Consider the following 72,089-nt stretch of genomic DNA (forward strand, 5'->3'; position numbering starts at 1 on the left):
TTCACTCAATATACATGAGCCAGTTATGTGTATTGCAATCAAATGAGCCTATCTTGCTGATGAAGCCAGCCATTTCTGCTTTCTTTTATTTATGATTATTATCATCTGGTACTCACTGTTGATGAACCTGTGAACGCATCTGTTTTCTGCCTTTTTTTTTTAAACTCAACCGTTTCTCTTATGCATTTTTAAATTTGAACATCTTGTTGCATTTTATTTAAACTCAAACTTCTTGTTAATCTTCAACAGGTAGGTAGTCACCTCGGGTTTGTTTAAAACTTCTTTGTTGCCACCGTTACATTTTTTAACTCCAAAACATAAAACTAACTAAAAGAAAAAGATGGGAGTACAGACTATGTGTACGTTAATTTTGTTTTTACTTTACGTGAGGCTCACACATATGACATGTTGGCATGATGATATATGCCATTCACATACTTTTACATATAACTGATAATAAATTAATTAAATAAACAAGAATGCTTAATCAATCGATATATTTACAATTCTACTCAAATATAACTGAAATATTACATACACAACAGTTATGTAACTAAGTTATTGACCCAGAAGCCTATACTTATAATCTGGAGACATAGGTTCAAATATTGGCATCTCAGCTTGGAAGTTTTCCAATAAACCTGAAATCAAAATGTAATGGGGCCTAACAAACTACCAGACTCCTGTTAAAAAAAACACCTGATTAACAGATGTCCTTTACAGAAGGAAAACTGCTGACCTTATCCAGTCCAGCTTCCTTATGACTCCAGCCTTACCACAATATTGTTTGCACTTAGCTGTATCCTGAAACAGCTTAGCCAACTATTCAGTCAAAAGCAATTAGGAGATGAGCCATAAACACTGTTCTTGCCAAGAAAACCAACAATGCATGAGAAAGTATTTATTGTTTTAGTCTCCAGTGAGAGTTCTACCTTGATTATTACTGTAAAGGTTGTACCTGTGTGTGCAGGAGGTGATGCACATACTAAATTAAAGGAGTACTAGCCCATGGTCCCTCCAAGAGGACCACAACCTTGTTGTATGGTTTGGAGCTTTGCGTGCCTTAAAGACTTGAAGAGCTACGTTGGTTGGAATCAGGGCCTTATGCTATAGCTCTTGGTAGGGTAACCCATGCCAAACAGGTCAAAGGGCAGAGGCCAGACTAAGAGTGGTCCACTGGTCCTCCAGGTTCAGGGGTTCAGCTCAGGGCTAAAACCCCTGAATGGTCAAAAAACTATTGTTACGAAAATAGCAATAAAAAATCCTTCTGTCCAGACAAAGATGGAGAAACTCTATTGCTGCCCTAAACATCAATGGCTTAACGGTCAGCAAGTAATTAAGTCCATAGTTAGATATAGTTAATTTATCCATATATTTTAAGAAAAAGTACAAGTTAACAGGATGGAAAAAAGACTCAACCAGTCCAAATAAAAGTATTTCTCATAGATTTCATATGGTTTCCTTTATTTGTCCTTTAACAGTTCCATTAAACATTTCAGTGTTGTATATTACTTGTGATTTGTAGTCTCTACCCAGCTTTTTTACTACACATACACTCCCAATGCCCTGTTCATGCCTCTCAACAAAAGGAATGAACAACAATGTTTGCACCTAATGTTTGAAAGTTTTTGTGAATGAAGGTGAAGCAGGCTGGAGGCAAAATGTAACCCACTTTGTCCCAAAATACAAATCAAGTTTAATTTTCGGAATAGGCAACTCACAATTTAGTACCTAATGATTTTTTTTTTTATTTATTTTGCTCTTCCAGCAAAAGCAGAGTGGCAATTGGGATTTTAATTTCCATTGCAATTAATTAGTGTGCTGAAATTAAGATCAGAAAAGGCAGGTTCCTATGGACACATTTACTGTCGAGCCATGACAAATGCCATTAGAATGTTATTTTCCATGATGATGGGAGTTTGACTTCACACAGAGCCTGCAATGCTGTAATCCATTTTCATTGCAAGAGGTACACTTAAGGCATTTAAAGGAATCAGTGAAGCAATTTCGAAACACGGACATCTTGCTCCCATGGCACACTGAACACGGAACAAATGCAAAACCTCCACAAGCTGAACACTCCAGTGGGTGCTGGACTTTCTAAAAGAAAAAGAGGCAAATACATTCTTTTAGTATCGTGCCTTTGCTTTGAAAATGTCTAAAAAGAATTTAGGCACATAGCTTCACTCAGAAAAGAAGCGACTAAAATTACCATCAGAGAACAACTTCAACACTAGAAGATCTCAAGAGTATTATTCAAATTTATCCTTGACTCAAACAAAATACCAAATAAACATTGCTATTGTCTGGAGCTGCAGGGATGATTGTAATTAGAATATGGGAAATGGTGATATGTTTCTTCAAGGTGGGTGTTATAAAGGAAATGAATTCATGGCATGAAGGTGTGCTTGGCAACAACTAGAGGCTCTTATTACAGTCTCTCTGCAGTTTTATCTCTAATTATATAATAAATATAAGGAGCAGCACATTATCCATCAAGTCCAAGTGTCCAGCTAGTTGTATCAATAAACAATTCACCTGTAGATGGATGAGCTAATATCAGTCCCAACTGATTGATCATATTCAATTTTATTCTTAACAATTCAAGAAAAAAAATCTTTTGTTTAGCATAGATGTATAATAAGGAGGACATTTGGCCCATTGATTCCATGCCTTATACTGGTCCCACTTCCCCACCCACCTTCACACTGTGACTTTTACTTTCAAATACATACCCAGTTTCCTTCTGAGTATAGCTAACATGATAAAATATCCTACAATATCAAGCAAGAAAATGGTCAAACTTCAGGCTAAAGAATGTAATAATAGCGTAATTTACCAAAGCTTGCTTCAGGATTTAGTTCATAGGAACTGTATAAGAAAGAGAAGGAGATGGTGATGTGCAGGGCGAGAACGTCAGAGGGTTTAGATTGCTGAAGGGATGGTTGCTGGTGGCAAAACAGAGGAAGCTGAGGCGCACGGCAGTGCAGAAGTGAAGGAACAAGGAAGTCTAAGAGGGTTGTAATGCTGCAGGATGTTACAGAGAAAAGGAGGAGTGAGATCATCTCATTCTCACAAAAAATTCTTGAGGCAAGAGTGATGAGCCATAGGGAAAAGTTTAAAGATGCAATTGTAAAATCTCTCTTTATTTTCCTTAAGGATGAATTCAAAAACTCTGAGATATCACTCCCCCATCTTACATTTGCATTATTTAATACTAACTGCAGTCCAATTGCATAATTCCCATTCTTCAAGGAACATAGTAAATGTCATGTTCTGTATGATAAACACACTCAAGGCATGTGTGGAGCCAGAGTAGACCAGCAGTGCTGAACAAGAATTTGCCTGAGTTGTCTCAATAATTCTCTGTTTAGTAAACTTAAATTAGACCGTTGGCGAAAAAGCCCTGTGCTCTACCATTCCTTGGCTTTTCAATTTCCTGCTGCTTTTAGATAAAGCAAAGGATTCTCAGCCCGTAAAGTCACTCTGTTTTATACTTCGAAAATATTGTCTGACAGCTCTCTAGCAACAGTTGTTTTCTTCAGAATTTCTTATCTTATCACAGTATGCCTTTTTGCCTAATTACAAACGCTTGTATATTATGGATGAAGAAATCTCCTTTTTATTCGCTGGTGGTTTCACTTAAGGTAACTGACTACCTTAGCATTTATTTAATCCCAAAGGAAATTTAAATCATCATTCAGGCTACATTTCAAAACTAAATACTTTCTAATATTCTAAAAATAGTCACTGCATTATTCCTACATGTAATGCACAATTAAATGCTTGGCTAAATTTTCAATTAACTTAATGCATAATTTACCGATCTTTTCCTAAGTAAAGGAAAATTGTTACCTATTTTGGGGTTTTTTTTTCTTTTCTTCTATTGATATATATATAAAATTTAGTATACTATTATGTTATCTTGGTTTCTTATGTTTAAATTACATTGTTTGTAGTATTTTTTTTGGTATTGACACCTTCTGTAATTTTATTATATTTTAACAGTGTATTAGTGCCTATATGGCTTACCTTTTTGTATACTTATTCAATAAAAAGATTTAAAAAGAAAAAAAAAGAAAGAAAGAGAGATTTGCAAATTTTAGGGATTCCAATTTCACTGCCTCTGAATGTATGAATGTACAGCACGAGTTGAAGGTGACAGGGAGGAGATCTCAGAGGGAATTATTTCAAAAGAGTGATTGGAATGTGGAAGGGCCTGAGGAAGTGGCAGAGGCAGGAACTTTCAAAACAGTTAAGTTTTACAGAAGTTTTAGAATTGGAAAGGCATAAAAGGCAATTGTCCTAATGTAGGTAAATGAGTGGTATAAATGGGTGCTATAGATGTTCATGATGGGACAAAGGGCCTTTTCTGTGCTCTAGCAATCAAAACTTTTGATTTAAATTGCCCAGCCACAGTAATACCTTGAATCATGGAGTCATAGTAATGTACAGCTTAGGAATGAGACATTTTGACCCAGCTTGTTCATGCCTATCAACGTTTATCCCATTTCTCCAAATTAGGCCTCAACTCTCTATGCCTCTCCTAACCAATTACCCTCCTAAACACCTTTAATGAGCTGTATCTGTATCTGTCTCCACTACCTCCTCGGGCAACTCGTTTCTTCGCCCTCTTTGTTAAAACATAACCCTCAAATCTCCTTTATATTGCTCCTCTCTCATCTTAAATCTGTGTCCAATGGTTCTAGATTCCACTGTCCTAAGAGAATGATTCCTACCACCTATCCTATCTATGCCACTGTCAGAAATGCTAGAAAAGGCAGCAAGTACCATGCACTATAGCCAATACTCAAAGGCATTTTGTTGTTAGCTTGTGTATTGCCCAGTGCAATTCTCTCTCTCTCTCTTTCCCTCTCTCCCTCTCTCCCTCTCTCATTTATACACAGCCATTCTATATACACACACTGCAGTCAAAAATAAGCAAATCAAAGCCTTGCAGATGCTGACTCTCATGCATTTTGAATTTTAAAGCTTTTTGCAGTTGGATTCGGTATTAGTCTTTGAGGAAGTTGTAAGTTTACTTGCCAGCATTTTGTACTGACAACCTTATGTTGTATGCAAGTGGTTATTATATTAAGCCCCTGTAAGCATGATTCACTGTGAAATTCCCTGACTACGGTAAAGCTGCTAAACGCGCCTTCTGGTGTTTAGCAAAGTCTAAGTATAGCTCTGCTATGTTCAGTAAACACACGACTTTAATTTCAATTCCTGATTTGTGTTCATTCTCTGAAACTACTTTCATGAGCAGCTGTTGTCACCTCATTTTGCAGATTTCTAAAATCAAGTTAAATATGGACCAGCAATGACCACCCAACAACTGCAGTATCCTTGGTTTTAGAATCCTTGGGTGCATGCCCCTGTGCATTAATTTGGCATTATCTGCCTCACATACTCTGATTAAATATGTAATGATATACCCTGTTGGTCCTTAATGTGAAAAGGTCAATTGGCACAGAGAGTCCTCATTGCATCAAACAGGAGTGTATGAAGTTGTGAAAGTTACAGCTGTGTTTATGATTTCCAGGCATGCCTAAGTGATTTATAAATTCAGTCTCATTCAGAATCTCTGAATCTAGCTGTTGCGGGAAGCTCTCACACCCATTAGGGAGGAGTGAGAACCAACTGGCAGCACTGGAGGGAGAGGAGAACTTTAAGCACATTAGGCAGAAATGGAGAGAGCATTTGCAAAGACTAATGCCCATTGTACCCAGTTTCAGTGCTCCAAGAGTGTTAATGAGCAAGCTCATCTAATTTATCTAATTTAGTGCGTGCAGTCACATATTTACCTCCATTCCAACACTCATAGTTATACTGTATGTCAAACCCTTCACTCACTTACAGGTGCTCACCCACGGTAGCAATGCCCATAAACACCGAAACTCCCTCACTAACATTCTTCCCTCTGTTTTGGAGAGGTTGCAGTGGTAGACTGTTGGGGTGGGGGTGTTGGGGCAGCTGGTGTTAAGTGGGAGATGCTAGCATGCCCAAATCTCGTGGGAGAATGTTGTTATCCTGGGCTCAGCCATGTGTATCCCTGTAAACCGCTCAAATCCCACTTCCCACTCATTCCACAGTCCCATACAGTTGTACAAGTGTGACCCTCGTCTCTGTCCTCCACCCTTTAATATGAATGGGCCTCTGCCATTTCATGTGCAAGGTATTCTGACAGAGCTGCAATGGCAGAGTAGATGTTATTTCCCTGCAACGGCACTCACATCCACCGGATTAGCTCTTGGCACTTTGCAGACAGGAGAGGGCAGGATCTCTGAGGGGCTGGCTGTTTTAATTATGTGATGCAAGATTAATTAGTGCAATATAACATCCTGTATCTGTGCTGTATTTTCTGTATTCTATGATCTATTTCCATGTGGTGAGTCCTCAGACACGAGGGCACTCTGGACAGTCCAGAAAGAAAGTGAAAGCTTGTGTTAGCAGCTTACATGCTGGATAAGAAATCAGGCTACTTGCTCCCTCAAGCCTGCCCTGCCATTTAATATGATCAGGATTTATTCCGCTTCCCCACATTAAAATCCCTCCACAGTGACTGTGATGAGGAAATGGGAAGCCACAAGTGGACAGGAAACTTTCCTTGTGAGACTGCTGTGTGATCTGAGTCCACTTTACCAGATTTAAAGCTCCTGTGCAGCAGCTGCCTTGGTCCAGGTAGAAGCTCCACTGATGTGGCAGCAAGTGTTCAGTTTGTGACCACCCACTTGAAGACAGCACACAGTGCAAACATCAGGACAATGTTGGCTGCAGTGAAAGCTCAGATTGCTTCACAAGGGTAGCAAAGCAGTAGCCTGCTTAGTGTACACCTTAATCCCATCAGTTTATAGTAATTAATTCACATTAATTTTGGTCAACAAAAATCATTGCTATATTATTGACTTCCAGAGGCCCTTTGTCCACTCCCCATTCTACCTTTTTAACGATTATCCCTGCCTTCCACTTTCATATTCTCTCTCATGCCCAAGCTCTATCTTTGATCTACAACCTATCAAAATGATTTTTTTCTTATCTACCAGTCCAGCTCTGAACTTCTATATCCTGCAATGGGTGTCCAAAATTCTGCCCTTCCCACAACTGTTATCCACCATAGATCAACTCCAAAATTGCCCTTTCAATTTGACCACCTGTTGTTCAGAAAAAAGGAAGAAGATTGACATTGGCCATAAAATCATGTCCCAGGCATTCTCACATTCCTTGGGTATTATCATATTCAGCTACACTGGGTCTGGGTAGTCATAATTATATGAAAGTTTATTCAAATTAATGGTCAATGGATCACAGTGCACATTTTAATCTCTAAATGGTTTTAAGGTCTCAAATCATGTCAGATAATGGAAAAACCAAAAAAGCATATTATGTTAATTTTATTTAGAAGCATCAAGAGAAAAGAAACAATCAGTTAGAAAGTGTGCAGTATAGAGGGAGTTAAATAATATTGTCTGCATAATAAATGGGGCCAAAAAACAAAAATAAGAATAGATGTTAAGGCCATCAGAGTCCAATAAGCAATCTACAGATTACAAACTGCAGTTCAGTACTAAACTCTGAGATTGTATTAAGCAGGAAACAATACAAGCATATTAACAAATATAAGAGTTGTCTAAACCTAAAGCACGCTATTTTCGTTTAAAAATATATTTACCTCAATCTTTGTTAAGAGATCTTGCAGCTCTCCTGATTCATTCATTGACAATATTTTCTCTGCACCCTGTTAGCAAATAAATGCACAGTAGCTCTGAGAAGCTTTACATCAAATCCCCAAAATTCATGAGTATCTATCATTTTTAATTGAACTAACTTAGTTTCATTTTGCACTGTACACATCAGCAGGCTGATAATTATAGCTCATTTGTTTTAAGAATATAGACAAAAGAGTTTAAAATTCTTAGTGTACATTTGTTTGCCAATATACTCCCCTTGTGCTTCCTCCCTCCTTTCTTCCCCGGAAGTCAATGATTCCCACTAAGGTTATGACGATATTTGGCCTCACCCTATTAGTACAAGCCAAGCCAGCGCATGTCAACACTTTGTTTAACTGCAGGAGAGCCACTGTTAAGCTCAGTGCAGTCTTCACTTCTCCGTTTTCGGCAGGGCAGCATTCACCGTTGTGTGAAATATGCTTCTTGTTGCCTCACTAACTCTGGGCTGCAGAAGTCAGGTGTCATATTTCTACTGATTCAGACAGAAAAAGGATCAAGATAAAGAAAAGCAGAATTGCAGCAGATGTTTATTTGAATAGCTTGCTAGTACTCTAGGGATCCCTTCAGTTTGTTTTTCCTTTCATTATTCTGATAACTTTTTTGCAGTACTGTGATATATACACGAATTGCTGATTTATCTGCAATAATAGTTCTATCACACATGAGTTACATCATTATTACAGCTGGTTACATGCAGATGTTAGTGTAGTAGGTGCAAATTCTTTTATGCTGGGCCATCTAGTTATATTGCATGGTTAAGTACAACATACCTACGCTGCAAGATGTTGTGTAATCAATTCTGCAAACAGACATTTTTACTTGTTTCAGAACATAAATTCAGAGATAAATTATTTTTATCTCCATTCTTTAAAAGTAACTTAAGAACAAATACAAGCATAAAATAATGGCAAACACACAAACCAAGAAATTGTCCACACCTTCATCTTTTCCTTCATCACAGTGATCAAATATTTCAGTTTATTATTTCCTGCAGTCTGATTTAATTACAGTTGGCTGACAACTGTATTGCAAATAGCTTTTACAAATCGTGCGCAGGTGGTCCTGAATGTCTTCCTCCGAATCTCCTTCCCTGTATGAGAATGCCCAGCTGCTGATTAGCACCTTCTCACTGACGAACAGTGAGGGGGAGTTCTCAGAAAATGAAGCACATTCCATCAACAGTAATATTGAATAGAGCCAATATCTGATTTAACTATTCCACATTAGTCCTGATGTAATATCTTTCTCTAATTTCCTTTTGATTTTCTACTGCTCCAGCACAGCTCCATTTGCATCAAAGTTGCACAGAATGTAATCTTTACAACGTGTACAGTACCTTTTAATTCTAGTTGAATGTAATATTTGACATACTGATTTTATAGAATCATTCAAAATCATTCTAAATGTTTACAATGTGATATAAATGGCTTCAACGCTTACAGCTGAGAAAGATTATGAAGAATCCTTCACAGGTTTGGCTTCCCTCAGAAATGTAGTTCCATTCGACTACATGTATTGCGGAAACTGTATTGCCAAAACTATTAGAGTTATATAGACAGATGGAATGGAAGCTGACTCCTTGGCTATCATCAAACCCCCATTTACACTAAACCTACACTAATTCTCTCATTCTTCATCTCTCCTCCCTAATTCCACCTCTCATCTACAGTGGGGCAATTTACAAAAGCCGGTAAACCTACCAACTCAAATATCTTTGGGATGTAGGAGGAAACTGAAGGACCTGAAGTAAAATGCCAGAAGATGGCGAGACACGGCAATGCTTTGTGGGCAACAAATAGAACTGTTAACAATTCTACTAAATCCCATTGGCTGGAGTTTAGGAGGATGATGGTGCCAAATGGCAACTCCTTTTCTTGCATCTTCAGAAACAGCTCAATTTCTATCGTTGATTTCTTTTTTTCCCTTTCAAGGTTCTTTTGAAGACCCTAACCTGGAGTTACATGTTGACTTCGGTTCTTTGCGGAAATGGGACCTGCTCTCAGGGCCTCACGACTGGCCGCTTTTCAATATGCCAGGGATGCGGCCTGGAAGACTAGCGTGCCTTCAGGGTGCCAGATTTTTGTGGTTCTGGAGGCAGGCAGATTCGAGGCCAGTGCCGCTGCCCTATATGTCATAGAAACATAGAAACATAGAAAATAGGTGCAGCAGTAGGCCATTCAGCCCTTCGAGCCTGCACCGCCATTCAGTATGATCATGGCTGATCATCCAACTCAGAACCCCGCCCCAGACTTCCCTCCATACCCCCGATCCCTTTAGCCACAAAGGCCATATCTAACTCCCTCTTAAATATAGCCAATGAACTGGCCTCAACTGTTTCCTGTGGCAGAGAATTCCACAGATTCACTACTCTCTGTGTGAAGAAGTTTTTCCTAATCTCGGTCCTAAAAAGCTTTCCCTTTATCCTCAAACCGTGACCCCTCGTTCTGGACTTCCCCAACATCGGGAACAATCTTCCTGCATCTAGCCTGTCCAATCCCTTTAGGATTTTATACGTTTCAATAAGATCCCCCCTCAATCTTCTATTTTCCAATGAGTATAAGCCTAGTCGATCCAGTCTTTCATCATATGAAAGTCCTGCCATCCCAGGAATCAATCCGGTGAACCTTCTTTGTACTCCCTCTATGGCAAGAATAGGGGACCAAAACTGCACACAATCCTCCAGGTGTGGTCTCACCAAGGCCTTGTACAACTGCAGTAGTACCTCCCTGCTCCTGTACTTGAATCCTCTTGCTATGAATGCCAGCATACCACTCGCCTTTTTCACCGCCTGCTGTACCTGCATGCCCACTTTCAATGACTGGTGTATCATGACACCCAGGTCTCATTGCACCTCCCCTTTTCCTAATTGGCCACCATTCAGATAATAATCTGTTTTCCTGTTTTTGCCACCAAAGTGGATAACCTCACATTTATCCACATTAAATTGCATCTGCCTTGAATTTGCCCACTCACCTAACCTATCCAAGTCACCCTGCATCCTCTTAGCATCCTCTTCACAGCTAATACTGCCGCCCAGCTTCGTGTCATCCGCAAACTTGGAGATGCTGCATTTAATTCCCTCATCTAAGTCATTAATATATATTGTAAACAACTGGGGTCCCAGCACTGAGCCTTGCGGTACCCCACTAGTCACTGCCTGCCATTCTGAAAAGGTCCCGTTTATTCCCACTCTTTGCTTCCTGTCTGCTAACCAATTCTCTATCCACATCAATACCTTACCCCCAATACCGTGTGCTTTAAGTTTGCACACTAATCTCCTGTGTGGGACCTTGTCAAAAGCCTTTTGAAAATCCAAATATACCACATCCACTGGTTCTCCCCTATCCACTCTACTAGTTACATCTTCAAAAAATTCTATGAGATTCGTCAGACATGATTTTCCTTTCACAAATCCATGCTGACTTTGTCCGATGATTTCACCGCTTTCCAAATATGCTGTTATCACATCTTTGATAACTGACTCTAGCATTTTCCCCACCACCTATGTTAGGCTAACCGGTCTATAATTCCCCGGTTTCTCTCTCCCTCCTTTTTTAAAAAGTGGGGTTACATTAGCCACCCTCCAATCCTCAGGAACTAGTCCAGAATCTAAAGAGTTTTGAAAAATTATCACTAATGGATCCACTATTTCTTGGGCTACTTCCTTAAGCACTCTGCGATGCAGACCATCTGGCCCTGGGGATTTATCTGCCTTTAATCCTTTCAATTTATCTAACACCACTTCCCTACTAACATGTATTTCCCTCAGTTCCTCCATCTCACTGGACCCTTTGTCCCCTACTATTTCCGGAAAATTATTTATGTCCTCCTTAGTGAAGACAGAACCAAAGTAGTTATTCAATTGGTCTGCCATGTCCTTGCTCCCAATAATCAATTCACCTGTTTCTGTCTGTAGGGGACCCACATTTGTCTTAACCAATCTTTTTCTTTTCACATATCTATAAAAGCGTTTACAGCCAGTTTTTATGTTCCCTACCAGTTTTCTCTCATAATCTTTTATCCCCCTTCCTAATTAAGCCCTTTGTCCTCCTCTGCTGGACTCTGAATTTCTCCCAGTCCTCAGGTGAGCCACTTTTTCTGGCTAACTTGTATGCTTCTTCATTGGAATTGATACTATCCCTAATTTCCCTTGTCAGCCACAGGTGCACTACCTTCCTTGATTTATTCTTTTGCCAAACTAGGATGAACAATTGTTGTAGATCATCCATGCGATCTTTAAATGCTTGCCATTGCATATCCACCGTCAACCCTTTAAGTGTCATTTCCCAGTCTATCTTAGCTAATTCACGTCTCATACCTTCAAAGTTACCCTTCTTTAAGTTCAGAACCTTTCTTTCTGAATTAACTATGTCACTCTCCATCCTAATGAAGAATTCCACCATATTATGGTCACTCTTACCCAAGGGGCCTCTCACAACAGGATTGCTAATTAACTGTTCCTCATTGCTCACTACCCAGTCTAGAATAGCCTGCTCTCTAGTTGGTTCCTCGACATGTTGGTTCAAAAAACCATTCCGCATACATTCCAAGAAATCCTCTTCCTCAGAGCCCTTACCAACTTGGTTCACCCAATCTATATGTAGATTGAAGTCACCCATTATAATTGCTGTTCCTTTATTGTACACCTTTCTAATTTCCTGTTTAATACCATCCCCAACCTCACTACTACTGTTAGGTGGCCTGTACACAATTCCCACCAGCGTTTTCTACCCCTTAGTGTTATGCAGCTCTACCCATATCGATTCCATATCCTCCCGGCTAATGTCCTTCCTTTCTATTGCATTAATCTCCTCTCTAACCAGCAATGCTACCCCACCTCCTTTTCTTTCATGTCTATCCCTCCTGAATATTGAATATTCCTGAATGTTGAGCTCCCATCCTTGGTCACCCTGGAGCCATGTCTCTGTGATCCCAACTATATCATATTCATTAATAACAATCTGCACTTTTAATTCATCCACCTTGTTATGAATGCTCCTTGCATTGACACACAAAGCCTTCAGGCTCGCTTTTACAACACTCTTAGCCCTTATACAATTATGTTGAAAAGTGGCCTTTTTTGATTTTTGCCTTGGATTTGCCAGCCTGCCACTTTTACTTTTCACCTTACTACTTTTTGCTTCTACCCTCGTTTTACACCCCTCTGTCTCTCTGCACTGGTTCCCATCCCCCTGTTGTGAACTAACCTCCTCTCTCCTAGTCTCTTTAATTTGATTCCCACCCCCCACCATTCTAATTTAAAATCACCTCAGTAGCCCTTGCAAATCTCCCTGACAGGATATTGGTCCCCCTAGGATTCAAATGTAACCCATCCTTTTTGTACAGGTCACACCTGCGCCAAAAGAGGTCCCAATGATCCAAAAACTTGAATCCCTGCCCCCTGCTCCAATTCCTCCCTGTCGTGGGAGTACACAGAAGATCGAAAGCAGTGAGCTTGCTGCTGGCTATGTGCTCAGAGACCTGAGTTCTTTGGGCATAGAGCTCAGAAGAAGCAACGCAACAGATTTTTAACACCATAAATCAGCGAGTTATTTTGTTATGTTTCCTCTCTCGCTGTGAAACAGGGACACCTCTTTTTCCCTTATTAGAGAGAGATAGAGCCTGTGGTATGTCAAATTACCGGGTGAACGAGTAGTCTTTGGGGTACTGCAAGTCTGTGTTTTTATTGATGCTTTGCTGTATGCTTGAGTGCTCGGTGGGAGACGCTGATGCTTTTTGCTGGTTGGGGAGGGGTTGTTGCTTTGCTGCTGCTTATGCATGGGAGGGGGGAGCTGGGGAGGCTTTGGGGTTCTAACATTTAACTGTCATTCATTCTTCAGGAGACTCCACACCCCGAAGGCTTTACGCACACAGGAGGCTTTCAGGACCAGACTCTGAGTGTGCCGCTTGGACTCCCTACCAAGCCTATTTCTCACCGCTTATGCATCAAAGCCATTGACTTGGGGTCTGAGATGGTCAGAACGTGCACACAGCCTGTGCACATGAACATTGGAGAGTACTATGGATCCATCCAATTCCTCCTCATCGACTCACCCAACACTTCCCCTGCCTTGGGTTACCCCTGGCTCTTCACTCATGACCCTCACTTTGCCTGGTCATCTGGTTCACTGCTGAGTTGTGGGCCTACCTGCCCATAAATCACCCCATAAATTCATGGGAATTAAAAGACCCTTGATCTCACCAAACTCTCACAGGAATACCACAACTTAGCCATCGCTTTAAATAAAAGGGAGGCCAGCATCCTTCTGCCTCACAGCCCACACGACTGTGCAATTGACCTCGTTTCAGGCACCACCACTCCCCAGAGTTGTCTTTTCTCCCTCTCCCCTCCTGAGTCACAAGCCATGAATGACTACATCTCCAAAGCACAACAGCATGGCTTCATTCAACACTCCAGCTCTGAGCCATGCAGAATTCTTCTTTGTCAAAAAGAATAATGGGAAGTCTCCATGCCTGCATTGACTACCATGGACTCAACAAGATCACCATGAAGAACTGCTACCCTCTCTCCTTGCTGGATAGTGCATTCTAAATACTCTGCGGGGCCCAGATCGTCATCAAACTAGCTCTACAAACTTCGTACAATCCAATCTGCATCAGCCACAGAGATGAATGGAAGATGGCATTTATAACGCCCACTGACCACTACAAATACTTGATGAAGCTATTTGGACATTCCTACAGTCCAGCCGTTTTCCAAGCCTTCATTAACAAAATCCTCCAAGATATGCTACACTGGTATGTGTTCATCTACCTCGATGACAAGGACTCCCAAGATGACATCCGTCACGTCCGTTCAGTCCTTCAGCATCTAAAAAACAACTGTACTGTTAGAAAAATGCCAGTTTCACACTCCAATCATTTCCTTCCTCAGTTATGTCCTTTCACCCCAAGGCCATGGAACCAGAGAAAGTGCATACCATCATTGAATGGCCCCGACCACTCTCCCTCAAACAGTCACAGTGCTTATTGGGCTTCTACAACTGCTACCACTGTTTCATCAGGAACTACAGCCAAATTACCATTCCTCTCACCTCGCTCACCATATCACCTACCTCATGAATAACTAGCTCTGGTACCACAGATCACGCTTTCGAGGAGCTCAATATATGACAATGCAAGTCAAAGGCTCCCTATCCCTTCCCAATGTACAACACTGCCCCCCCCCCCATCCAGCAATAGAAGTCCATAATGAGACCCTGAAAAGTATGGTCCATTTAACATATCTTGGGGATACAAAAGACTGCTGGGAGAAAAATTTTTAAAAATATCTGGAAGGATTCAGCAGATCAAGCAGCACCAGTGGAGACTCTGAAATAGACATATCTTGGGAGCCTCTTTTAATGGAAGGCAGGCATCAATCAGCGTGCCAGCACAGCCTTTCGCAGTTTGAAGAGAAGGACATCCAAAGATCAAGATTTAAAGCTTGGCACAAAAGTTATGGTCTCCCAGGCAGTAATAAGCCCAATCTTTAGAGAGGTAGACCACCAGCAAGTACCTCAAAGCATTGCACTCGTCCCTTCAATACAGGCCCTACAAGGCCTTTCATACCACAAGCAGAATAATCAAGTAAACCAAAATCCTCTCCCAAATGACTTCCTCAGCATCAAAACTCGGAATAATTTCATTCATTTACCCAACACCGGATTCCCAAAATAACCATCACTGCAAAAGGTTATCAGGAGGTCTGTAGAAATACTTTTAAGGACATTTACAAAGTTTCCTTAGGAAAAAGAACATCTTTCCTAACTCATGGCAATTCTTTGTCCATTATAATTCAGAATGGAGAATAGCCTTCGAAAAGCTCAAATCTCCTTCTAAGTAATATGCAGAAGCCTGGGCTTTATAACCCGAACAATGCAAACTACTCACTCCACTTCCCTGCTGCCACACTGCAGATCCCATCAGTGGCCTCCCCAGCCACCTCAGAATGCATGGAAATGGATGTGGACAAAACCTCCTTGAATAAGGAGAGTCAACATGTCTAATACTAAAGCGTATGCACTTAAGACGAGAGGGGGAAGGTTCAAAGGAGATGTGCGGGGCAAGATTTTCTTAAACATAGTAGCTGGTGCCTGGAATGCTGCTGCCAAAGGATGGGGGTTGGATTGTGGTTCTGGAAGTAAATACAATAGAGGCCCTTAGATGAGAACATGAATATGCAAAGTGGAGCAAAATGGATCTGTGCAGGCAAAAGGGATTAGGTGCCATTAGTTTAATTAATTTGGCACAACTCCATTTCTGAAGGGTCTGCTCTGTGCTGTACTATTCTAGGTCCTATAATCTACAGTACCTCTGATAAAGGTAACATCCCTACTCATCAAAACCCTCAGTCTGTCACTCCTCAAAATGGAAAAGTGAAAATCAACCTTAACATGGACAGACACGTAAGAGACTTTTAGATAGGCACATGATGAAAGACAAATGGAGGGCTCTGCAGGAGAGAAGTGTTAGATTGATTTTTAGATGAGGAAGTCAGCACAACTCCGTAGGTCAAAGGGTTGTAGAGTTCTATGTTCTATGCTAATAAGCTACTAATAAAGAGCCAGAAATCACAAAAAAATAATATAAGAACATAAGAAATAGGAGCAGGAGTTGGCCATCTGGCCTATCGAGCCTGCTCTGCCTTTCAGTAAGATCATGGCTGATCTGGCCATGGACTTATCTCTACCTACTGCCTTTTCCCAATAACCCTTTATTTCCCTACTATGCAAAAATCTATCCAACCTTGTCTTAAGTATATTTACTGAGGTAGCCTTCACTGCTTACTTGGCAAGAGAATTCCACAGGCTCACCATTCTCTGAGAAAAGCAGCTCCTCCTCAACTCAGTCCCAAAATCTACTCCTCCGAATCTTGAGGCTATGTCCCCTAGTTTTAGTTTCACCTACCAGTGGAACAACGTTCCTGCCTCTAGTTTATCTATCTCTTTCATAATTTTATATGTTTCTATAAGATCTCCTCTCATTCTTCTGAATTCCAACGAGAACAGTCCCAGCTGACTCAATCTCTCCTCATAGTCTAACCCCTTCATCTCTGGAATCAGTCTGGTGAACCTCCTTTGCACTGCCTCCAAAGCCAGTATGTCCTTCCTCAAGTATGAAGACCAGAACTGCATATAGTACTCCAGGTGCGGCCTCACCAGTACCCTGTACAGTTGCAGCATAACCTCTCTGCTCTTAAATTCAATCCCTCTAGCAATGAAGATCAAAATTCCATTTGCCTTCTTAATAGCCTGCTGCACCTGCAAACCAACCTTTCATGATTCATGGTTGAGTGAACTCTGCCTTTCTTCCTTGGAGCGATGGAGGATGAGAGGTGACCTCATAGAGGTGTATAAGTTGATGAGAGGTATTGATTGTGTGGATAGTCAGAGGCTTTTTCCAGGGCTGATGTAGCTAGCATGAGCAGGCATAGTTCTAAGGTGCTTGGAAGTAGGTACAAAGGAGATGTCAGGGGTAAGTTTTTTTACTCAGAGAGTGGTGAGTGTGTGGAATGGGCTGCCGGCAATGGTGGTGGAGGCAGATACGATAGGGTCTTTTAAGAGACTCCTGGACAGGTATATGGAGCTCAGAAAAATAGAGGGCTATGGGTAATCCTAGGTAATTTCTCAGGTAAGGATATCTTCAGCACAGCTTTGTGGGCCGAAAGGCCTGTATTGTGCAGTAGGTTTTCTATGTTTCTATGTTTCACTCCCAAGTCCCTCTGCAAAGCAGCATGCTGCAATTTTTACCACTTAAATAATAATATGCACTTTCATTTTTCCTTCCAAAAGTGGATGACAATGCATTTACTAACACTTCCCCACTTACTTAACCTATCTATATCTCTCTGCAGATTCTCTGTAATTTCTGCACAATTTGCTTTTCCACTCAATTTAGTATCATCCGCAAACTTAGATACACTACGCTTGGTCCCCTCTTCCAGATCCTGAACAGTGGCAGGCCTAGCACCAACCCTGCAGCACACCACTCACCACTGATTGCCAACCAGAGTAACACCCATGTATCCCAACTCTCTGCTCTCTATTAGTTAATCAATCCTCTAACCATGCTAATACATCATCCCCAACTCTATGCGTCCTTATCTTATGAATAAGTCTTTTATGTGGCACCTTATTGAGTGTCTTCTGGAAATTCAAGTAAATAACATCCATCTGTTCCCCTCTATCCACTGTGATCATTATATCCTCAAAGAATTCCAGTAAGTTTGCCAAACAGGACCTGCCTTTGCTGAATCCATGCTGCATCTACCTGATTTCATTCCAGATGGCTCGCTATTTCTTCTTTAATGATAGCTTTAAGCATTTCCCAAATACAGACTTTAAACTAACTGGTCTATAGTTACCTGTCTTTTGCCTACATCCTTTTTTGAATAATGGTGTGACATTCATCATCTTCCAATCCACCAGGACCTGCCCAGAGCCCAGAGAATTTTGGTAAATTATCGCCAAAGCCTCTACTATAATTTCTGTCATTTCTTTCAGTATCCTGGGATGCATTCCATCAGGACCATGGGACTTATCTATCTTCAGGCCCACAAGTTTGCTCAGCACTACCTCTTTAGTGATAGCTATTGTATTGAGGTCCTCACCTCCCATCACATCCATAACATCTCTCTTTGGCATGTTAGACATGTCCTCCACCATGAAGACCTACACAAAATAGTCATTCAAAGCCTCTGCTATTTCCTATCACCCAATATCAGTTCCCCCTTCTTGTCCTCCAAGAGACCTACGTTCACTTTAGCCACCCTTTTCTGCTTTATATAATTATAAAAACTTCTACTATCTGTTTTTATATTTTGTGCTAGTTTATTTTCAAAATCTAGCTTCCCTTTCTTTATTGCTCACTTAGTGGTCCTTTGTTGCTTTTTAAAGTTTTCCCAGTCTTCCAGTTTCCCACTACTCTTGGCGACTTTGTATGCACATGCTTTTAGTTTGATGCCTTCCTTTATTTCCTTTATTATCCAAGGCTAGCTCTCTCTGCCCTTACTGTTCTTGCTTTTAACTGGAACATACGTTTGAGCACCTTGAAAAATCTCTTTGAAAGTCTTCCACTGTTCCTCAACCATCCCACCATATAGCCTGTGTTCCCAGTCTACACTAGCCAAATGCTCCCTCGTCCCATTGTAGTCTCCATTGATTAGGCATAATACACTGGTTTTAGATCAAACTATTGCACCCTCCATTTGTATGAGAAACTCAGTCATCACTCTTTCCAAGAGGATCCTAACTACAAGATCACAAATGTTACTTGTCTCATTGCACAGGACGAGATCTAAGATAGCAGATTCCCTTGTAGGTTCAGTGACATGTTGTTCAAGAAAGTCACCACGGATGCATTCTATGAAGACTGCCTCAAAACTGCCTCAACCAACTTGATTCACCCAATCTATGTGCAAGTTAAAGTCCACTATGATAACTGTTGTTCCATTCTTTCATGCCTCAGATATTTCTCTGTTTATTCCCTGTTCCACCGTAATGTTATGATTCGGTGGCCAATAGACAACTCGCATCAGTGATTTTTTTCCCTTTACTGTTCCTAATCTCAACCCAGGTGGATTCAACCTTCTGCTCCTGAGGCCTTATAGTGTCTCTCACTATCACCCTGATCTCACCCACCTCCCTTACCATCCTGCCTATCCTTCCGTATTACCTGATATCCTTGGACATTTAATTCCTAATCCTCTCCATCCTGCAACCACGTCTCTGTTAGGGCCACTAAATCATAACCCTTTGTACTGATTTGTGCTACAAGTTCACTGACCTTTGTTTCAAATACTACAGACATTCAAATAAAGTGGTCCTACACTCATTTTAAAATCTTGTAATATTTTACTCTTTTGCATTTGACTTTTCTGCACTCCACTCTTACTTTTCTGTTGAACCCACCTCCTTACTATTTAGGTTAAAGCCCTATCCACAGCCCTAGTTATGCGACTCACTAGGATCCAGGCCCCATCATGATAGGGTCTTTTAAGAGACTTCTGGATAGGTACATGGAGCTTAGAAAAATAGAGGGCTATAGGTGAAAAAGAAGAAGAAAGCCCTTAACTCCGAGTGGAGTCATCGGGACGCCATCATGACGGCGTTTTTTAGCAGGCTTTCTTATTTTTACAAGGCCGAGTTGCTAGCTCAACGCTCAACTCAGCACAGATGGAAAGCGTGCAAGGGAGCCGGCTGGATTTGAACTCTGGAGTCTTTGCTCTGAAGTCCGGCACTGATGCCACTAAGCCACCAGCAGGCAGGGGACTATGGGTAACCCTAGGTAATTTCTAAGGGAAGGACATGTTCAGCACAGCTTTGTGGGCCAAAGGGCTTGTATTGTACTGTAGGTTTTCTATGTTTCTATGTTTCTATCACAGTTCAGATGGAGCCCGTCCCATTGGTACAGCTCCCTCCCTCCCCAATACTGGTGCCAATTTCCCATGAATTCAAACCCACTTCTCCTACACTAATCCTTGAGCCACGCATTTAGCTCTCCAATTTTCTTGACCCTTTGTCAATTTGCATGTGGCTCAAGTAGCTCAGAGATTACCACTTTTTTGGTTCTGCTTCTTAATTTAGTCCTTAGCTGCTCAAATTCCCTTAGCAGAACCTCTTTCAATGTTCATTGGTACCCACATGAACCACGACAACTGGATCTTTCCCCTCCCACTGCAAATTCCTCTGCTGGTCAGATAAGATGCCAGGCAGGCAACGCAGCCTTTGGGACTCTGTATCCTTGCAACAGAGAACTCAGTCTATTCCCCTGACTGTACTATCCCCAATTACCACTACATTTCTCTTCTCTCCCTGCTCTTGAATGACTCCCTGAACTACGATGCCACAGCTAGGTTGCTCATCCTTCCTACAGCCCCCACTCTCATCCACACAGGGAGCAAGAATCTGAGACCTCATAGAAACCAGTATACGAGGGGTGATTGATAAGTTCATGGCCTAAGGTAGAAGGAGATAAGTTATACAGCACTCTTTACATGCACGTACAGTTCAACTCCTTGAGTGATTATTCAGAAAGTTTGAAGTTAATAACACATTTCCTTCTACCTTAGGCCACGAACTTATCAATGACCTTGCTGTGGACCATTTTCTGGAGGTCCAAGACGCTGATTTCTACAAAGAAGGGATCCGTATGCTCCACGACCGCCGGACTAAATGTGTAAATGTAGGAGGGGACTCTGCTGAAAAATAAATGTGCTAGGTTTTTCAAAATTGACTCCTTCTACCTTAGACCATAAACTTATCAATCACCCCTCGTGTTCTATTCTCCACAACCTTTGAAAAGATACTATTTCCGCCTGGTCTCACTAACATCCACAAGGCCCAGATCCTGACCTCTCAATCCTTTGAACCTCTGATCCACCACAGATTGTTCTCCTGAGGAGCCAATACTCAAATGTTCAAGATCTTCTGATAGATTGACTCTCTCTGATGATTCTGAAGCCTAAGACCAACCTTCTAATTCCTTGAAGCTCAATATGGAATTCATGATCTCCAAAACCACCTAGCACCCATTGCTGCGCAAGCCACTGAAACCCCAAACCTCAATTTCCTTTCCACCGCACTTGTTCCCATTCCCTAATTTTTACAAAGGACCCTCCCACAAAACCCTGATTCCCCTTTGGGTGCCCCTCGAATTCAAGTTTCCCAGGCACAAACCTCTTTGAATACTATTCCTACCTTCCCCACCAATCCAAACCAGACCCAGATTGTCTTTCCACCAGCCATCAGATCTCTCTCCCAACTCTCCCAACCAAACTCATCATTCTCTAACCAAGCCTCTGTCTTGGCTACTATATCATTAGATGACTCATGTTCCTGTTATTAGTGAGGAATGATTGAGATAGAGGGAGTGGGATGCATTGGATTGAAACAGGATTTCCAGGTGGAATCAGGTGGAAATAGAATTTCCAGTCCACTGTATGCTGGGTATGATAGATGAAGTGAGATGAGAAACAGCATCTAACTAAAATAGCTTTAATAAATCTACAATTTCAAACAGGACGATCAGTTCTACTTGGAAAAAATATACTATTGGTCACCTGAGATAGTCATACAAAAAATCTTCAGAAATATCTATTTACATTGTGGTATCAATAGTTAAAATCGTTCATTAAATATACACTCAGAGGCCACTTTATGAAGTATATTTATACACTTGCTCATTAATGTATACTGTATATCTAATAAGCCAATCGTATGGCACCAACTCATGTATACATGGTCAAGAGGTTCAGTTGTTGTTCAGACCAAACATCAGAATGGGGAAAAAATGTGGTCCAAGTGACTTTGACCGTGGAATGATTACTGGTGCCAAATAGGTAGTTTGAGTATCTCAGAAACTGCTGATCTCCTGTGATCTTCACATACAACAGTCTCCAAAGTTTACAGAGAATGGTGCAAAAGCAAAAACAGCTAGTGAGCAGCAGTTCTGTGGGTGAAAATACCTTGTTAATGAGAGAGGTCAGAGGAGAATGGCCAGACTGGTTCAAGCTGACAGGATGGTAACAGGAACTCAAATAGTCACATGTTACAATAGTGGAGTGCAGAAGAGTATCTCTGAATACACAGCACATTGAACCTTGAAGTGGATGAGCTACAGCAGCTGAAGAACATGAGCATACACTCAGTGACCACATTATTAGGTACCTCCTGTGAATATTAAGTCAATTATAGAAGCAGTGATAAAATAGGAAAAAGATGGAAATTATCAAATGCGGGCAATAACTCTGTTGTTCTTCAGAAGAATGAGGTAAAATCATTTCTGGAAAAAGATTCACCTTCATGGATTATTCTGCACTTCTTGCTACCTAGATAAAGCAGCCAACATAATCAAAGACCTCAGCCAACCTGGATATTCTCCATTCTCCCCCCACCAACGCCATCGGGCACAAGAACAGTTTCTATCCTGCTTTTATAAGAATTGTCCCCTAGCATGATAAAATGGACTCTTGATTTCAAAATCTACCTCTTTATGGTTTGCACCTTATTGTCTGCCTGCACTGTAATGGTAACTCTTTATTCTGCACACTGTTGTTATGTTATCTTGTATTACTTTATAGCACTATCGTAGTGAATAGTTCTGTATGGATGTCATTCAAAACAAAATATCTCAGGGCATATGATAATTTACTAATTTGTATACGGTACACCATTATGGAAATGCAGCAGAAGCATGAATGTGCATTGTTCAGTACAGTCCACACTGAAGAAAAAGAATGCTGATTCTGAGAACACAAATGATTAAGCATGCTGTTCTCCAATGAGGAGAACTACATAAAGGATCACCCAAAATCTTCACTTTGTCCAATTTAAATACAATAACTTCATAATTAAAATATTAGCATTTACACTTTAAAAAGCCAATCCTAAAGTCTGTGGCACAAGCAAAAGTTGCCACTTGAAAGTTGCCCTCCAAGTCACACATCATCTTGACTTGGAAATAAATAATTATTCCTTCACCATAGCCTAGTGAAATCCTGGACAATAGCATTGTGGGTATTCCTTCACCTCAGGATGACAACAGTTCAAGAAGGCAGCTCACCACCACATACATGAGGGCATTTAGGATAATTGAATATTCTCCATCTTCTAACATCACCATAATTTAACCCACCCTACAACACATATTTACTTCACTTACATACTCTACGCACTAGTTTAATTGTGAGTCCTTCAGTTTGCTTGCTATTTTCTCAATGAAACTTCGAATGCTGGAAGATATCAATTCCATACAAGAACTGTCAACACAGAATTAGAAGAATTACCTAAGCAGAGAGTCTGTGAAAATTCGATGAGACTGGCAGTTTGTCACAAAGAGGCAGGAGGTGCTGGGTAACTTAAATCAAGTGACAAAATCTATGGCAATATGCAGTATATAAATAAATAAATCACCATTAGCATGAATCACATCTCAAGAGATAAAATTAAAATTTGATAAAAGACATAATTACATAAATAATGAATACTAAGTGAGGAAATAATACTAAAGTAAAGAATTTAATAAATTGAAGCTAAGGACTTACAAGTAGACCTGAATCAAAACATCTATTCTTGTGTCTTCACCTATTAAATATAATGCAGGTCTCAAAATCATTAGATGAAATTAATGGTATCAAGCAAATAGCTAAATAAATATGAATTTAGATGATGGTGCATGTTCTGCGTTGGGACTGTGATTTGTGGGAATTTCAGATCAGTGACGTGCTTTCAGCTTCTCGTATATGCAGAAACTGCCCGTCCTAAGGCATTCTGGTTCAGAACTTGTGTGCAGGTTAGAGACACTCTGACATGTAAGAGCAAGAGAGGGGGAGATCTGGAGAGTTTTCACCAGTTAGATGTACATCTCAGGAGAAAGATATATGAAGGTTAGGCTGTGATTGTCACATAGCAAGATTGGAGAATCAGGGGAGACAGAAGAACATACATTAAAGACAATAGACCTGTCTATTATGTGTGAGGATAAAGAGAAAGTCTTCGGTAAGATGTAGGGTCAGGAGTCATTCAGAAAGTTGACTTAGACAGTGGAGCAAGAGGTTGTCCAAAGATGGAAGAGTAAAAAGAAATGAAGTAGTTGTAGTCAGTACAATGAAAGAAGGGATCAATAGTAGCTATAACAGCTACAATTAAGAGTTTCCAAAGGTGTATTGCTAACTGATATCAGGATCAGAGTGGCTGGAAAGGGTAGAGAGATGTACCCGAGATTGTGGTCCATGTCAGGCTTAAAGATATGTGAAATTTAAAGGAGGAGTTCTGCGAAAGGAATATCAGGAGTTAGCAGAGTTAAGTTATGAAGTAAGGCCGCATAAGTGACAAAATCAGCTTTAACCATATGTCTGGTGAAATTAAAAGATTGGCATCAGGACAGTAGACCTACTTAGGATTTCTCATTCCCAGGAAGAGAATATTAAATTCTAGCACACAGATGCTAAAAAGGAAAATAAGGACATGAGAAGCTTAAATGCAGCTTTGAGGTTACATAACATGTTAGTCACTGTGGAGCTAGTGCTGCAATTTGGTCACGATGTTGAATCAAGTTTTCTAGACAATAAGATTCTTTATAAAAGATGTTAATCAATATGAGGAGGATGATCGACACAATAACATGATTAATACAAAAGGGAATTAGTAATGTAAATACTGTATATCATCAGGGAACTGAGGAGTAAGAGAGGACAAAACTATTGCATGTGATGCCTACAAGATTCCTTATAACATCAATGATACAAGGAACTGATCCAGAGACTGAAGAAGCAAAAGCAAAATTGCTTCCAAAGAAGACTATTAACTTACAGATGCAGAAAAGCCCAGAGCTCAGATCTGGAGTGTTGTGAATTTCCCAAGAACATTCACAATAGTTTTCTTGAACAACCTTTCCTACCCAAAAGATTGTAATTTTGCAGCATTAGTTTGGAATCAGTTTCAGTTACTAATTCATCAGCACCAGGGCTTACCATAGCAATGACAAATACATGTCCAAATTCAATGTTAGATTTGAAACTCGGGACAATTAATTGGATTTTATATGCTAGAAGGGCTAATTTTAGTAGGATAAGACAGAATCTGATTAAAGCAAACATGTCAAATTTGGAAGTGCATTTGAGTAGAGCAGGTGTTCAAAAAGAAAATTTGCTTATTATACGACTAATGCATACTGCTGATGGGGAAAGAACTATGTGCAGCAAATAAAACCATGGGCAACAAAAGGCCTGAACTTCGCTAAAGATAACACAGTTAATAAGAATACAGTATCATAAACATTAATTGCATTAAAGAATGGCAAATCTCCAGGACCAGATAAATCCACCCCCCCCCCCACCACCGTGTCTTAAAGGAAATGGGATGAAATTACTGATGTTTTAACAATAATCTTACAGTGCTTTTTGATTATAAAATGCTAAACCTAATTAATAGACATTTTATGAAGAGAATATTCTCAATATTATAGATTTGTTAGACAAATGTCAGGTATAAATAAAGACTAAATAACTGCACACTTAGAGAAATCTTAGCGAAAGCCAATATAGATTGTAATGAATCTGTTGTACTTTTTGATCTGATATCTGATCAGAAATCTGAAATTTTGATGAAGAAACTGAAGTTCATTTAGATAGACAAGGGATTGTCACTGAAAATTAGAGGTCAGGAAATGGAGGCCAATCATTGACTAGTGTAGCAAATTGACCAGAGGATAGACAACACAAAAATGGGAGCTTCCATGGAAGGATCTATGATGACTCTACGTGCAAATTTGCGCTACAGCTTCACCAGTTCATAACATTGATCAATCGCTTAAATAATGCGCATGTAAACACTTTTAATATTGAACTTTAGAAGCCTAGCCTAACTATTAATTCATTTTTAAATGATGGGAAGTCCCCCAGTTGATGAGCTTCCACCAACACTAATATCTTATATAGAATGGCTCTTGCGATACTGAACTTTCTAAATATTAGACCTAATTACTAAACCTGTCATGGCCTCTGCACACTAAGTCCTCCCCAAAAATGGATATTATATAATCGGTGCCTCCGCTCCAAGTCTCAGACAGTAAGGAATCATATTGTGAATTCAGTGATTGGTGTCAGAATGCCTGACCTGAATCTTCACTTCTTTATTTCAACACTAGATTGAGTTCTAACAGAATTTTCAAACAATCAAAATAATGAGCTTGGCCCTCTTTTACGTTTAACAAACTGCCTCATACAGAGTTCAAATAAAACGTGACAGGATGTTTTAGTTCACTGAAAAGTGTACGTGTTTACCTGATAAGGAAGGGCCCGCATAATGGGAATTAATATTTGCCTGTCAGATATTGCTGTTCACTAAAGCATATTTAAATGTGTTGATGAATGTCAGTGTAGGCTTTAGCAGTATTCTACCCAGCAGTATTCCTGACAGTTCCTTGATAAACGTTAATTTTCTGTAACTCAAAGTGATTAGAACAAACCAGTGGGCTTCCCAAGAGAGGATGAAATTATTTACTTCAAAAACAAGGATTCCGTGATTGGCAATGAGAACTAAAGGAGGTTGAGTTAGATGAATCTCAGAATGGAGGTGGGGATTGCAATGTACAATTAAGTCTTTTCTTAGTTTCTGTCGTAGGTGGCTCACCAGTGTCATCCCAGCTGCACATTTACATGATTTCTGTATGCTTCCAGTTCTCATTGTGTTGCTGAGTGACTGCATGACTCAACAGGGAACCCTCTGTGACGTTAATGATATTCTGCCTGAATTAAAGCCAGCCTACACCTTTCAAAAGAAGGTGCATAGGAGCTAGCAGGCCTTTGGAGCTCATTCCGAGAGCAGCATCCAAGATAGTGCAATACTAAACTGAAGTTACATGGACTTGAGCAAGTTTAAAGAACTGCAAGATGTATTGAGGCACAGAAGTTTGCCACCATCTTAAAAGTACTTTCATGTGGTACATGTGGGGTCCTTTCTGTAGCTAAGTACAAGAACTGGAAAGCACAGGTAACTATAACACAAGGTGTAAACTGAAGCATTAACCCCCTGCATTAATTAGCATTATGCACAGCGTAACATCATATATGGTCTACTCTGTGTACTAAAGTGGGTTCACTGCACATGGTTTGTATTACAAATATATAAATTTGCAGCAGATGTTTATTGAAGTTGATAATGCCAAGAAATATACACAACTAAATTTAATTTTATGCTATTTCAACTATAATTCAATCAAGAGTGTATATGAGTTTACGCTAAGTCTGAATTCATTGTAAGGTTGATCAGCTTGTGCAAGCCCTGTGAGTGGCCATTAGTTTTATTAATGTGCAGTTCGCTGCACATCAGATGCTGCTATTCAAACTATGAAAGCACATCCTGCATCAGTGTAAACAGTATACAAGACCGCAAACAGAGTAAGAACAGAAGATTCTGAGAACACTCAACAGGTCAGCCAGTATCTCTGGAAGGAGAAGCAGTTAATGTTTAAATCTCAAACAAGAGAAAATCTGCAGATGCTGGAAATCCGAACAGCACACACAAAATGCTGAAGGAACTCAACGGGCCAGGCAACATCTATGGAAAAGAGTACAGTCGATGTCTCGGGCTGAAACCCTTCTGAGAGGTAGATTTCCCAAACTTCCACTAACGCCCCACCTTCCCCTCGTACCCCATCCGTTATTTATTTATTTATATACACACATTCTTTTTCTCTCTCTCTCCTTTTTCTCCCTCTGTCACTCTCACTATAGCCCTTGCCCATACGCTGGGCTTACCCCCCTCCCCCTTTTCTTTCTCCCTAGGCCTCCTGTCCCATGATCCTCTCGTATCCCTTTTGCCTATCACCTGTCCAGCTCTTGGCTCCATCCCTCCCCCTCCTGTCTTCTCCTATCATTTCGGATCTCCCCCTCCCCTCCCACTTTCAAATCTCTTACTCACTCTTCCTTCAGTTAGTCCTGACAAAGGGTCTCGACCTGAAACATCGACTGTACCTATTCCTAGAGATGCTGCCCGGCCTGCTGCATTCACCAGCAACTTTGATGTGTGTTGCAGTAGATTTAAAATGTGAGGGGTGGGGAGAGAGGAACACAACGTGATAGGTGAAGGCGGAAGGGATAAAGTAAATTGGTGAAAGAGATAGAAGGGAATGGAAAAAAATAAAGGGGGGAGGAGCACCAGATGGAGGCAATAGGCGGGGAAGGAGATAAGGTGAGAGAGGAAATAGGGGATGGGAAATGGTGAAGGAGAGAGGTGGGGTGGGAGGCATTACTGAAAGTTCGAGAAATCAATGTTCATGCCATCAGGTTGGAGGCTATTCAAACGGAATATAAGGTGTTGTTCCTCCAACTTAAGTGTGGCCTCATCACGACAGTGGCGGAGGCCATGGATAGACATATCGGAATGGGAAAGGGAAGTGGAATTAAAATAGGTGGCCACTGGGAGACACTGCTTATTCTGGCAGACAGAGCGTAGGTGCTCAGCATAGCAGTCTCCCAATCTGCGTCGGGTCTCACCGATATACAAGAGGGAGCACCAGGCAGAGTATATGACCCCAACAGACTCACAGGTGAAGTGTCGCTTCACCTGAAAGGACTGTTTAGGCCCCTGTATGGTAGTGAGGGAGGAGGTGTAGGGGCAGGTGTAGCACTTGTTCCACTTGCAAGGTTAAGTGCCAAGAGGGAGATCAGTGGGGAGGGACAAATGGACATGAGTTGTGTAGGGAGAGATGCCTGTGGAAAGCAGAAAGTGCGGGGGAGGAAAAAATGTGCTTGGAGGTGGGATCCCGTTGGAGTTTTGGAGAATTATGTGCTGGACATGAAGACTAGTGGGGTGGTAGGCGAGGACAAGAGGAAGCCTATCCCTGGTAGAGTGGCAAGAGGATGGAGTAAGAGTAGATGTGCATTAAATGGAAGCGATGTGGTTGTGGGCAGTGTTGAGACTTGAGGAAAGGAAACCCCTTTCTTAGAAAAAGGCAGACATCTCCTTCGCTCTAGAATGAAAAGCCTCATCCTGAGAGCAGATGCGGCAGAGACAGAGGAATTGAAAGAAGGGGATGGCGATTTTACAAGTAACAGGGTGGGAAGAGGTAGCTGCGAGAGTCCATGGACATCAGTGAATAAGCTGTCTCTGATAGAGTTAGTGAGATCTGCTACAAATAATGCTTAAATCTGCTGCTCCATCAGAACTAGGATAGTTTGGCTCTGATGAAGTGTTCCAGAAAAAGTCTGAAATAAAAGCAGAAAGGGCTGGAAGTACTCAGGCAGAATCTGTGAAGAGAGAAAAGGCATTAAAGTTTCAAGTTCATTGAAAGATCAGTGCAATTACACAAGTTTCTCTCTCACAAATGGTGTCTGAAGTGGATGGTACTTTCAGAATTCTCTGCTTTCATTTCACTAGACATGGGACACTGGTATCCTGAATTTATCAAGTACTTTTCACATTCTCCATTCCAGAATATTTTGTAAAGAGCTTAGAACTGGGGCATAGTGGACAGCCAAGAACCATAGAACATTACAGGACAGAAAACAGGCCGTTCGGCCCTTCTAGTCTGTGCCAAAACATTATTCCACTAGTCCCATTGACCTGCATCCTGTCCATAACCCTCCAGACCTCTCCCATCCATGTACCTATCCAATTTATTCTTAAAACTTAAGAGTGAGCCCACAGTTACCACGTCAGATGGCAGCTCGTTCCACACTCCCACCACTCTCTGAGGGAAGAAGTTCCCCCTAATGTTCCCCCTAAACCTTTCCCCTTTCACCCTAAAGCCATGTCCTCTCGTATTTATCTCTCCTAATCTAAGTGGAAAGAGCCTATTCACATTTACTCTGTCTACACCCCTCATAATTTTGTAAACCTCTATCAAATCTCCCCTCATTCTTCTATGCTCCAAGGAATAAAGTCCTAACCTGTTACATCTTTCCCTGTAACTCAACTCTTGAAGACCCGGCAACATCCTAGTAAATCTTCTCAGCACTCTTTCAATCTTACTGATATCTTTACTATAGTTCGGTGACCAGAACTGTACACAATACTCCATATTTCACCTCACTATGTCTTATATAACCTCCCCATAACATCCCAACTCCTATATTCAATACTTTGATTTAAGAAGGCTATCAAAGCTTGCAGTGGGATCCGAGCAGCTGGAAAAATGGGCTGAAAAATGACAGACGAAATTTAATGCAGACAAGTATGAGGTATTACGTGTTTGGAAGGACAAACCAGGGTAGGACTTACACAGTGAACGGTAGAGCACTGGGGAGTATGGTGGAACATATATAGGCATCTGTTAGTCTCGTGAGACCATGGATTTGTGCATTGGAAGGTTTCCAGGGCGCAGGACTGGGCAAGGTTGTATAGAAGACCAGCAGTTGCCCATGCTGCAGGTCTCCCCTCTCCATGCCACCGATGTTGTCCAAGGGAAGGGCACTAGGACCGATACAGCTTAGCACCAGTGTCATCACAGAGCAATGTGTGGTTAAGTGCCTTGCTCAAGGACACAACACGCTGCCTTAGCTGAGGCTCAAACTAGCAACCTTCAGATCACTAGACCAATGCCTTAACTATTTGGCCACGCACCAACAGAACAGAAGGACCTGGTAATACAGATTCATAATTCCTTTTAAGTGGTGTCATAAATAGATAGGGACATAAAGAGAGTCTTTAATACATTGGCCTTTGTAATTCAAAGTATTGAGTACAGGAGTTAGGATATTATGTTGAAGTTGTGTAAGGTGTTGGTAAGGCCTAATTTGGAGTATTATGTGCAGTTGTGTTCACTTACCTGTAGGAAAGATATTAATAAGATTGAACACATACAGAGAACCTTTACAAGGATTTTCTGGGACTTGAGGACTTGAATATTAGGGAAAGGATAGAAAGTTTAGGTCTTTATTCCCTGGAGCATACAAGAACAAGGGGAGATTTGATAGAAGCATATAAAATGATGAGTGGTAAGGACAACGTAAATGCAAGCAGGCTTTTTCCATTGAGGTTGGATGAGACTAGAACTGGAGATCATGGGATGAGGATGAAAGTGAAATGTTTAAGGGGAATATGAGGGGTAACTTCATCACTTAGAGGTTGATGAGAATGAGGAATGAGATGCCGGTGTAATTTCAACTTTTAAGAGAACTTTGGATAAGTACATGGATGGGAAGGGTATAAGGGCAATGGTCCTTGGGACTAATAGAATAATTGTTCAGCATGGATTTGATGGGCTGAAGAGCCTGTTCCCATGCCATAGTGCTCTATGACTCTATGTTTTATGACTCTACTATATTCTTAACAGAATTGTGTAAAGGACAATAGATATCCTGAAACCAATGGAACCACTGTGGGTTCAAGACAATTATTGTTCTTTGTGCAATTCTGTAAAAGAGATCAGGTCAAAATCGACAGCAGCATATAGAAGGCTTCATCTGAAGTAACTGCTCTTATACAGAAGTCCATATCCTGTCTGTGGCATTTGCTGTAGCTGCACAGTTAGCAGCTTCTTCAAAACAGCATAACATTAGCAATTCTGCAAAGTCATGATTCTTCCTCAGAGTTCACTGGTCCACCTGTAAATTTTATATCTTTTTCAGTTCACTGGCCTCAATTAGAACGAGCGCAATGAAAATAACTAGTGCTTTCTTTCGAAAAGCAGTGAAGTTAAAATCCATCCCCTTTGGGACAATTAACCTGAATTGTTCTATCAGCTCACCAATATAATTGGTAGCTCAAGCAGGTAGACGATAGGAACAATGCAAAAACCAGAATGGTTTGCCATTGAAATGATGAAGCATGTTATTTCATTTGCAGTTTGGCCCATATGTCAGCATAATTATAAGAGCATATACAGAGTTTGGTATTTGGTCAGAACATCTGAACTTACCCCTAGGTAACAGCCATCGATGAACACTACAGGTAAGGAAGGAGATTCATTTGCTCTCTTGCAACGCTCTTCTAGCTCCTTTCCATAGTCACTGTTCAAAGCAATGTTTTTTTCTTCCAACTTTATTCTGTGATTTTGGAAAATTTTCCTTACTAGCTCGCATCGATCAAACGTTGCCCTCACAACACGAAGGCTAGTAGTGTAGATTACTATTCTTCCAAACTCGAGAGCCAGTGGCGGCTGCAACAAATGAAGACAAGTTTTAATGATAGCCTCGCCTGTAGCTCTCTGTGTTAACTAACTTATGTTTTTAAGTTGGACACAAGCATGCATGCTCGATTTCCACACAATTGTGACGCCTTATGAACCTTTCTCTCCATCATCCAAACCAACTTGATCTCTGGATGATTAAAAGAACAATGAAATCCAAGGAAAACAGGAGAGAATTATCTCTAAACAGACTTAGTCAAGTATCATATACGTATGATAAATCATGAAAGGCAACGCTGAATTCATAATATGTTGATATTCAGTGAGATTTTGTGCTAACCATAACTAGTGAGCTTTTTCACCTGAGTTAATATTACAGTAAAATTTATAACTGCCCTTCATAAATGAATATTTTACACAAATGAGCTCACGCTTCTCCAAATAATATGATTTTTTAATTCACATTAGGGATTTCTTTCAAGCCACTAAAGAGAAAGAGTTGAACAAAGGTGGGAATGAAAGACTTTTGAATATCAGGCCAAATTCCAGTCCACCTATCTTTGTTTTCAGTCAGCTGAAAACTTCAGGGAAGCTGCATAAATGCATTTTAATAGAATTGTTATTTTTAAAGCACGACAGCTGAATTGTCTGCAGATAAGGAATCTCTGCAGGTAAGTAGTAATGAGAAATGCCAGACTTTTGAAGTTCTTTCTAATTCTTTTAGTAAATTTCAAACTGCGCTGAAAAGTCCAGTCTTTAATCCCAGTTTCTTTAATTCATTGTGCATTTACAAGCTTACTCGAGGGTCAGTAGGAGAAAAGATGTTTCCTCTGGGCCCAAGAAGCTAGTCAGTCTTCCTTACAATGATCTCAGATCTCAAGTAGAGTCTCCCGTACTCCCAAATGCCTCCAGTCATTTTCCATTCACTCACATTGATCCTCAAGTCCGGAAATTCTGATTCCTCCACTCAAAGCACAATTTCCCGTCTCCCTCATTCTTCACATCTCCATACGCATATATCCAACTCTTTGACTGTCCCCAGCCCATTCAACAATCTCTGAACATTTGGCATTTGCAACATCCTCCCCACACTCATGCCTGATACTCTGAAAGTTCCTCACACACTCCCACTATGCCCTACATACTTGGTTTTCAAGTAGCCAACATGCACAAGAATATTTTAAATGTGACCTGTGGCTAGTTTCACACCTGATGTTAAGGCTCCCCATCCAGAATCCGCACTGCAACCCAATGCAACACCTCAACACCCCTCCCACGTGGCATCTCTGTTTGAGTAAATGGTGAGTCATCTGCGCCGAAGTATGATTACCTAGGGATATCTCAGCCTGATTTTGAATCAAATTACTTTTTGCTCAATATTTGTAAGTGTATGGATCAGTCTGTCAGAATAGGAGTGTTTTTGTTACCGCTTGTTGATGGTAAAATGCTTTTAATTGTGTTGAAATTTAAGTGAAAGAGATAAATAAACAATATAGATAGTTAGTTTACATCTGTAAATATTCATTCCAGATAGTCACCTTTTCTCTTGGAATGCAACAATGAACATTCTAGGCTGGTATGCCGCAGGCATTTTATCTTTATACTAAAAGTAATATATAATGATTAACTTTAGAATGCTACTTTACTGCCAGGGAATAGATTTTCTAATATCGGTGAAGTCACAACAGGAGTTAGAAGGATAATTTACCTATCCTCAGGACATTGTGCATGTAGTGAACGAGTTCAGAAACATACTTAGGTCTTTGAATTGGTTGCAAATCTGCTTCATCCATTATCCAATACTGTTCACTGTATTCCCATTGTGCTGTCTTTCCCCAGTACTATTGGTTAATACTTCCATTTTAAGTTCTAAACCATTACATTTTTAAATGATGTTATTGTTTCTGTTTCAAATTATGTCATAATTGTAAAGCACACAATGTTCTCATTATCATCCCCACAAACACATTTATTTAGTGGGTGATTATTCCAAATTTCTTATGTATTTGTTACTGACAACTGGAAACAATTTATTGCTGTTCACTTCTTCAATTCATTTCAAGGTCCTAAAATCCCCTTCACGTTCTCTGTTGCTATAAAATTGTTTTAGTTTTAAAGCCTTTTTGTTGTTTCTCTTTTTGATATAATTTCAGTGAATCATCATTGGGCCCATTGTATATCTCTAACATCCTTTGCATAGCAGGGTCTGTACAAGTTCAAGGTCAAGTTCAACTGCCACTCAACCATTGACATGTACACAGCGAAAGGAAACAGTATTCCTCTGGGGCCAAGGTGCAAATCACAGTACATACAGTCATACACAGTAACCGGCACCTAGCACGTATAGCTAAGATAGCATATACAGTCACACAAAAAAATATATTAACCCAAGTCCCTGAGTGGCATGGCCTGAAGATTGATGTTGCATGGGATGCTGGTCCTGGAGCCATGATTCTGCAAGAGCAAGCACACAGCAGTTCCTCATTATGCGCAGATGAACACAGTCCAGCTTGTCTTCATGTGAGTGAACAGTGGAAGGCAGCTCTGACAGCGGGGGGTCAGCCCAGCCCAGCCCAGCACAGACTCCAGTGTGCCTGCTGCACCTCTGCTCTCTCCCACACCTCCTCCCCAGCGTGCTGCAACAGGCAACGCTGGGGCTTGGGGGCCTGGTCCATGCAGCACTCCAGGGCACGCAGCTCTCCTGCTACTGTTCTCACTGATGAACCAGTGAACCAAACTTGCAGTATTCTACATTGTCAATGTCCAAAGGGTCTTGCAATCCCAAGAAAAATGTCCCAGACAATCATTTGCACCACGCATCACCTCCAACACCTTCTTCCCTAGGTGGCCACAGCAGGCAACAATACAGTACACAAGCCCATTCCACAGTTTCACCACTATCCAGCAACTCACTAACGATGAAGGCCTGCAGTACTTGCTGTTCTTACTATCCGGCAGTGTCTCACAATCGTAAAAAAGACGTAAAAGATGAACTGTTACACCATTGGCTGGCTCAGAGAGGTCTCACTGACCAAGCATGTCACCACCTTATGACAACTCCATAGTTGAATCAAAGATATAGCATTGCTTTTGTGTGAAATCCAGACATTCAGACACTAATTGGTTTTTATTATATTCAAATTGTTTTCTGAGTTTTTACAATTTCTGTATTTCTCTCTTTTCTTGCATTTGACTAAGAATCTTAATATCTGCCTTTCTTTATTCCCAACAAGAGGAACTAGTTCTTCCATTCCCCCTCCATACAGTCCTCCCCCCACTTTTCAGGATTTACGGAAGGCCCATACATAGGCAAGCTATCTCTGGTGGATCAAGAGAAACTGTAGCATTAAAACACTTAAGAGTTGATGTTTGGGCTTGCAACTCCACTAGTTTCTACCTGTGTGATTTCATTTCAGACTCAGAAGCATACCATTATCTTGCTATAATTTCTTGATCTTTTGTATTATCTATCATGAGACAGCAATTTAACGCTAATTGCAACCCTGGTCAGTCTTGGCACTGGCTAAATCTCATGCATTAGTTAGGAATATGAGAGTGAACTTCTGAGTGAGTTCCAGATAGCTATTTTTAGACCAAATATTGAGTTTGTTCCCTAATTGAATGGTGCACCATTCAATAAGGATTTATGATTAATTAACCATTTTGTGTTCGTGCTTTAGAGGAGAGTAACTACAACATGACGGGGTTCTTCATTAAATGAAGTAGAACATGAGGTAGTTTCATCTGAAACTAGGGTCTTAAATTTAAACAGAAGAAACTAAAAGTAAGAGGAGTGAATTGGCTATCACAGATTGGGAGCTTCATTGGAAAGCACAATAATGGTTAAGCAATGGCTAAGTTTAAGAAACAAGTTGTTATTGGTTTGCATGTCATGGCCCAGGAGGGGCAGACATGAGTCTGTCTGTTCAGGTGCCAGGGTTGGATCAATTTTCATCTGGCGTCTTGTCCACAGGCATTCCAACATGAGTGGCCTTGAGTTGGCATCGCCTGATGGAGTCCTTGAAGCTGACAAGCCTCCACACGATGTCAACATTAAGAAGCAAGTAAACTAACATCTATATATTCATTTCTGGAGCCAAAAAAAGGAAAGTGACACAAAGATTTAAGAACAACATTAAAGATAGAATTAGATTCAAAGAGGAGGCATGTAAGTTACCAGTAAAAACAACAGATACTGTAGGAAGTTTGAGAGAAGATTAAAATCATTAAAAATATATAACTGATTACAAGAAGAAACATAAAGCATGAGAGTAAACTTGCAAGACACATAAAAGTTTCTGTAAGAATGTAAAAAGATTAGTGAAACAAATGTAGGCTCCTTATAATGAGAAACTATGAAATGGCAAAGCAATTATACAAATTTAGATTATGAGGACACACAGTCCTCTTTTATTGTCATTTAGTAATACATGCATTAAGAAATGATACAATGTTCCTCCGGTATGATATCTCAGAAACACAAGACAAACCAAGACTAAAAAAAATGACAAAAACAACATAATTATAACATATAGTTACAATAGTGCAAAGCAATACCGTAATTTGATAAAGAACAGACCATGGGCACGGTAAAAAACAGTCTCAAAGTCTCTCGAAAGTCCCATCATCTCACGCAGATGGTAGAAGGAAGAGAAACTCTCTTCCTGCCATGAACCTCCAGCGCCGCAAACTTGCCAATGCAGCACCCTGGAAGCACCCGACCACAGCCGACTCTTGAGTCCATCCAAAAACTTCGAGTCTTCGACCAGCCCTCCGATACCGAGCACCGAGCACCATCTCTGCAGAGCGCTTCGACCCCTGCCCCGGCAACAGGCAACAGGCAAAGCCGAGAATTTGGGGCCTTCCCCTTCGCAGATTCTCGATCGCACAGTAGCAGTGGCAGTGAAGCAGGCATTTCAGAAGTTTCTCCAGATGTTCCTCCGTGCTTCTCATGTCTGTCTCCATCAAATCAGGATTGTGCACGGTACCTACTTAACAAATACGATACCATTTTGGAGCAGCCGCATGCACTGCGTCAAGCTGCCATCTTCTCCTCCCCTCCTCATACTTTATAGATGAAGATTCAAATAACTTTCTAGAAATACTAGGAAACCAAGAGCCTACTGAAAAGAAGGGATTAAAGGAAATCAGTGATAGTAAGACAAAATGATGAGGAAATTAAAGGCACTATAAGCCAATAAATCCATGGATCTAGATTCTGGGAGAAGTTAGTGTCAATGAACAACATAGCCAAGAGCGACATCCTCCAGACTGTTCACAAAATGAATCCTTTCATTTCCTTTACACCTTCTTTCTCATTCAAATGTAGTTCTGCTACTGTTGGAGCCTCTGATCTACATTTTGGTTGTGTGTTTTCTAGCCCGTTGAATGAACTGGCACTTTGCTATCTCCGAGGGTGTTCAGTGAGATTTCGAGCGAAGCGTGTGGCTTCAAGACCAAGAAGCCGGGAGACAGGGCGCGACCCCAGGATCAATTCCACTTCTCACTGATCTCGCTGACTGAAGCATCAAAGAAGATTGAAATCATCGAGACAAAAGCAGATCGTGAGCCTGTGTTCAGCACCATCCACCAGCCTCTGGCTCGCAGCTGCTGGAGGAGAGTGATGGTCTCTCTGTCTCCATATGGCTCGTTGGTCCCAGAAGAAGGTCCCTGCATTTGAATGGTCTCTCTCTCTCCCTCTTGCTCGATGCTGTTGGAGGATTGCGCTGGAGTCCTGGGTCTTGGGCAAGGTTTCATCCACACAGTTTATGGATTGAACTCTGTATTTCATGATGTTTTTCTGATTGTTAGTTGTTGCTTCTTTTGTTTCTACTTTGGGCACGTTTGATCGGGGTTGCCTGCAGATAACGAACAACACAGCACTAGATGGAACTGATCTGAGCTGAACTAAATATGCGGGAAGACATATCTCATAATTGTATACTGCATGCTTAATTTGATAATAAATGTACTTTGAATCTTTTGAGTACTAACAGACATAACCATGGAAACAATAGTTGCCTTGATTGGCATTTTCCAAATGTCTATAGATCACAGAGTCACCTGCAGATCATAAAGTGGCAAATGAAAGTTCACTACTCAAGAAAAGAAGGTGAGAGAAAGCAGTAATTTTTTCTGTTAGACTAACATAAGTATTATAGAAAATGTTGGAGTCATTATTATAATAGGAAATGTACTGAATTAGACAAAGTCAACATGGATATATGAAAAGGAAATCATGTTTGACAAAGTTACTGGAGTTTTTTTTTGAGAATGTGACTGCTAGGATAGATAAGGCAGAACCCGTCTTTGATGTGTATTTGGAACTTTAAAAGTCTTTAATAAAGTCCCTCATAAGAGGTTGGCATATATAGAATATATTGGCATGCATTGAAAATTGGCTGACAGACAGGAATTAGAGAGAAAGAATACATGAGACTTTCTCAATCTTGCAGGTATTGACTAGCGGGATCAATGCCTAGGCGCCAGCTAATTACAATTTACACCAATGATTTGGATTATGGAATGGAATGTTATTTTTTTCTAAAGTTGCAGGCAATACAAAACTGGATGGGATCGCATGTTGTGAGGAGGATGCAAAGAGGCTTCATTCTGTTTTAAGCAAATTGCAAATTCCTGATCATTGCAAATGCAACTAAATGAAGTACCATTTACATGGAGAAATGTTTATGCACAATGGGATTTACGCTTGCTTATACATCGAAAACATACAAGTGCTACAATTAATTAAGAAAGCAAATGGTCATGAATCATAGTCATGCAGTCATACTACCAAAGACGGCCTATGCCATTTCTATGCCATCCTTTTGCCCATCTAAATTAATCGCATATGCCTGCATTAGGACTGAACCCTTTTATGCCTTGCCTTTTTAAGCTTCTTTCTAAATCTATCTTATTCCACCACCTTCTCTGGCAGTACATTCCAAATATCAATCATTTTCTATATAAAACCTACTCCCCAGGTTCTCTTCAAAACTCCATCTTCTTACCATAAAGTTAAGCCCTTTTGTATTTGATACCCATAACATGGGAAAGAAATTACATATGCGTGGCACGGTAGCATAATGGTTAGCACAATGCTCTATAGTACCAGTGACTCAGATTCAATTTTCACCATAGCCTGTACGGAGTTTCTCCCTGTAACCACTCGGGTTTCCTCCGGGTGTTCTGGTTTCCTCCCACAGTCCAAAGATTTACTGGTTGGTAGGTTAATTGGTCATTGCAAACTGTCCTGTGATTAGGCTAGGATTAAACCCTAGGCTGGGCGAAGGGTTAAACCCTAGGCTGGGCAGCACAGCTGGCCTATACTGCACTGTATCTCAATAAATAAATAAGTACTTCTATCAGTTATGTTGGCCTTCACAGCAGGAGGTTTTGAGTACAGAAGGACATCTCGTAGATTTGTACAGGACCACACCTATGAAGTTTTGGTCCCCTTGTCAAAGAAAGAATATACTTGCCGAAGAAAAAGTGCAGCAAAGGTCCCTAAGATCCCTGGAATGGCAGAACTGTTGTTTGAGCAGAGATTAGTTCAACTAGAAGACACAAGAGACAACAGATGATGGACTTTGGAAGAATTCAGTGGGTCAAGCAGCATCCTTGCCTGCTGAGTTCCTCTAGCATGACCCACTAAACTCCTCCAGCAGATTATTTGTCAGCGCAACGAGGCCTGCATTTACTAAAATATAGGAAACAAAGAACATATGGCAATGTTCAAAATTCTGCCTATGATCATAGGTGGGTGCCAGCTAGATGCTTTCTCTGGATGAGGGGTCCAGAATGAGGAGTTACATTTTTACGGTATGGGGTAAAACATGAAAGACTGAGGTGAGGAGAAATGCGTTCACTTGAAAGATAATGAATTTGTGGAAGTCTCTGCCACAGATGACGCTGGAGCCTCTGTCATTGAATGCATTTAAGTAGGAAGTAGATCGATCCCCATATATGGTATGGGAGTATGGCATTGAGACAGAGCAACAGCCTGGTGCCCATTGAATAGCAAAGCAAGCTCGAACAGCTGAATGATCAACTTGTGCATCTATTGTCTATGTTTCTGTGCGCACATTAACACATCCTTTCATTCTACGTTCTATTCATAAAGCCAGAAATCAGACAGATGACCTTCATCCCCTGCATTCAAATGTAATAACGCATGAGTAATATGCTTTTGGGAGTTAACAGCCATTCGTGTCTAATTGGTGGTGACCCGAAGGGCAGGTATATTGGAAGAAGTAGCAACTCTCTCCTGTTGCTTAATATGATGACGATTGATTAGAGTCAGTTGTCCAAATCCTATTATCCTTGATTCTCAGTAGTTCAAAACTTTTAGTCTGGATGACTCCTCTAGGGGAGAGAATTTCCAAAGATCACAACCATTTGAGAGAAGATCTTTACCTCATCTCTTGTGTATGTGGCTGCCCTACTTATCCTGAAACTTTTCCCTACAGTTCTGGACTCACCACAGGAAAAACATGATCACAGAATCTCCACTGTCAAAATCTCACACAATTTTATGGTTTGATAAGATTTCACCTCCTTTTTATATATAAAATCCAGAGATATTAATCTTTCTTCATCCAACAAACCTCTCATCCAAGGATTCAAGTGCATTGTTCATTCATGAGCTGGTACAATAGTTCAATGCTCAGCCTGCAGTGGTGCGATCGTCTCACTTCTAATGGTGGACAATGAACTCCTCCACCAAAAGTGATTTAGTTCCCACTGCTTCTTCCACGTTTTCTTCAACATAGAACTGTAATGACTCATCAGATGAAGCAGAATGATAGGTCATGAAGCAGAATGATATCGTCCCCGGTGCATGCATATTTCATGGAGTCCAGAGTCAACACTGAGGACTCGCGGAGCAGTTCACTCCCACCTGTAAAACACTGTACCACCACTACTTTTGTTAGCTTTGTTCTGATGGTAAGAGACAGGATATACTCCAGCACTGCCCTAAAGCAGTCTGTTAGGATGACTTACATCAGACAGGAACCCTCAATTGTTTGTGAGAAGGTCTTTACAAGATCAACTGGGTTGGATTCAATTTGACATGTCTCAATTCAGTGTCCAGTCAAGTCCGTGTGGTCCATCAGTTTTATACTTGTTATTGCTTCAAGCAGTTAAGATAACCAACCACATTGTTGCATGCCTGGGTTCACAATGTAATCCAACCCAGGTCAGAGTATCAGTTTTCTACATACAAAGGATATTGGTGAGCAGGATCAGCTTTGAAGAAACCATCTAGTGTTTCATAGTCATCATTCATCGAGACTGATTGCCTTAAAAAAAATCCAAGTTATTAACTGGATTTAAATTTCACAGCTTCCTTGGTGAAATTTAAACTGACACTTCTGATGAGAGATCTTGCCCCAAAAACGTCGACTGTTTACTCTTTTCCATAGATGCTACCTGACTGCTGTGAGTTCCTCCACCATTTTGTGAGTGTTGCTTTGGATTTCCAGCATCTGCAGATATTCTCTTGTCTGTGACATTTTTAAGTTACTTGACTAGTAAATACCCCACCATCCTGTTAGTTGAAGGTAGCATGTTGGGCTATCTGGATCTACCATTCAGGCTCATGGACCAAATGCCTATTGGCCATCTAGAGATTAAAATAATACACCCAGAGATGATGAACATTTCTAGAAATCCATATTTCCTTTGCACTTTTATCAGTAGATCATTTTATGCTACCATTTTGATCAATTTGTACGACTACTTTCAACCAATTTGCCATTTATTAACACACCACATGCTTACTCATTATTTTGGTGAAAGATTTCACTTTATTATCCATACCTATTGTTTTTATTCACTTGTGAGATATTGCCTTTGTTGTCAAGGTTAGCACATACTTCTCATCCTAATCTCCTTAGAAAAGGTAGCATGAATCACCTTCTACAGTCCTTATGGTGAAACTAGTCCCATAGTGCAATTCTGTCATGATTTCCAGGATTTTCACCCAGAGACAAAAAAGGAGTGATGATATATTTCTCAGTCAGGATATTGTTGATTTAGGATTATCTGCAGATCTGAAACCACATCTCCAATTCCAGAAGACAGTGGAGCAGTGGATCAACAGATCCATGACGCCAACACTACACAATTTGCCATACTCAACACTTGTATTCTTTTCCTGAAAATTCCCATGTTCTCTTACTTGCAGCCATCTTGCATCTGATAACTTGCTCAAGAACCTCTTGTGCTGCATCTTTTCAAAGTCCACATAGAGCAGATCTGCAAAACTGTCATTGTCTTCTTCATGCGATACAAGAACACAGAAACATTAGTAGGCCACCAGGCACCACAAGCCTTCCCCATCATTCAATATAATCTAATCTGGGTCTTAATTCCTTGCCTGTGCCAGTTCTGGATAAACATTAATTTTTCAACTTTTCAAAAATATAGCTATCTCCTCTTTAACACCTCCATTGATCTGGACTCCACAACACTTCAGGTAAAGAATTCAGAAGTTTAACTGCCTCTGATTTCTTTAAAGAACTTGCTATGGTCTAAAAAATAACCCTTAAGTAATCTATGTTGACTTTACTTATATTATACTTCTGTCCCTGGAAGTTTCCTTATCGGAGCTTTCAGCAAAAATTCCAATGTACTTTCCTAGAGTTAATGATAAGCTAAATAGTGATTAATCATTGAACTAGTTTTATCTCTCACTTAAAGCACAGCAGTACTTTCTGTTCCCAGCACTCTAATGCCCTTTTTACTCTGGGCTTTTTTATGTGACACTCATAAAATATTGTCTACTGCGGTCTCCTCCAAAGAAACTTGGATAATTAGTGATCAGAACCCAAGAGTTAGTCTGCAATATATTTGACTCACGCAGCATCTCATTTCTTTATATCTTCATCGCTGGTGAGTTGCCAGTTCTTAAAAGGATATTATACTTCTTCAAGTGCACAGTACCTGAGCTATATAAAATTATCAGAAGCAGAGACAACTATTGTCTGATTCCCATACAAGAGGTGTCTAAAGCTTAGACAAATTAGAAGGAGTTGATTTAAAGGGAACTGGAGGGATACACATTTTTGCACTAAGAGTAGACAGTGTCAGGAATAAGCTGCCAGAGGAAGTGGTAGAAGCAGGAATGGGAAAAACATTTAAGATGTACCTGAATGAGCAGAGCACAGGGGAATATGAATTAATGCAGGTAAGTGAGTCAGATTAAGTCAAGTTGAGTTCATTGTAACGTACACAAGTACTGCAAGGTACAAGTACAATGAAAAACTTGCAGTAATATCACAAGCATCCAGGTTTAGACAACACACAAAACATAGTAGACATACATTATATAAGACAGTGAAGAAAGGAAATAGAGATGAGTGGACTCAGTATAGGTAGGCATGATGGTCAGCATAGATGCAGTGAACCAAAGGTCTATTCGCTGTGCTGTACAACTCTATAACTTCGTGACTATGACTGACACAAATATCAGCCTTGAGATACCACTGAAACCTCTTTCCTCAGGTAATGGTCAGCAATTGATGCAAGTGCCAGCAAAGAGGTTAATTTATATATTTAAGAAATAAATAGATATTTTAATAGGTTGACAGCTGTTTAAAATCTAGAAAGGTGAAATAAAGGAGTTCTCTGTCTCCACTTGATCTTCAGTTTAATACCTGTGCATTCGACTTCTTTTTCTAAATTATTTATACTATGAAAGACCAATTCGATGTTAGGGAATACTTGAACTCTTGCTGGCCATAAGATTCTAAATCTTACTGAGGAGAACATGGAGGAGCACACTAGAAGAGCTGGAACCTCTGTCAGGGCTTTGATAGGAGAGTTTGTATTTGTTCTATTAGAGAGGGGGACATGTATACTGACAAAAAACATGTTAAGGGCAGTTTTTGAATAGGAAAATTAGATCTCCCTGACCTGTCATCTCCACAATAGTCAGCCAACTCTAAAGTGGCATCATTCTGTAGTCGGATGTTCTAAATTCCATGTCATGCTGGGGTTCCCACTGCCTTCATTCCATGTGAACACAAGAACTCTCCTGCTGGTTTGATCAGACGAACATCATAGATCAGGACATTTCTAGCTCTTGTGCCAGGTTTCTTCACCCCTTCTCCAATGGGTTTCCAGAGTCTTTCTCCAAAGTGACTTTCAATTCACTAGAGCTTGTGGTTCCAGCATTTTGAAAATGCAATCATTGAGGACATAAATCAGCGACCTGAGAAAAAACATCTCAATGGCCAAAATTTTGCTGAAAGAGATATTTTAATAACTCCAAATGGAGCTCATAGTTATTTATAGTTTCCCGATTTCTATTAGTTTTAGTGCACATAACAATTTAAATTAATATTATATAGCTGGCACAGAGCCTTACAATTAATTGGTCCTCCAGTTTCAGTTCTTTCCTGCCTGCCACTCTTAAAGTCTTTTTTAATTTTACAGAACCAATGAGTCATGAAGGGAGAAATTTAGGCCAGTGCAGCACAAATTATTACAGTAGGTATTATTTTCAGAGGGTGACATAAAACTATTTTGAGAACTGAGTGAATGAGGAAATTCATCATATTCATAATCAGCTAATGAAAGTGTGCAAAAAAAGAACAACCATAAAAAAACACATTTTATGTTTGCAACATCCATGATATGAAGAAAAGAAAGCAGAAGGTGAATGAGTTTGATTCATCTGCTATTTTCTGTGCCCATCGCAACATTGGATGCTTAATGCATTCAAATCAATTCATACATACGTAACCGGTTGGATTCACCAAGTACTTCCAAGCTCAGTGAATAAGATATGGGAAAGAAAGTAATCAATGAAGCTTTTTTAATAACAAGCTTCTAATTTTCTTGTTTTTTTAGTAACAAGAAAATTAAAATTGAATTTTATTATCATTTTTTGCAAGTTTTGTCATTGTGAGTTTCCAGTACAGCTTGTGTACCGCACTGGTTAACGGTTTAAATTGTTTTCATCAGGCTATTGATGTCACACATCCAAAACAGTCCCCCAAACAAAAAAAATGGCCAGGAGAGGTAATGAGAAAATATTGGCAGAGAGGTCTGATTTTTGTGATCATAATGTTTCTGTGTTTGTATTGACCTATAGATTTCAATAGAAGAAAAAATATTGTGTGTGTAATAAGTAAGCAATCCAAACATAGAAGAAAAACTTCCATATCAAATTGCCTCTGAGGCACCATATGCCTTGAATATCATCGCAATTACTTATGAATCAAACATATTGCTCAAGAAGAATAAAGTACATTTGTGTTATGTTAGAAACACAGTCAAATTCTGTGAGTATTTGGGAATGGTTGAAGATGGAACAGCATGCAGAATATGGTGTTAAAATTTGGTATTATTGTACAAGCTCCAAGATGATAAGCCATAGGTTTCTCATTGGCTTGTAACGTGACTATGAGGCTTTAGAGTGTCAGAGATCGCCAATAGTGTTATTATTTTATATACTCTTGGGATGCAGGCAACAATGATAAGACCAGGTATATTGTCAGTCTGTGGTTGGTGGTGAATAAGTGAAAATAGGTTTTCTCTTTCCATTGTTGTAATCTGGGTAGATAAGCAAGTAAAACTGAGGTACGGACTTCCAAGATTCTGACTAGTGACAAGATTCTAGTGGTTAGAGGAATGTGTAATGGGGAGGGGTGAGATAATGACAATCCCACAACATTCCTTCACTTATCTTTCTTATCAGCTGATGTCAGACGAGCTAAAGGTAACATTAATGGAAATGGAGGAGGTGGCAATTAAGCACTGATTAAGCTGATAAGGCTACTCTTTCCATGTAGGTGGTAGAGACGATTAGATGAATCAGAAGGTGCAGAGTCCCGAAGGTTTGCTTTGCTCATGTAAATATTGTTGGTTAATTTAAGCTTGTAGTTAATGAATGTATGGTATGTCAAGATGTTTGAGCTTTCTGGATAGTTGAAACCCGACAACAAGTGAGGCATCTGTTATGCAGCCAAGAGAGGATTGGCTGCTCCAGGTGAAACACTTGAGTCACCAAAAAAGTGTGCGTTCCTGCCCTTGGCCTTGAGGGTAAGAAATTACTGAAACAGCTGAAGATGGATAAGTTGAGAGCCCTGCCTTGAAACACTGCAATATTGGGTTGGTACCATGATAATTACTCTCTGAGAACCCAGGATTATCTTCATTTGTGCCAGCAGTGAGACAAGCCATTGAAACAGTGTTCTCTTTAACTCCCACTCACAGTCATTTCACATTGAAAAAAAGGCTGTGTGAGAACATTTCATAGCCAAGAAAGGTTAATTGATCTAAACGTGAAGAACTGTCACCCATGACTGCACAATTTGGGTTGCCTCCATTGATAGTTTTCAGTTAGCCACTTCCCTCTATCAGAAAACATAGGAAACCTACAGCATAATACAGGCCCTTTGGTCCACAATGCTGTGCTGAACGTGGACTTACTTTGGAAATTACCAAGGGTTACCCATAGCCCTCTATTTTTCTGAGCTCCATGTACCTGTCCAGGAGTCTCTTAAAAGACCCTATCGTATCCGCCTGCACCACAGTCGCGGGTTGCCCATTCCAAGCATTCACCACTCTCTTCGTAAAAAATTTACATCTCCTCTGTACCTACTTCCAAGCACCTTAAAACTGTGCCCTCTCATGTTGGCCATTTCAGCCCTGGGGAAAAGCCTTTGACTATCAACATGATCAATGCCTTTCATCATCTCATACACCTCTATCAGGTCACCTCTCATCCTCCGCCGCTCCAAGGGGAAAAGGCTGAGCTCACTCAACCTATTCTCATAAGGCATGCTCCCCAATCCAGGCAACATCCTTGTAAATCTCCTCTACACCCTTTCTATAATTTCCACATCCTTCCTGTAGTGAGGTGACCAGAACTGAGCACAGTACAACAAGTGGGATCTGAGCAGGGTCCTATATAGCTGTAATATTAACACTCAGCTCTTAAACTCAATCCCATGGTTCTTAAAACCCAATGCACCGTATGCCTTCTTAACCACACAGTCAACCTGCGCAGCAGCTTTGAGTGTCGTATGCACTTGGACCCCAGTATCCCTCTGGTCCTCCACACTGCCAAGAGACTTACCATTAATACTATATTCTTCCATTATATTTGACCTACCAAAATGAATCACCTCACACTTATATGGGTTGAACTCCATCTGCCACTTCTCAGCCCAGTTTTGCATCCTATCAATGTCCTGTTGTAACCTCTGACAGCCCTCCACACTATTCACAACACCCCCAACCTTTGTGTCATCATCAAATTTACTAACCCATCCCTCCACTTCCTCATCCAGGTCATTTATAAAACTCACGGAGAAGGGGTCCCAGAACAGATCCCCGAGGCACTCCACTGGTCACCGACCTCCATACAGAATATGACCTGTCTACAACCACTCTTTGCTTTCTGTGAGAAAGCCAGTTCTGGATCCAGAAAGCAAGGTCCCCATGGACCTCATGCCTCCTTATTTTCTCAATAAGCCTTGCATGGGGTACCTTATCAAGTGCCTTCCTGAAATCCATATACACTACATCTACTGCTCTATCTTCATCAATGTGTTTAGTCACATCCTTAAAAAATTCAATCAGGCTCATAAGGCATGACCTGCCTTTGAAAAACCATGCTGACTATTCCTAATCATATTATGCATCTCCAAATGTTCATAAATTCTGCCTCTCAGGATCTTTTCCATCAACTTACCAACACTGAAGTTAGACTCACTGGCCTATAATTTCCTCAGCTATCTCTACTCCCTTTCTTGAATAAGGGAACAACATCTGCAACCCTCCAATCCTCCAAAACCACCTTTGTCCCCATTGATGATGCAAAGATCATTTCCAGAGGCTCAACAATCTCCTCCCTCACCTCCCACAGTAGCCTGGGGTATGTCTTGTCCTGTCCCGGTGAATTATCCAACTTGATGTTTTCAGAAAGTTCCAGCGCATCCTCTTTCTGAATATCTATATGCTCAAGCTTTTCAGTCTGCTGCAAGTCATCCCTACAATCGCCAAGATCCTTTTCCATAGTGAATACTGAAGCAAAGTATTCATTAAGTAACCCTGCTATCTCCTCTGGTTCCATACACACTTTTCCACTGTCACAACTGATTGGTCCTGTTCTCTCACATCTTATCGTCTTGCTTTTGTAGAATGTCTTGGGGTTGTCCTTAATCCTGCTCACCAAGGCCTTCTCATGCCCTCTTCTGGCTCTCCTAATTGCATTCTTAAGCTCCTTCCTGCTAGCCTTATATCTCTACCATTACCTACTTTTTTGAACCTTTCGTAAGCTTTTTTTTCTTCTTGAGTAGATTTTCAACAGCCTTTGTACACCATAGTTCCTGTACCCTACCATCCTTTCCCTGTCTCATTGGAACGTACCTATGCAGAACTCCAAGCAAATATCCCCAGAACATTTGCCACATTTCTGCCATACATTTCCCTGAGAGCATCTGTTCAAAATCTATTCCAAGTTCCTGCCTGATAGCTTCATATTTCCCCTTACTCCAATTAAGCACTTCCCTAACTTGTCTCTTCCTATTCCTCTCCAATGCTATGGTAAAGGGGATAGAATTGTGATCACTGACTCCAAAATGCTCTCCCACTGAGAGACCTGAAACCTGACCAGGTTCATTTCCCAATACCAGATCAAGTACAGCCTGTCCCCTTGTAGGTTTATCTACATATGGTGTCAGGAAACCTTCCTGAACACACCTAACAGACTGCGCCCCATCTAAACCCCTTGCTCTAGGGAGATGCCAATCAATATTTGGGAGATCAAAATCTCCCACCACAACAACCCTGTTATTATTGCACCTTTCCAGAATCTGTCTCCCTATCTGTTCCTTGATGTCCCTGTTACTATTGGGTGGTCTATAAAAAACACCCAGCAGCATTATTGACCCCTTCCTGTTTCTAACTTCCACCCACAGAGACTCCAAAGACAATCCTTCCGTGACTTCCTTCTTTTCTGCAGCCATGACACTAACTTTGATGAGCAGTGCCATGCCCCCACCTCTTTTGCCTCCCTCCCTGTCCTTTCTGAAACAATTAAAGCCTGGCACTCTAAGTAACCATTCCTGCCTCTGAGCCATCCAGGTCTCTGTAATGGCCACAACGTCATAGCTCCAAGTGCTGATCCACACTCTAAGTTCAACTGCTTTGTTCATGATGCTTCTTGCATTAAAATAGACACATCTCAAACCATCGGTCTGAGCACATCCTTTCTCTATCACTTGCCTGTCCTCCCTTTTGCACTGTCTCCAAACTTACTCCATTTGTGAGCCAAACGCCCCTTCCTCCATCTCTTCAGTTCAGTTCCCACCCCCAGCAATCCTAGTTTAAACTCTCCCCAGTAGCCTTAGCAAACCTTCCCTGCCAGGATATTGGCCCCCCTCGGATTCAAGTGCAACCCGTCCTTTTTGTACAGGTCACGCCTGCCCCAAAAGAGGCCCAAGTGATCCAGAAATCTGAATTCCTGCCCCCTCCTCCAATCCCACAGCCACACATTTATCCTCCACCTCACTCTATTCCTCTCCTCACTGTCGCGGGGCACAGGCAGTAATCCCTTTGAGGTCCTGCTTCTCAACTTCCTTCCTAACTCCCTGTAGTCTGCTTTATAGTTTATACTTTATACTTTATGGTCGCCAAACAATTGGTACTAGAACGTACAATTATCACAGCGATATTTGACTCTGCGCTTCACACTCCCTGGATTACAAATATTAAATATTAAAGATACTAAAAATAGATAAAATTAGTAAATATTAAAAATTTAAATTATAAATCATAAATAGAAAATAGAAAAATGGGAAGTGAGGTAGTGCAAAAAAAACCGAGAGGCAGGTCTAGATATTTGGAGGGTATGGCCCAGATCTGGGTCAGGATCCGTTCAGCAGTCTTATCACAGTTGAAAAGAAGCTGTTCCCAAATCTGGCCGTGCAAGTCAGATCTCCTCAGGACCTCCTCCCTTTTCCTACCTATGTCATTGTACCAATATGTACCATGACCCCTGGCTGTTCACCTTCCCACTTCAGGATATCGTGGACGTGATCAGAAACATCCCGGACCCTGGCACCTGGGAGGCAAATTACCATCTGTGTTTCTTTCCTGCATCCACAGAATCACCTGTCTGACCCCTAACTATAGAGGCCCCCATCACTGCTGCCATCCTCTTCCTTTCCCTACCCTTCTGAGCCACAGGGCCAGATTCTGTCCCAGAGGTGCGGCCACTGTTGCTTCCTCCAGGTAGGTCATCCCCCACAACAGTACTCAAACAGGAGTACTTATTGTTAAGGGAACAGCCACAGGGGTACTCTCTAGTATCTGACTCCTGCCTTTCTCTCTCCTGACTGTTACCCACTTATCTGTCTCCCAAGGGCCCAGTGTGACTACTTGCCTATAGCTCCTCTCTATCACCTCCTTACTTTCCCTGACCAGATGAAGGTTATCCAGCTGCAGCTCCAGTTCCCTAACCCAGTCCCTAAGAAGCTGCAGCTCGATGCACCTGGCGCAGATATGGCCTTCTGGGAAGCTGGCTGGGAGTCTCCCAGACTTCCCACATCTGGCACCCAGTAGAACACCAGCCTCACAGACATACTTGCTGTTTCTATTCTTCACAGGTAACATATCTTGCCTCGACCCATTATCGCCGAAGGCCCGTTGAGCCAAAGCCCTCCTATTCTGACCATCTACTCCGTTGCTGCTCTTCCAGCCCCCTCTCTATAAAGCTGTCTCTCTTTAAACTCTTCGGGCTGGTCTATCTCGCTGACGTCCACAGCTGTGCTGATTGGTTCTTTTTATTGGTTGTGTGTTGAGCCTGATTCCCGCAGCCCAGTTTGATCAAATGGTGTTTTGATATTGAGGACAGCAGCTCTCAGTTCTCCTCAAGCATTAGGCTGTGCAACAGAATCTGAATCAATCTTGTAAAAGACTCAAGGGTTGAGTTGGTGTGAGCATTGTGAAACAGATTATTAGTGAGTAAATTTCATTTGACAGCAGTATCAGTGACTTTCTCTGTCAGCTAGAGTACATGTCTTCAGCTCTACAGCTAGGACGTGGTCAGAGTCCAGAGCTTTTTGCTTTGTGAACTGAACTGAGAAACATCTTAACACCACATGAGCCACACCAAATTCGTTGGATATGATAACTGTGACAGCTGTATTTCAGACCAGGTTAAATACGGCAGTTGACTGAGCCCCTTCTGACAGAAGGCATCTGCTAACTTTTCATCCTTCCCCTTGCACTGTGTGGGTGACACCAAGGATGAAGATGTGTAAGTTCACAAAGTATTCTGCTCCTGCTACCCAAGTATGATTACATTCCGCAGGATATGATTGGCTATACTGGAGTTTGACCTCATCACCTGATTGTGAGACTCCAGAGCTCTATCATTGACCTGTCATTGCTGGGAGTTTGGCACACAGTTGTAATTTCACTAGGTTCACACCTTACTCAAAGAGGCATTGCTCCTAATATTTGTTTATTTTTATTTTATTTATTATTTAGCGATACGGCACTGAGAAGGCCCTTCCAACCCTTCAAGCCATGGCACCCCAGCAACCCTGCAACCCCAATTAGCCCTAACCTAATCACGGGACAATTTACAATGACCAATTAGCCTACCCAGTATGGCTTCGGACCGTGGGAGAAAACCGGAGCAAACAGAGGAAACCCATATATTCCACAGGGAGCACGTACAAAACAGCACCGGAATTGTGCTCCAAACTCCAGAGCACCCCGAACTGTAATAGTGTCAAACTAATCGCAACGCTAATGTGGTGCTCAACATCTTCATAGTCTTAAACCTCATTATCTATACCTGCCTTCTGTATTGAAGTGGCTTGCAATGTCCTTCTAGACCACGACAGTTTGACCATTGGTGCATATGCCAAACCATTGCTACTAGAAACAACCAAGTTACCTTCCCAAAGAACAATATACTGCATGTCCTTTGCTTTATTCAGTACTATTTCCTAATTCATCACCTGAATTCAAGTTATAGAGAGATTTTTTCTATAACCTGAAGTCACAAAAGAGCAGAAGAATACAAAGCCCCTCGGTCGTGCCTCACAATTCCATTTCTTGTTATGATCGCTTACAAGTAGCTGACTGACTGGGCCTCCACATCTGTAATTAAGAGTAAACACAACATAGAGTGATGTAGAGTTTGTGCAGCAGGTAGTGATAGCAGGTTCGATCTTCTGGATTGTGTTTGTGAACCAACTAAGTTTTCAAACAACCTGACGTGGTTAATATTTTTGGTGCTAACTCATGAAATCCAATCCTTAGAAAGAGGTGACATAGGATCGGAAGGTGTAGAATCCTTGTGGGTAGAGTTAAGAAACTGCAAAGGTTAAAAGACCCTAATGGGTGTTATATGCAGACCTCCAAACAGTAGCCAGGATGTGGCAAACATATTACAATGGGAGATAGAAAAGGCATGTAAGAAGGTCAATGTTATGATAATCATGGGGGATTTCAATACACAGGTACAGTAGATGGCGAAAATCAGGTTGGTGTTGGATCCCAAAACATGGAATTTGCAGAATGTATATGAGATGGCTTTTTAGTTCAGCTCGTTGTTGAGCCCACAAGGGAAAAGGCAACTCTGGATTGGGTATTGTGTAACAAACCAGATTTGATTTGGAAGCTTAAGGTAAAGGAACACTGAGGGAACGGTGATCATAATATGACATAAGTCACGCTGAAGTTTGAGAGACAGAAGCTCAAGTCGGATGTATCAATTTTACAGTCAGGTAATGGGACCAACAGACGCATGAGGGAGAATCTGGCCAAAGTTGATTGGAAGGGACATGAGGAGGGATAATGGCAGAACAGTTTCTGGAAGCAAATCAGAAGGCACAGGATAGATACATCCCAAAGATGAAGAAGTATTCTAAACGGAGGATGAGGCAACCACGGGTGACAAGGAAAGTCAAAGACAGCATAAAAGGAAAAGATGGGGCATATAATACAGCAAGAATTAGTGAGAAGTTAAGAAGAATGGGAAGTTTTTAAAAACCAACAGAAGGCAACTAAAAAAGCTGTAAGGCTAGTGGTAAAACCACTGACTTCAATGTGACATAGTCACATTGGAAGATGGAAGATCTTGGAGTCCATTATTAAGGATTAGATTTCAGGGTACTTGGAGGCACATGGTAAAATAGGTCAAAGTCAGCATGGTTTCCTTACGGTTGTTTAATTGGATTTTCAGAAACCCTTTGACAAGGTGCTGCACATGAGGCATATGAGGCTGGTAACAAAATGAGAGCCCGTGTTATTACAGGAAAGCTACTAGCACAGATAGAAGATTGGCTGACTGCAGAAGGAAAAGTGAGGGAATAAAGGGAGCCTTTTCTGGTTGCCTGACAGTGACTAGTGATGATCCACAGGGATCAGTATTGGGACTACTTCATTTTATGTTATATGTTAATGATGGGATGATGGAATTGATGGCTTTGTGGCCAAGTTTGCGGACGATACAAAGATAGGTGGAGGGGCAGGTAGAATTGAGGAAGTAGGGATTCTGCAGAAGGATTTACAAATTAGGAGAATGGGCAAAGAGGTATGGCATGTGGAATGTAGTGTGGGGAAGTGCATGGTTATGCACTTTTGTAGAAGGAATAAAGACACATACCAATTTCTAAATGGGGAGAAAATTCAGAAATCAGAGGTGGAAAGTGACCTGAGAGTCCTCACGCTGGATTCCTTAAAGGTTAGCTTGCATGGTCAGTCGATGTTAAGGAAGGCAAATGTAATGTTAGCATTCAGTTCAAGAGGACTAGAATATGAAAGATGTAATACTGAGGATTAATAATGAGGCATTGGTCAGACCGTACTTGTAGTATTGTGAGCATTTTTCTGCCCCTTTTCTAAGAAAGAGTGTGCTAGCATTGGAGAGGGTCCAGAGGAGGTTCGGGAGAATGATCTCAGGCATGAAAGGGTTAGTTTATGAGGAGCATTTGATAGGTCTGGGCCTGGACTCACTGGAATTTATAGGGACAAGAGGGACCTCATTGAAACCTATTGAATAATCAAAGGCCTAGCTAAAGTGAAGGTGGAGAGTATGTTTCCTATAGTGAAGAAGTCAAAGAGCAGAGGGCACAGTCTCGGAATGCAAGGTCATCCCTTTAGAACAGAAATTAGTAGGAATTTCTTTTGTCAGGGGGTAGGGAATCTGTGGAATTCATTGCTACAGACAGTTATGAAGGCCCGATCATTGGGCATTTTTAAGCGGAGTGTTGATAGATTCTTGATTAGTAAGGGCATCAAAGCTTATGGGGAGAAGGCAAGAGAATGGGATTGAGAGGGCTAACAAAACAGCCATGATGGATAGCAGAGCATACATGATGGGCCAAATGGGCCAATTCTGCCACTATATCCCATGGTCTAAAATAAAACTGAGAATTCAATTTTTATATTATCTCACTTTTCTTTTTTGGAAAAAGTGACATAATTGTTATGTTCTCAGAGGATGAGCAAATCACATTATTTAATCTCTCTTCTTGATGCATGAATTGCTAGTTTGGAAATTCTACAAACTGCACATATGCAAAATACTTATAGGAGTGATTGAATATTCTAGCCTAATACTGTGAGCTACTGTACATATGTTGAATTAGTGCCCTACCGTTGAATGGAAGTATGAACAAAAACACAAAAGGCAATTTAGTGGCCAATTTATTTATATTTTTATCAAATATATTTTGTTTGAAATTTTATTTTGAACATTATAAAGTTCAGTTACTGCAAAAAAATTTGTAAACAGTTTACAAAATTACATTAAGTTGTTCATCAACAAACTTATGATAAAGCAACACTCACAACACGCTGGAGGAACTCAGCAGGTCGGGCAGCATCAGTGGAAAAGATCGGTCGACATTTTGGGCTGGAACCCTTAGTCAGGACTGTAGGGGGAAGGGGCAGAGGCCCTATAAAGAAGGTGGGGGGAGGGTGGGAAGGAGAAGGCTGGTAGGTTCCAGGTGAAAAACCAGTAAGGGGAAAGATAAAGGGGTGGGGGAAGGGAAGCAGGGAGGTGATAGGAAGGAAAGGTGAAGAAAGAATAGGGGAAAACACAATGGGTAATAGAAGGAGGCGGAACCAAGAGAGAGGAGGTAGGCAGCTGGGGGAGGGGGCAGAGTGACATAGGGATAGGGGAAGGGAGGGGGAGGGAATTACCAGAAGTTGGAGAATTCTATGTTCATACCAAGGGGCTGGAGACTACCTAGACGGTATATGAGGTGTTGCTCCTCCAACCTGAGTTTAGCCTCATCATGGCAGTAGAGGAGGCCATGTATGGATATATCTGAATGGGAGTGGGAAGCAGAGTTGAAGCGGGTGGCTACTGGGAGATCTTGTCTGTTGTGGCGGACGGACCGGAGGTGCTCGACGAAGCGGTCCCCCAATCTGCGTCGGGTTTCACCGATGTAGAGGAGGCCGCACCGGGAGCACTGGATGCAATAGATGACCCCAGCAGACTCACAAGTGAAGTGTTGCCTCACTTGGAAGTACTGTTTGGGGCCCTGAATGGTGCAAGAGAGGAGGTGTCGGGACAGGTGTAGCACTTGCGCTTACAGTGATAAGTGCCAGGTGGGAGATCCGTGGGGAGGGACGTGTGGACCAGGGAGTCGTGGAGGGACCGATCCCTGCGGAAGGCGGAGAGGGGTGGAGAGGGAAAGATGTGCTTAGTGGTGGGGTCCTGTTGAAGGTGGCCGAAGTTGCGGAGGATAACGTGTTGGATCCGGAGGCTAGTGGGGTGGTAGGTGAGAACAAGGGGAACTCTGTCCCTATTGTGGTGGCGGGAGGATGGGGTGAGAGCCGAAGTGCTGGAAATGGAGGAGATGCGGGTGAGGGCATCATTGATGACAGCAGAAGGGAAACCACGATCCTTAAAGAAAGAGGACATTTGAGATGTCCTGGAAAGGAAAACCTCATCCTCGGAGCAGATGCGGTGGAGACGGAGGGACTGGGAATAGGGAATGGCATTTTTGCATGTGGTGGGGTGGGAAGAGGTATAGTTGAGGTAGTTATGAGAGTCAGTGGGCTTATAGAAGATGTCAGTGGACAGTCTGTCTCCAGAGATGGAGACCGAGAGATCGAGAAAGGGGAGAGAAGTGTCCGAGATAGACTAAGTGAATTTGAGGTCTGGGTGGAAGTTAGAAGTAAAGTCGATGAAATTGACGAGCTCAGCATGGTTGCAGGAAGCAGCATCAATGTAGTCGTCAATGTACCGAAGGAAAAGTTGGGGAGCAGTACCAGAATAGGTTTGGAGCACAGACTGTTCCACATAACCAACGAAGAGGCAGGCATAGCTAGGGCCCATGCGAGTTCCCATAGCTACACCCTTGGTCCAGTTGGCAGAACTGATTCTCACACTCAATAACTTCTCTTTTGGCTCTTCCCACTTTCTTCAGACCAAGGGTTGTGAGTGTTGCTTTGACCCCAGCATCTGCAGATTATTTTGTGTTTAAAACTCATGATAAAACCTTTCCATGCTCATTTTCCATGATAAAATGTTAATATCCTCAGAAAACATTTTCTATTCTAAATATGCATGAGTTTAGATTGGATTTCTCATTACAAGTAATTACATTGGTAATTTCTGTTTCAAATTTTGGCTTAAGTGTTTTTACAGAATCAAATACTTGTAGATGGGAGGTCTATTTTATTCTGTAATTGAACTAGTGAATAATATTAATTTAATTTAATGAGGTAATTTTCCAAGTACTCTGAATGGTAGGGCAAAACTCACAGTGCAAATACACATTTGTACATTATGGATGATGCCCTGTAATTTCCTAACATTTGCCAATGAGGGCAAAGTTCCAAATCAGGTATTCAAAATTCCAGTCTTGCATTTGATGTTAGAAATTCACTCACAAAGTGTTTCACAAAATCCTTTTGGTTGAACTCATAAGTATTATTATGAAGAATTATTGAATTGATTACTAGTTTAATAAGTGATGGGATTTCTACTGGACACACAGAACAAGGATTAATATTACAACATTTATATATAAATATGTTGAGAATTACAAAAATTAGTATAATGTTACAAATGTAGCAGAGTAATCATAAACAGCTAAGATTCAAAGATTTTCTAATGAACAGAGAATATTAAAAATGATGATCATCTTTGTGATTTCTTGCAAAATGAATATTAGTGCAACAGTAACAAAGATGCTTAAAGAATTAGCACTACGTTGTTGAACGAAAACAGTCGAGGCAAAAGATTTCATTCAAATTTCAACAAAATATTCACAAAGATAAATGAAATACTTATGTTTGAAATGGTCCACTGAAATTCAATCCAAGAAATTGAGTTCCCAATTTAAAGTGGGACCATATGCAAGTGTTTACTGGGTGAAGGGGGAAGAATTGCTATCAAAGAACATAAATAAAATTTGATGTGGTTTTGCACTTGAAAGCTAACATTCACCTGCATTTGTTGGAATGAACGGAGACCATCTACTCCTTGAATTACATGTGTCTAAAAGCAGTAAGCTTCCTTAAGTTTGTTATAGCCGGGAGTGATAATGGGGACTAGCTCCTGCTCCTTATCAAATGCCCCCAATAGTGTGGGCTTCAAATAACAACCACGTTATTGACAACCACGCCCAGCTTCGGGCCTTCACGCGTGGTTTAGCTACTAACCCCAGTGGAACTGCTTCTACTGACAGGAGAAGGAACAAAGACAGGTTACTGGCGCCTTAAAACCAGTCGCTTCAGACAGGTGGCTGGCAGCTCATCTAAGAGAAGGAAAACTCTGATCTCAAACCTCACTGCCTTGCGGCTATACCCACTCATGGGGAAGGCTTCGGGAGTAAACCCCGAGTGAAAAATCCAAAGCTGGGGTCCCTGAGGCAGCCCTACATTGAGTTCACCGCTGACAGGCAACTCCTGCAACACTGCTGGTGCCAAACTGTATCGGTCTCTGCCATTCCCTTGGGTTCGTCAGATGCATGGAGAGGGGGAGCATGCTACGTGGGCAACAGCTCGCTCTCCATATCGTACTGCCAGACTTGCGTATCTAGACAACTAGAACGCAATATCTACGGCCAACTCTGACTGATGGAAGCCCTCACTCACTCAAAAGCAGTACAGGTATAAGGCAAATGAGGAGCACAGATCATTAGAAATAACAGTCCAGTTAACTGTGCCATTAAAACTACAAATGAAGATTTATTTCTCTAGGAAAAAAAATGAAAAGAAGACTTGGAAATTGTTGTAAAATGGATTGGTTGAATTGAAAGGCATGAATGCATTTAAAGTGAAACCTCATAAATTTGTGAGGGTGAAAGGAAAAGCTTATTCTAATCAATTGAAGTGAATGGGAGAAGGCTTGTGTGAAGATGCACCAACTCAGCCAAGGCGCCTGCTCCTGTGCTGCAAAAGCTATGTCTTTATTTACAGCATTTTACAGTAGTTTTAAGCCTAAAAATTACTGTTAGCAAGATTTTAAACATTTAACACAGTAATATGATACCTGTTCCATTACTTGAACAGATAAGATAAAATAAATAGGTAATAACAGCAATGAAGGAAAATTTTATTCAAGTGTAGAATTTAAAAAAGGACAATATATTTACCGAGATTTGCTAATAAGTTTGGAAACTAAACAACTGAAAAGATTATTAATGTTTATATGATCAGCTTCCAAAGCTATTGATGCCAATTGAGGATAGGAAAAGTGCTTATGAATTGCTTTTAACAATGGGAAATGCATTTCATTGCTAACTAACTTGACAAATGAACACAACAATTTACATACATTTATCTGAACGATGAAGATATTATGAATATGGTCAGCCACAATCACAAAATACACTGAACAGTTGCCATCCCAATACAATGAGTCCTTTCAGAACAAAGTGAATCAGCAGTTAAGACTGAAAACATGTACAGTCCTTGCAAATGTAATCAAATGGAAATCCACAAGTAAGACAGTTACCTACATCATTTCCTTATATCTCAGTTGTAAGTACTATGTTCTAACAACAGATGACCTTTGACATTATTACATCATTAGATTATTACAACAGAAAACACAAAAGGTTTTTCTTCTGCTGTGACTCAGCTTGGATTCCTGATACAACCATGCACTATTTTCTGAAGGGATGTAAAGAACAATCTAGAAACTATGTGATATATTGATGCCAATGGTGTCATAGAATAACTACACATTAAATCCAGAACGTGGGTGGTATCAGATACTGGCACCACCCTAACTCACTTGATAATTTTTTAAGATTCTTGATGACATCTTTAAGATTACCGTATGGTAGCAAGTATTTTGATATCACACATTTAAAGAAAAATCCAGTGCCAGCGCTGGTGTTAATTACCAGAGGTAAGAGCCAGTTTGAACAATCTTTATATTCTTAGCGACGTACCTGAACAGCACCATTTGACAAGTTACTGAAAAGTGCCTGTCCAGCACTGACTTTGTGCTTGACACCTCTTACTGTACCATTTTTACTCAAGATATTAATTCTCTTTCTACAGATTCCTCTGTCTTTTGTGGTGCTTGCTAACAGAAGCAGGTCATCGCATTCACTTTCACTGCCATCAGTTTCCAGGGAGAAATGCTGCTTGTTATATCCGTTCACTTCACTGTAACCGCTGCCTTGCTCTGTCTCAGAAACGCTGGCACACTCAGACACTTGCAAGCCCACCAGGTCTCCATCAGTGTACACCTCCTTCAGCACCCTTCCACTATTTGCTGAAGATACTCGAAACCTTACTTTTTTCTGCCGGAGTTCTCCTTCTGTCTTCATTATGCCATTAAGCCCAGGGTTTTCCATTGAAGAAATAAGTTCACATTGTTTTTATTTTCAGAAGAAAAATTCCTCTTGCAGCCGGCTGAAAATCTGTAAATAGATTTCTCTATGATGTCAGTGGGTATTTCACGTATATAGTACTGCCATCACAATGCAATAGTGTGAAGGACGATAAAGTTAGTGCTGATCCTTAGAACCTCAATAATAAATAAGGTTACATCATGGTCACCTTTATACCAGCAGAAGGTAAAGTGATATAAATGATTAAATATTTAAGCCAGTATTGTGTACTCTCTGTGTAACAACCAGATGTGAGAAAGTATTAAAAATATTTAGTTCCAATACAATGTGCTACACCAATTCATACTACAAAGTCTGTAAATTCCTCTTTGGATATAATGGCCATTGCAGCGAGTTTTTGATTTGGGTGCTGGGATATTTTGCATCGCCAGAACTAAACAGAAGAAGATGCCATTGGAGAGCCACCCCTACAAAACATGTTGATAGTTCTCTCCGCTGCAATAAATGAGAGAAAGGAAATCCATCAGGTTCTGGAAAATGCATGTGGACATTTCTGAAAAAGAACATTATGACATAAGAATAATGTGTAATTAAAAATGGCTCAAGAATATCAATAGACTTCAGCCTGAAACTGGGCTTCAGTCTTATTTTAACGATAAAAATAGTTGAAAATTTTAAGTGATTTACTTCCAAAGAAAAGCACCTCACTCCTTGGCTAATGAGGAATTATAAATACAAATGGTTAATGAAGCTTTGCTATCCCCCATTGTGACTGTACAGAATCCATCTCCACAGAAGGCACGATGACTGCCTTAAAAACAAAGTAAAAGGGAATGAGTGTTTGTCACTTCACTGTGTTGCAGTGCATCACTGGCGATGCTCAGAAAATGAGTTAACAGGTGACAAACATACATAAACTGTGATATCAAAATATGAAGTCGCAGATGCTCCTCAACCAGTCAAGCAGCATGTGTGCATAAAAAAATAGAGTCAATATTTTGGGCTCTATGATGGCGTAGCAGTTAGTATAACACTATTATAGTACCAGTGGACTGGGTTCAATTTCACTGTTGTTTATTAGATGTTTGTACGTTCTCCTGACTGCATAATTTCCTCCTGGTGCTACAGTGTCCTCCAATATCCCAAAGACCATAAGACCATAAGACACAGGAGCAGAACCCATCAGCACATTGGATCCGCTCCACCGTTCCACCATAGACTATACTGGATCCCGCTCAATCCCACACACCCACCCTCTTGCCATATCCAGCAAGGTCCCGATCAATCAGGAAACAATCAACTTCCGCTTTCGATATACCCATGGACTTGGCCTCGACCACAGTCTGTGGCAGAGCATTCCACAAATTCACCACTCTCTAGCTAAAAAATTCCTCCTTACCTCTGGTCTAAAAGGTCACCCCTCAATTTTGAGGCTATGCCCTCTAGTTCTGGATACCCCCAGACAAAGAGGTTAGTAGATTAATTGGTCACATGGGTGTAATTGACCAGCACAGGGACATGGGACTAGAAAGGCCTGTTTCTGAGCTGTGTCTCTCTAAATAAAAATAAAATATTTCAGATCAAAGACCCTGCATCAGAATAGAAGGAAAGAGAAAACAAGTGTATTAAGCTGCAGAAAATGAGAGGGCAGAGGGAACACAGGAAATATCTGTGATAGTGTGTAAAGGGAACTGTCAAGGAAATAATTAATAACCAGCAGTTCGATACAGAAGAGCAAAGAAGGAACAAATTGAAATGTACAGCCACATCAGTGGAGAGAGAGAAAGCAATAAGAGTGGTTACCTAAGAAGGTCAAATTCAACGTTAAGCCCAAATGCAAGATAATGTGCTTCCTCAAGCTTGAGTTGCGCATCCTTGGAGCAACGTTGGGGGCACAAAGGTATCAGAATAAGAGTGGTGTTAAAGTGACAGGCATCTGAAAGCTCAGTGTTGCCCTTGTGGATTGAAGAGAGCTTGGAAAAACAGCCGTGTCTCTCCACTGTAGAAAATACCATATTGTGAGCAGCAAGTGTAAGCCATTAGATTAAAAGAAATGCAAATAAACCACTCCTCCTCAAGGAGGGATAGCAGGCAGATAAATGGCAAAATCAGAATCAGAAGCAGGTTTATTATCTCTGACATATTCACGAAATCTGTTGTTTTGCGGCAGTATTACAGAGCAATACATAAAGTACACTATAAATTACAATGAGAAATATATGCATTTAAAAAATTAGAAGAGTAGTGCAAAACAAGAGACAAAATAGTGAGGTAGTGTTCATGGGTTCATTCAGACCATTCAGAAATCTGAAGGCAGAGGGGAAGTAGCTGTTCCTAAAATGCCGAGAGCATGTCTTCAGGCTCCTGTACCTCTTCCCTGATGGTAGTAATGAGAAAAGGGCATGTCCAGAATAGTGAGGGCCCTTAATGGTGAGTTGTCTCTTTTGGAGGCATCACCTTTTGAAGATGTCGTTGATGGTCAGGAGGTTAGTACCTGCGATGGAGCTGGCAAATTGCAGATGTTTGGGTCCCTGGCTGGAGGGCAGGCTGAAAGTGAAACGGCACGTGCTGCAATGCACGTGATGGAAGTGCCTTCAGGAGAATTCCATAAACCAACACACTTTTCCATTCCACATGGAAATCTCAGTAAATGCACAATTTCACCCTTTTACTTCTTAACCTTCCTCTACTCAAAGTTCAAAGTAAATTTATTATCAAAGTAAATATGTTATCAGATACCACCTTGAAATTCATTTTCTTCCAGACATTTATAGGGAAAAAAGAAACACAGCAGAATTTTACAAAACAACTATAGATAAACAAAGACTGATAGAACACCAATTTATATAGGACAAACTGTGCAAATAAAATAATTTTTGAGAAAATGAGTTGTAAAGATTCCTTGAAGGTGAGTTTCTGAGTCATACAATCAGTTCAGAATAGTGGTGAATGACGTTAATCATACCAGGTCAGGAGCCTGGTAGTTGTAGGGTAATAACCTGGTGACATGGAAACCAAGGCTTCTGTACCACCTGCCCAATGGTAGCAGCAAAAAGAAGGCATGGACGCAAATCTAGGGACATAATCAGTCCTTTCAGGTGACGTAGCTTTTCATTTACACTTTAATGTATTGTATTTTGTTGTATTTAGCATATTCCAATTTCACATATTGGATTCAGTGCTCCTGATGTGGTCTTCCTTACAACAAGGAAGAAAGCACAGGTAGACTGAGTCATTCAATCCATCTGAGCTTCCAGGCACTTGTCAATTTAACCTCTGACCTCTATTTATTTGTTTCAACAATATACTTTATTCATAGAAATATACACAGGAAATACATTTGGTATTCATCCTTACATTAATTCCTCCAACAAATCAAGACATCTTCTTCCATTGTATCAATACTGCTCATGTTTCACCTGTAAACAATACACCATGAAGATGCTGATACCTAGGAGCCAGCCCTCAATGTCCAGTTGTCACAGAACACCTGTGGTCCTCTTACCTCTCTGTTTCCAACATTGCTCAGGGATGGCCACTGTAAGCTCAAGAAGCAGTTAAATCATGTGGATTATAATAACTATCTTTCATCTGAGCAATCATGGTCTGAATGATTTAATATTGAAATTAATGATATAAAGCAGCTATCCATTTCTTTTCTCTCTCCATGGATATTATTTGATCTTTCACTTTCACATTATTTCTTTTATATCCAGTTGAGGAGTCAAGACCCAAATGGTTCACTGGCCATTTCCTTCCACAGTTGCTACTTGACCGACTGAGTTCCTCCAGCAGTTTGTTTTTTTTAAATTCTAGATTCCAACATCTGCAGTCCCTTGAGTCTTTACTAGCCCCCTTTTTAATAATTGCTATATTATATCACGGGCCCACATCCTATTATACACATTCCTTTTGCTTTCTTCACCCCTTCCCCTCACTACACATTTGTTCTCTCACTTTTCCATTTCTGATGAAGGGTTCTTAATCTGAAACATGTTTCTCTTATGTTGACGCTGATTGTCCTGATCAGTATTTACAATATTTTCACCTCAGATTTCCAGCAGTTTGGCACACTAAAAGACGTTAAATAAGTAAGAAAACCGAATTAAAATAGAACGAGATGAACATATGTAGAAGGAGTACAAATGAATGGTTGGTGATGGATGTGGACATGGTGCATGGAAGGTCCTGTTTCCTAACTGTATCTTTCTAAAAATCTATGAGTAATATATGAATTATAATTGGGTAGAATTCAACTTTAACACTTGGAGTGGAATCTTTGTTCCATAACAATAAAGTTAACTGAATTGGCTCCTCATTTAGTTCAAGATATAATACTTCAAAATATTTATATTAATGGTTGAGAGCTTTGGATTAAGGACGTGATGAAGGGTTTGACTCAAAACTTTGACTGTCCATATTCCTCTGTATATGCTGCCTGACCAAATGAGTTCTTCCAGCATTCATTGTGTTGCTCCAGATTTCCAGCATCTGCAGTCCTTCTTGTATCTTCATGTTAATCGTAGTAACTTGTGCAAATATACAGTACTGTGCGAAAAGTCTTATGCACATATATATATAGCTAAGGTGCCTAACACTTCTGCACAGCACTGTAAGCTATTTTTATATCATTTCCTGTGTGAGGTAATTTTGACTTGATTTGAAGCAAGATTGAAAGACCTCCATCTCCATCCTTTATTTACCCTTAAAACAGCAATATCTGTGACTCTTTAAGTTTTTGTTAATACTGGTAAATATTTAGTATATACAGTATTGTGCTAGAGTGCCTAAAACTTTTGCACAGTACTGTAGGATTTAAAATCCATCAAACAAACTGCCACATTTGACTTCCACCACCCAAGTGGTGTGAATGATGCGTTTGTGTCTCTATTACCCAATTGCAAATCTGTTGCAGAGCAACGGAACTATTTCACCATTTGTGAATTTGAAAATCAAGGGAAATGAACACACACCAGGTTCTGAAATAAGCTGTGGTCAAACACAGTGTGGTGTAAATTCAGTGCAGCAGAATGAACGAATAAAAGATCAGCTCCTGCTGTTCACTAAAAGCATCTTCAGACTCAGATAAGATGAGAAGAATAACACAGTATCAAGTAAAATTAAACACAAGAGATTCTGCAGATGCTGTAAATCCAGAGTAACACATACAAAATGCTGGAGGAACTCAACAGTTCAGGCAGCATCTATGGAAATGAATAAACAATCAACATTTTGGGCTCAGACCCTTCTTCAGGACTCAAAAAGAATTAAAAGAAACTGAACTGTTTCGGAAGTAGAGGAAAACAACAGACTATGGCAGAAGATATCAAATATTTTCTGGTATATGAAGAGTAAAAGTGAGGCAAGAGTGGACATTGGACTGCTGGAAAATGATGCTGGAGAAGTAGTAATGGGGAATGAAGAAATGACGGACAAAGTGAATAAATATTTTACACTGACAACATGGTACAAATCTGAGCAATGGCAGGGGTCAGAAGTGAGTATAGTCCCTGTTGCTAAGAAGAAGTGCTTGGGAAGCTGAAAGGTCTGAAGCCAGATGAGTCATCTGGACCAGGCAGGAAAAGATAGCTGAAGCGATTGCGGAGAAATCAGTAGTGATCTTTCAAGAATCACTAGAGTCAGGAATGGTTCCAGAGAACTAGAATATCACAGCTGTCTCTTTACCCTTTAAGAAGGGGGGAAGACAAAAAAAATAGTAAATTATCAGCTAGTTAGTCTCACTTCAGTGGTATGTAAGATTTCAGAGTCCATTATAAAGGATGAGGTTTCAGGGTACTTGGAAACATGTGATGAGCAAAGTTTCCTTAAGTAGAGATCTTACCTGACAGATCTGTTGGAATTCCTTGAGAAAGTAAAGAGTAAGATAAATCCTTTACCATAGCATTAGAGAGGGATAGGAACAGTCAAGTTAAGAACGCGTTTAATTGGAGTAAGGGGAAATATGAAGCTATCAGGCAGGAAGTTGGAAGCATAAATTGGGAACAGATGTTCTCAGGGAAATGTGCAGAAGAAATGTGGCAAACGTTCAGGGGTTATTTGTGAGGAGCTCTGCATAGGTACTGTGTTGCCTTTAAGACATTTGGCATTTATTTGACTTTGTTGGGTCTGCGCTTTAAATAATTGTTGATAACTATTTTCTAGTTAAAGTTAAAGGTTGATAAGTACAGTTTAACGAAGGTAAATTCATTGTTAATGGTATATTGTGGCATGTGATTACGTCACCTCCAGTTTTGCCGCATCTTATGTGTAACCTCCGGTTCAGAGAAGGTTTGAAGGTGGGTGCCATGCGTGCAGTGTGATCGTGAAAAGCTCCGTTTCTACCCACAAAGAAAAATTATAGAAGCAATGCCGTAAGTTCATAAGAATGTATTTGAAGTAAAAATATTAACGTGGTTTCTGTTAAGGAAGTGGCGGTTGGGGTGGTGCGCGTGCCGTCTTTTCAATTTCAAACGCGGGGTCGGCTCGAGCTCAATGGCGGTTTGACGGGACCCCCTGACCTGCTACCCGGGGCGGCTGGAGACTCTCGCTAAAAGAAGAGAGCGCACGTAGTCTCCAGAATGAAACAGATGCTGTATATGTTTGTATTTTTTTATCAACAGTTTTCATCATACGATGAAAATGTGGAAGAGTGATCAGTAAATGGTTAACCTTACTACGACTCTGTCTTCATTGGCTCCGGTTTTACTTGGTGTTTAGTCAGAGTTTCAACACACTGCACAAGAACACTACAGGTACATTCCAATGAGACAAGGAAAGGATCCAGAATTGGCTTGCCCACAGAAGGCAAAGAGTGGTTGTAGACAGGTTATATTCTGCATGGAGGTTGGTGACCAGTGGTGTGCCTCAGGGATCTGTTCTGGGACCACTGCTCTTCGTGATTTTTATAAATGACCTGGATGAGGAAGTGGAGGAATGGGTTAGTAAATTTGATGATGAATGGAAGGTTGGGGGTGTTGTGGGTAGTGTGGAGGGCTGTCAGAGGTTACAGAGGGACATTGGTGGGATGCAAAACTGGGCTGAGAAGTGTCAGATGGAGTTCAACCCAGATAAGTATGAGGTGGTTCATTTTGGTAGGTTAAATATGACAGCAGAATATAGTATTAATGGTAAGACTCTTGACAGTGTGGAGGATCAGAGGAATCTTGGGATCCAAGTCTATAGGACACTCAAAGCTGCTGCGCAGGTTGACTGTGTGGTTAAGAAGGCATACAATGCATTGGCCTTCATCAATAATGGGATTGAGTTTAGGAGCCAAGAGGTAATGTTGTAGCTATATAGGATTCTGGTCAGACCCCATTTGGAGTACTATGCTCAGTTCTGGTCACCTCACTACAGGAAGGATGTGGAAAATATAGAAAGAGTGCAGAGGAGATTTACAAGGATGTTGCCTGGATTGGGGGACATGCCTTATGAGAATAGGTTGAGTGAACTCGGCCTTTTCTCCTTGGAGTGACAGAGGATGAGATACAGGTGCATAAGATGATGAGAGGCATTGATCATGTGGATAGTCAGAGGCTTTTTCCCAAGGCTGAAATGGTTACCACAAGAGGACACAGTTTTAAGGTACTTGGAAGTAAGTTTAGAGGCGATGTCAGGGATAAGTTTTTTTATGCAGAGAGTCGAGAGTGTGTGGAATGGGCTGCTGGCGATGGTGGTGGAGACGGATACGATAGGGTGTTTTAAGAGATCCCTGGATAGGTACATGGAACTTCGAAAAATAGAGGGCTATGGGTAACCCTAGGTAACTTCTAAGGTAGGGACATGTTTGGCACAGCTTTGTGGACCCAAGGGACTGTACTGCACTGTAGGTTTTCTATGTTTCTATAAACAAACAATTGTCAGTGGCTGTTGTTGTCTTGGATTTTCACAAGGCTGCATATTGGCTGCTAAACAAGATAGGAGCCCATGGTGTTACAGGAAAGATAGTAGCATGTATAGCAGATTGGTTGACTGGCAGAAGGGATCAAAGTGGGCCTCTTCTGGTTGGCTGCCAATGATAGTGGTGTTCTGCAGGGGTTGGTGTTGGACCTGCTTGTCTGCACATTATATGTTAATGATTTGGATGACTCTTTCATCAGGTTTGAAGATGATACAAAGGTAGTGGTGAGGCAGGTAGTGTTGAAGAAGCAGGGAGTCTGCAGAAGGACTTGGACAGGTTGGGAGAATAAGCAGAGAAGTGGCAGGTTAACTACAGCATAGGGAAGTGTATGGTCATGCACTTAGAAAATAGAAAATAGTCTACACCTTTATTCCTTCTACCAGACTAAGTTCTAAATTATGTGGTACAAAAGGACCTGGGAGTCCAAGTGCAGGGTTCCCTAAAGACTAACTGGCAGGTTAAGTCATAAGTAAAGGCGGCAAATGCAATATCAGAATTCATTCTGAGAGGACTAAAATATAAAAGCAAGGAATATTTGAGCAGTCTTGGGCCCCATATTTAAGAAAGGATATGTTGGTGTTGGTGACGATCTAGAAGGGGGTTACATGAATGAGCACAGCAATGAAAGAGTTCATGTATGAGGAGTGTTTGATGGCTCTAGTCCTATACTCACCGGAGTTTAGCAGGATGGGGTGGGAAGGAAATCTCTTTGATACCTATTGAATATTGAAGGAACTGGATAGAGCAGATATTAAGAGGATGTTTTCAATAGTGAGAGAGCCTAGGACCAGACGGCCCAACCTCAGAATATAAGGACAACCCTTCAGAACAGATATGAGGTGAAATTTCTTCCGCCAGAGGGTGGTAGACCTGTGAAACTCATTGCCGCAGATGGCTGTGGAGGCTATGTCATTGGGTATATTTAAAGAGAGGTTTGATAGGTTCTTGAGGGTGTCAAAGGTTACAGGGAGAAGGTTGGAGAATTGAGTTGAGTGCGAATAATAAATCAGCCATGATTAAATAGCAGACCAGTCTCAGTGGGCCAAAGGGCCTAATTCTGCTCCTGGGTCCTATGGTCATTTGGTCTTCTAAAGCTTTCTTTTTCATTCTTTTTGTATTATCTGTTATTTCTGCCCAGTTATATCCAGTAGCACTCAGCATTGCTTACAACCTTTCACGTTAAAGAAAAATATCAACCAGGACTCTGTTTTCTCTCCTGGTTTTGTGGCTAAGTTTGCTGATGATACAAAGATAGGTGGAGGGGTTGGTAGTGCTGAGGAAACAGAGAGTCTACAGAGAGACTTGGATAGTTTGGGAGAATGGGCAGAGAAGTAGCAAATAAAATACAATGTTGGAAAGTGTATGGTTATGCACTTTGGTAGAAGAAATAAACTGGCAGACTATTATTTAAATGGGGAGAGAATTCAAAGTTCTGAGATGCAACAAGACTTAGGAGTCCTCGTACCCTCAACCTCCAGGTTGAGTCGGTGGTGAAGAAGGCGAATGCAATGTTGGCATTCATTTCTAGAGGAATAGAGTATAGGAGCAGGGATGTGATGTTGAGGCTCTATAAGGCCTCTATAAGACCTTCCTTGGAGTACTGTGTGCAGTTTTGGGCTCCTTATTTAAGAAAGGATGTGCTGATGTTGGAGAGGGTACAGAGAAAATTCACTAGAATGATTCCGGGAATGTGAGGGTTAACATATGAGGAATGTTTGATCGCTCTTGGATTATACTCCTTGCAGTTTAGAATGAGGGGGGACCTCATAGAAACATTTTGAATGTTGAAAGGCATGGACAGTGGATGTGGCAAAGTTGTTTCCCATGTTGAGGGAGTCTAGTACGAGAGGGCATGACTTAAGGATTGAAGGGAGCCCATTCAGAACAGAGATGCAAAGAAATTTTGTTAGCCAGAAGGCGGTGAATCTGTGGAATTTGTTACCACGGTCGGCAGTGGAGGTCAAGTCTCTGGGTGTATTTAAGGCAGAGATTGATAGGTATCTGAGTAGCTAGGGCATCAAAGGTTATGGTGAGAAGGCGGGGGAGTGGGACTAAATGGGAGAATGGATCAGCTCATGATAAAATGGTGGACCAGACTCGATGGGCCGAATGGCCAATTTCTGCTCCTTTGTCTTATGGTCTTATGAATAGATAATCTTATTCACATCTGTTTAATATCAAATTATGTAATAATTTGATTAAGATATGACTCTATCCAGACTTCCTTAAATATCTGTCCCTCTATATCTCCCTCTTTCTTTAAATCTATCTCACTTATCAAGATTTAAGTCACCTGCATGCAAGTACAGCAGGCAGTGAAGAAAGCTAATGGCATGCTGGCCTTCATAACAAGGGGAATTGAGTATAAGAGCAACGAGGTCCTTCTGCAGCTGTACAGGGCCCTGGTGAGACCACACCTGGAGTACTGTGAGCAGTTTTGGTCTCCAAATTTGAGGAAGGACATTCTTGATATTGAGGGAGTGCAGCGTAGGTTCACAAGGTTAATTCCCGGGACTGTCATATGTTGAAAGATTGGAGCGACTGGGCTTGTATACTCTGGAATTTAGAAGGCTGAGAGGGGATCTTATTGAAACATATAAGATCATTAAGGGATTGGACACGCTGCAGGCAGGAAGCATGTTCCCGATGTTGGGTGAGTCCAGAACCAGAGGCCACAGTTTAAGAATTAGGGGTAGGCCATTTAGAATGGAATTAAGGAAAAACTTTTTCACCCAGAGAGTGGTGGATATATGGAATGCTCTGTCCCAGAAGGCTGTGGAGGCCAAGTCTCTGGATGCTTTCAAAAAAGAGATGGATAGAGCTCTTAAAGATAGCGGAATCAAAGGTTGTGGGGATAAGGCAGGAACTGGATACTGATAGTGGATGATCAGCCATGATCACAGTGAATGGCGGTGCTGGCTTGAAGGGCCGAATGGCCTACTCCTGTACCTATTGTCTATTGTCTATAGTCTATTGTCTCTGATATACCACTCTTTATGTTAATTTTGGTCTAATTACACTGCTGAGAAACACCTGCCACTTTTGAGCAATAAGGCACCGTCATAAATATAAGCTGCTGTTGATTGAGACAAATGTGTTTCGAAAGTAACAAGTATCTATAAATGTATAGAGTACCATAATTTCATTGTCAATGCACTGACTCATCTCTTCAATTGTTCAGATACTTCTCACTTCACATGAGTTGTTGTAGGCACACAAATTCTCATGAATCCATGCAAATCCCTGTATTCTGAGGCAATGATTAATTTTATCTCATGACATCCATCACCTCGAGAAGTTTATCCACTACTTCCACGGCACTAAAGAAAATTAAACTAGGCTATGTGCAAAATAATTTCTTTTCACAGTTTCAGGGCTAGACTTGTGAATGTATTACTGACTGAAGTACTTGGTCCCTGAAAACTTACTTAGTTATACAAATAATAATTGGTTCTGTCTGGGAAGAGATTATTTAATTTTGTAGGGCTGATGGATTGTGAAAGTAAAAAATTGCAGTTTTCAGAAAGCACAGTCAGATCAGCTCTCTGTTGGTCAGGTAAAGGTTTATATAATAATGTGATGTTACTGTTTATTAGTACTTTCACATGGCACATACTTAATCATAATCATGTGGCAAGTGGGGACCAGATGGTTTCACTGACACGGACAGCGATGCATACAGAGGAAATCACTGTGAAAGAGAGGACTGAGGATCCAAGATTAATTTTCTGAATACACCCTTTTGATTTTCCTTCAAAATGTAACTATTTTCTATCATTCTATTGTTGAATCTAGAAATGAAAACGCTCCTGAGAAAAATAGCAAAAGCAAACAGTTCAAAACTGATTTAAAATAACAAAAGAAAATTGATCTAACAATTTGAAAGATAGGAAATAGCTAGATATAGAGGCATTTGATGGGGAAAAGAATTTTTCAGCAGTTCAAAATGTAAATAAACATGGAACTCTCAGCCAATGGAAAAAAAAATCAGGTTGCATAATTTGCAGACGCCAATTTGTTTCCACCCTGAATTACAAATCATAAGCACACATGTTTACTACAACTCAGTCTACTTGGTGA

The 72,089-nt window shown here is 40.9% G+C and overlaps 1 protein-coding gene across 1 annotated transcript; it reads right to left on the reverse strand.

The window, feature by feature from the left end:
• Positions 1 to 1,353: 1,353 nt before the first annotated feature.
• On the reverse strand, positions 1,354 to 60,200 carry grxcr1a (glutaredoxin and cysteine rich domain containing 1 a). The gene is made up of 4 exons (XM_063042136.1): positions 59,702 to 60,200; positions 32,094 to 32,333; positions 7,673 to 7,738; positions 1,354 to 2,100 (listed from the first exon to the last, which is right to left on the reverse strand). Exons 1-4 carry the CDS (start codon positions 60,110 to 60,112, stop codon positions 1,897 to 1,899), a joined length of 921 nt encoding a protein of 306 aa, XP_062898206.1. The 5' UTR covers positions 60,113 to 60,200; the 3' UTR covers positions 1,354 to 1,896.
• Between the last annotated feature and the right edge of the window lie 11,889 nt (positions 60,201 to 72,089).

Source organism: Mobula hypostoma, chromosome 3 (genome assembly GCF_963921235.1).
Source record: "Mobula hypostoma chromosome 3, sMobHyp1.1, whole genome shotgun sequence".
NCBI classification, from domain to species: domain Eukaryota; kingdom Metazoa; phylum Chordata; class Chondrichthyes; order Myliobatiformes; family Myliobatidae; genus Mobula; species Mobula hypostoma.

Excerpts from the sequence above, each read along its gene's own strand:
- grxcr1a (XM_063042136.1), bottom strand. The coding sequence starts at position 60,112 with ATGGAAAACCCTGGGCTTAATGGCATAATGAAGACAGAAGGAGAACTC. Across the intron at positions 7,739-32,093 it reads TCGATGGCTGTTACCTAGGG|GGTGCAGAGAAAATATTGTC; the intron begins GTAAGTTCAGAT and ends ATTTGCTAACAG. Across the intron at positions 2,101-7,672 it reads ATCTCTTAACAAAGATTGAG|AAAGTCCAGCACCCACTGGA; the intron begins GTAAATATATTT and ends TTTTTCTTTTAG.